The sequence below is a fragment of the Phoxinus phoxinus genome (assembly GCF_949152265.1).
Source record: "Phoxinus phoxinus genome assembly, chromosome: 2".
NCBI classification, from domain to species: domain Eukaryota; kingdom Metazoa; phylum Chordata; class Actinopteri; order Cypriniformes; family Leuciscidae; genus Phoxinus; species Phoxinus phoxinus.
The window spans coordinates 13,412,427-13,484,515 of NC_136877.1; the positions used below are offsets into that span (position 1 = coordinate 13,412,427).

The 72,089-nt window shown below is 42.9% G+C and overlaps 1 protein-coding gene and 1 long non-coding RNA gene across 2 annotated transcripts; both read right to left on the reverse strand.

Annotated features, from left to right (window-relative positions):
• Window positions 1–24,041: 24,041 nt before the first annotated feature.
• LOC306987749 (zinc finger BED domain-containing protein 4-like) lies at window positions 24,042–31,186 on the reverse strand (the record flags this gene model as incomplete). Its single annotated transcript, XM_079592282.1, has 8 exons — window positions 24,042–25,107; window positions 25,273–25,589; window positions 25,750–26,792; window positions 27,669–27,831; window positions 30,084–30,156; window positions 30,306–30,539; window positions 30,633–31,096; window positions 31,167–31,186. 8 exons carry the CDS (start codon window positions 31,184–31,186, stop codon window positions 24,755–24,757), a joined length of 2,667 nt encoding a protein of 888 aa, XP_079448408.1. The 3' UTR covers window positions 24,042–24,754.
• Window positions 31,187–49,231: 18,045 nt separating this feature from the next.
• LOC306988475 lies at window positions 49,232–50,474 on the reverse strand. The gene is made up of 3 exons (XR_013795412.1): window positions 50,247–50,474; window positions 50,078–50,138; window positions 49,232–49,948 (listed from the first exon to the last, which is right to left on the reverse strand). It is a non-coding gene; the product is annotated as an uncharacterized lncRNA (long non-coding RNA).
• Between the last annotated feature and the right edge of the window lie 21,615 nt (window positions 50,475–72,089).

Consider the following 72,089-nt stretch of genomic DNA (forward strand, 5'->3'; position numbering starts at 1 on the left):
TGCCCACATCCAGAGCTTGGGGTTGAGACTCAACACAAAGGAAAGTGTGTTGGCACCTGCCCAGAGAACTAAGTTGCGAATGTATTCAAAATGTGATTAAAACTAGTTAAAAGTGTCAGCTATTAAATTACATAGCAGTTACCTTTGCAGGCCAAACAGAAAGTGTGTGATTTAGTTTCAAACACAAATTTTACAATTCACCCCATAGTCTGGGTTAGTTCCAGGAATGTGATTGGGAACCCCTGCATCATCATAATCAAACTGCATTGTGTGTGTGTGTGTGTGTGTGTGTGTGTGTGTGTGTGTGTTAAAGCATGTTTGTTACTGTCAGTCATAGTAATTGGCTAAAATGCCATACAGCTTTTGCCACAGATCTTTCAGAGTTTCTCAGCTCTTATACATCATCTGATGCTCTCTTCAAAATGCTGAGAGACACCCCTCAGTTTTTCCTTCTCTTCCAAGACCTAGGCATAATTAAAATCCAAAGAAAACATAAATAAAACTAAAATTTTAAAAACATGCTTCATCTATGTTACAACTAACCCAGAGTCTTTGCTGTTACAACTAACCCCTTGTAGCCATGAACTAGCTCACCTTGCAGCTAACAGCCAAAACAAGGGCTGTGTTCCAATCCACTTTTAGACACGCACTTGCAAACTTCCCTAAGCACTTCCCTTGGGGGAATCCCTGGCACCAATTTGAAGTGCGTTCCACTTTGTGAAGTGGACGAGGGAAGTTTATATGGACAGACACTCGTTCCCTCGATTTAGACCGAGGGAGTGAGTCTACTTCACATGCACCTATATTTCCCACAATGCAGAACGATTGTGACGTCACCAGAGGTCTTGTCTAATCACCACCACAAGAAACAACTTAGTTATATATATTTTTTATTTAAAACAACCCAAACACACCTATATACATTTGGATGTTGCATTGAACAAATTATTAAAGGGATTACAATTTAAAAGGGATAAAAAAAAAAAAAACTCTTTAGCTGATTGCAAGTGAGCAAGGGCTATGGAAGTAAAATACTGCCAAATGTTTTTGAACTAAAAAAGCCTGTTCAATTGCACTACTTGAAAATAAGTATCCATTACATTAACCATGCTTGCATTTTAATGCATTGTATTTTTAGGGCTTGTATTTTTATGGGCTGAAATTCAACATATATATACATATATAACATATATTTAAGCTGTAAATATTTCAATTCACAACATTTCAAACACATTTTCATTAATACAAATTCAATAATCTATATTCACCTTTCATATTTCACTTCCAAAATATTCAAACTGTTTAAAAATACAACCTATAATATTCAACAGGCAATTTCCGGTCCATTTTATTTCGCTTTACAAATTCGCTTCCACAAATTCAGTGCCTCAAATTCGACAGTAAATTCAACATTGACATCCAGGAACTGCAGGAAAAGCAGTAGATTACCGGGCATAATCTCCATCTGCTGTTAGTCAACCTCACCAGCAGGTGGTGCAAGCACGTGTTGTTGACGAAGACCAGAGCAACATTAGCAAGCCATTCATTCATAAAAACTGATTTATAGAAATGTAGGTTTATTTGTGATTAATACAAATGTGAGGGCTGTTTTTATGTTTAATTCAGTGTCTTCACGGTCCCTGAGTAGCCTACATATATCTTTATCTACAGTGAACGAGATTATAATGTTATTCCCCCGATGCTGATGTACAGAACAAATGTTACATTTGAGGTAGACATATTTCTCTTGGTTGTTTAGTTGCCTTAACTTAATATCATGGCGATAGCTGAATACAGTGATATAAAAGACCAAACTTGCACCTTATTGAGGTACTATATGGCTACAGGCAAGCAGATGGACTCAGGATATTAACTTAACGCGCAAAGTTTCAGCGTTTCCAGTGATACTGGTTATAAAGTTGGCTTGACATGGACATTCGCGCATTTAGGGACCATCTCTAAAGTTACATAAGACACACGTTTCTAACGTCAATAGCAAACTTTGAATTTGAATAAATATAATAAATGTAAAAGATGTGCATCATGCCTGACACCTACATGAACACTTTACAGTTGGTTTTATGACTGTAAGTCATTCTCTTCCAATACTATTGAAGTTAGAAACGTGTATACCAATGTCGTATGTAACTTTAGAGATGGTCCCTAAATGCGTGAATGTCCAATGTCAAGTCAACTTTATAACCAGTATATCACTGGGAAATGCTTAGCGTGAAACTTTGCGCGTTAAATTCATATTCTGAGCACATCTTCTTGCCTGTAGCCATATAGGACAGCCTTCTCAATAAGGTGCGAGTTTGGTCTTTTATATCACTGCATTAGTCCATAAGCTAAGCGTTTTATATGTTCAGCAATCCTGAATAATTGATGGAAACCCCAGTAGGCTACTGCAGCACATCGCCGCGATAAGTTAAGGCAACTAAACAACCAAGAGAAATATATGTCTACCTCAAATGTAATATTTGTTCTGTGCATCAGAATCGAGGGAATAACATTATAATCTCGTTCACGGTAGATAAAGATGCATGTAGGCTACACAGGGACCGTGATGACACTGAATTAAACATAAAAAACAGCCCTCATAATAATCACAAATATACTAATACTTCTATAATTCAGTTCTCTTACGAGAGATACTCTCGTACTGCGTTGTCGTAGCAACGCATTGGGGAAAATCCTTTTCCACGAGAATACTGAAGCAAAAAATTATCCTTAATTTTGTATCAATGTAAAGCGCATTGCCACAGCATACAGACCTAGGCGAGACAGCTCGCGCGCCTATTGGCTGCTGTGCGGCAAATGCTTAAGCCAATCGAGCGAGCCCTTGAGTGACGTCACACGGGCGTGGCTTAGGGCTATATATTTCGCTCACAGGCTTATGAACTCTGATTTTTAATCCTTCAGCGAAGACACCTACATGGCTGATCCTAGGAGAAGCTGCGCCGTCGAGAGAGCACTTCAGCGGGAGAGGACGTGAAGCCGCTGACACCGCCGCCTTCTTCGCCTTCCAGCTGCGCGTTCCGGCGCTTATATCCTTTGCCTCTATTTGAGTGTGTGTGAGTTCGCCGGCGCGACTCACACGTGTTTTTTCCTGTATCTGAAGCGCGTCTTCTCCGAAGATGCCTTCCTGCGGCTCATGCCAAGCCACACTCAGCGACGGGGACCGTCATGTTATATGCGCTTCCTGCCTGGGTGAGCAACACGCGGCTATCGCTCTTGCGGATGGCGGCTGCCATCACTGTGAACTTCTGCCTTTGGCGACTCTGCGGACTCGCCTGGCGTCGTTCCAGGAGCCCGTGTTTTCCGCTGTTGTGCCGCGCCGTGCACAGCGGAACCCTGAACCATCCCCTAGCCACCAATTTTCGCCGGCGCGCCCGCAAACTATTTATCCGGCTTCTTCAGCATCGATCCCCGACGGACAGCGGCCGCAGATTGCCGCCGCTTCCGTCGACGACATCGACGCCATGCTGAGGGATGAGGACTCGTGCTCTGTTTTGGCGTCTGGCAGCGAGGATTGGGCGAGCTCTGCGGACCTCGCGCCCCCCACCCCCGCGACCAAAGGAAAGAGAGCGAGCATCGAGGCGGAGCTCATCCGCGTGCTCACTCAAGCCACGGCGAGCCTTAGCCTTGAGTGGGTTTCGCCCGAGCAGCCCGCCCACAACCGGTTGGATGGCTATTTTCTGCCCGGGGAAAAGTCTACGCCTGCGTCTAAGCCCGCCCCCTTCCTTCCTGAGCTTCACGAGGAGGTCGCGAGAGCTTAGATTCTTAGAGTCGCGTTCTCCGAAGTTGACGACGCTAAGAACAGAGGCTACCTTTCCCTCCCGCCGGTCGAAAAGCCTATCGCGGCCCACTTATGCCCGCCCTCCGCTGGACGGCGAGCTAAGATGGCGCTGCCCTCAAAGGCTTGCCGCACGACGTCATCCCTGCTCCGTCGCACTTATGCCGCCAACGGACAGGCCGCGTCAGCGCTGCACTCCATGGCGACGCTGCAGATTTTCCAGCCCGATCTCCTCCGCAAGCTGGATGAGAACGGGCCCGATACGATCTGCGTGGCGGACCTGAGAAAGCGCTACAGACCTGGCTCTTCGCGCTTCGAAGTCTGCGGCCCAAGCCATCGGACGGAGTATGGCGGCGCTCACCGTGTCTGAGAGGCACCTCTGGCTCACGCTCTCAGACATGCCAGAAGCGGAGCGGATTGCGTTCCTCGACGCCCCGCTCTCCCCTGCTGGTCTCTTCGGGACATCGGTGAAGGAGTTCACCGACAGGTATGCTGAGGTGCAGAAGGCGACCCAGGCGATGAAGCACTTCCTGCCGAAGCGCTCCAACTCAGCAGCAGGCCGTGCGAAACCGCCTGCTCAGAGTTCACAGCCCAGACCGCCGCCCAGCTCCTCTTCTCAACGCCGCCAGACGCAGAGCTCGAGACCGCCATCTCGCTTTTCCGGTCGCCGCCCCGCGCCGCGTGGCCCGCGACAGAAGGTAGCGTTGAAGCCAGAGCCCCCGAAGACATCCTAGCACTGCTAGGGAAGTGTCGGTGTTCAAGTCCTGCTGCGGCCGGACCCTCACCGAAGCTCACCGCTCATTCAGTCCCAAGCGAAGTGACTGTGCCAGCGATCATTGCAGCCAACAGGCGTGTCTCACTGGCCACTTGCCTGCACACAACAGCCGTTTTCACGGCTACCCAGATAAATCCATTAAAGAGTGCATTTTCTGGTGTCCCGGCCACGGCCGATGGTGTTTCTTGTGTATTAAGACTGCCCACTGTAATGTGCCCATCCCTAAACACAAACACGGCCCCACACACAGGGCCCGCGCACATAAAATCGACCCAGTTCGATTGCGCGTTAAAAGTAGCACATGTGCCCACTACCCAGTGCCCACTAATGCTACCTCCTGCTCATCGCACGGTTTTTGTAAAAACGAAACCTGCGTGCAGGCGCTCCGCTCCGGCGAGCGATGCTATAAAGGTGGTAAACGTGCCCGGTCCCCAGTGCCCGCGTTCCCACACAAGCACCACGGTTCCTACGGAGCCCGTCCAGCCCTCCCTCTCCCGCCTAAATGCTGTCGAGGGGTCGAGCGCGGACATTCTGCCCGCTATCATAAGCGTGGCCCCGGCCTCAGATGTTGCGAGCGAGACATTTCTGTCGCAGCTCACGAAAGCCGCTGTATCGCGAGTCGATCAGAGCGCGCTTTTCACTCAGCCCCTAGCTACACGTGCAGATGCATGGGAAAAGCTTCCCGGGGTTTCAAAATGGGTGATAAACATCATAAAAGAAGGCTATTCGCTACAGTTTCGCAGACGCCCTCGCCGCCACACGGCGCGCGTCGAGACTTCGGTAGATTCGAATGTAGCACACCTACTTCGAGCCGAAATTCAGAAACTTCTGAGAAAAAGGGCTATCGAACCTTTATCTCAGGCTCAGAGCGAAGGGGGGCTTTACAGCAGATACTTCCTGGTACCCAAGAAAGACGGGGGTCTCAGACCCATACTAGATCTGAGGCAGCTGAACAGAGCGCTTGTGAAACGCCAGTTCAGAATGCTAACGACCAGAAAAATCCTCGCACATGTTCGCCAAGGAGACTGGTTCGTGTCAGTAGATCTAAAGGACGCTGTGATGGCTAAGGCCACACTGAGTGAACAAATCACTTGCATGGTTTTAGTTTAATTTGTTTGTTAATTTGTACATTCTGTGATTATTTTGTTTCTTTAAATATAAGTTGCCCAAACATTGGAACTGAGGAGCTACGTTGTCTCTTTAGCATTTCAACCCTCAAAGAGCAACAAAGCCAATAACCATTTGTTTCTAGAGTGCACGCTAGTAGTAAATGAAACCACGACCAATATATGGGTTTAACATTTTATTTAAGTTTGTTTGAATGTGTACATCTTACCCGTTGTTCCGCCGGGATCCATGACTGCAGCATGGACCAAAGGTTTGGAATTAAAGGGGTGCGGCCTTTCCTGATGTCCTTTATATCTCTTTTGGGGAATTATGGGAAATGTAGTTTGGGACAATATGTGTTGGGGTTGTGTGTTAATTCGAATGTGTTTAAAGGATGTTTATTTTTATATGTGCGCATGTTTAAGTGTATTGTCATTATTGCTGTAGGGTAAATGTGATTTTCTATGTTCATTTGAGATGTGTATATGTATGTTTTTCTTTTTTAAGTTTGAGGATAATTTTGTGAGACCCCTGTAATTATACCAATGGTTTGGTCTAGTTTGTTAAAAGGGCTTCATTTTCTGTGGCTGAGTTAGTTCTGGTGAGGGATCCCTGAGAAACATCTGAGACCCAGAACTCAGTAACGTGCTGATGTCCCATTTATTAGTCAGTGTTTTGTTTTTCCCCTTTATTTATCTTTTTTTCTGCACAATGTGTGGTCAGTACGTGAGTGACGCAGTCAATAAAATGACACTTTGTTGACTCCATGAATGTCTCCTGAAAATTTTATGGAAGAACCCTTACAGACGCGTATTTTCAAATACAGATTGCGTCACGTCACAGGCGATTTTTGAGATTCGCCTTCGAGGGCCAGGCATACCAGTACAAAGTCCTGCCGTTCGGCTTGTCTCTAGCACCCCGTACATTTACGAAGTGCATGGACGCAGCACTCGCTCCCCTCAAACTGCAGGGTGTTCAAATGCTGAACTATTTGGACGATTGGCTCATTCTAGCCCTATCTCATTCAGAGATAGTGGCGCACAGAGCCCTGCTGCTGAGTCACCTCGAGAATCTCGGTCTCACAGTAAACTGGGAAAAGAGTTCGCTATCCCCCAGACAGAATACTTCTTTTCTGGGACTGGAACTGAACTCGCTGTCGATGACAGCGCAGCAGTCACAACAGCGCGCGCTGCGCATTCAGCGCACAGTCAGCTCATTCCGCTGCGGCGCTGTTCTCCCTCTAAAGAGCTTTCAGAAAATGCTAGGTCTGATGGCCTCAGCATCTGCAGTACTGCAGCTGGGCCTACTGCGCAAGCGCCCGCTGCAGATATGGCTCAAAGGGAGGGTGCCCTGCAAAGCATGGGCCACCGGTCGGCTTCGCCTCAAGGTCAATTAAGCTTGCGTTCCAGCTTTGAAACTGTGGAAGTCAAAAGACTGGTACCTGTCAGGTGTAAGCCTAGGGATTTCCTCGAGTCTGAGGGTGGTGTCTACGGACGCATCCAACGCAGGATGGGGAGCGCTGCTCGAGGGCAGACCGCTGTTTGGCCTTTGGTCAGAGTGAGAGAAACTCTTCCACATAAACTGCTTCGAGATGTTAGCAGTGTGCAAAGCGCTCACTCGCTTTCGTCCCCTGCTTATGGGCTGCCATGTACTGATACGTTCAGACAGCATGTCAGTGGTGTCATACATAAATCGCCAGGGCGGCCTCAGGTCCCTGTCATTATACAGGCTGGTATACGCCTTCTGGTATGGGCGCGCTGCAACCTCCTTTCACTAAGGGCGGCGCACGTGCCAGGGCACCTGAATGTTGGACCAGATATACTGTCCAGGAACCGCGTTCCGGCAGGAGAATGGTCGTTACACCCACACACAGTGCAACTGTTGTGGAAGAAATTCGGCAGAGCGGAAGTAGACCTCTTTGCGTCTCCGGAAAACGCTCACTGTCCGGAATTTTACTCAAAAAGCAGGGACGCGCTGGCTCATCAGTGGCCGCGCCGTCCTCTATATGCTTTTCCCCCTGTCTCCCTCCTGACCCAAGTGGTGGAGAGGATCAGGGAGGAAGGATGCTCAGTGCTGCTGATAGCACCGCTGTGGTTAAATCAACCCTGGTTCCCAGCTGTGATGCAGTTAGCCAGCACCGCCCCGTGGCCAGTACCTCTGAGGAGAGATCTCCTTTCTCAAGCAAATGGTTCGATTTGGCATCCTCACCCGGAACTATGGTCCCTTCACGTGTGGGCCATCAACGGGTATCCGTTGACCTCCCACAGGGAGTGCTGAACACGATCACACAGGCTAGAGCTCCGTGTACGCGACGGCTCTATGCGTCTAAATGGTCTGTTTTTTCTGGCTGGTGCATGTCTCGTGGCGTGTCACCCCCAGACTGCGGAGTAACAGAGGTTTTGTCCTTCTTACAAGAGCTATTGGATAACGGGAGATCCCCTTCCACGCTCAAAGTATATGTGGCGGCTATAGCGACTTTTTCTGAAACCGCTCACTGCCCGTCCATAGGAAGGAACGATTTAGTCATTCGGTTCCTTAAAGGAGCTAGGAGACTTAATCCACCCAGACCTCCCACTGTTCCCATTTGGGACCTTTCTACGGTGCTGGACGCCATGAAGGGTCCTCCTTTTGAGCCTCTTCAGGAGATTGATATGAAACACTTGTCGCTCAAGACGGTGTTTCTCCTGGCTCTCGCTTCAGTGAAGCACGTTGTGGACTTGCACGCGCTCTCCGTGAGCGCGTCGTGCATGGAATTTGGGCCTAATGACTCCAGAGTCGTGCTCAAACCTAAGCATGGTTACGTTCCAAAATCCCTAAACACACCGTTTAGGGCGCAGGTTATTTCCCTGTCTGCCCTTCTGGTCACCGGGGACAATACGGACGATAATTTTCTCTGCCCAGTGAGGGCATTGAGAGCTTAAGTGTCGCGCTCGTCTGTTTTCAGACAGACGGAGCAGCTTTTTGTTTCGTTTAGTGGGCGTCTCAAGGGACTGGCCACTTCGAAGCAGAGTCTATCCAGATGGATAGTAGACGCGATAGCTCTAGCGTACGCATCCAAAGGCATTCAGTGCCCTTTGGGTGTTAGAGCGCACTCCACGAGAAGTATGGCTTCTTCGTGGGCTTGGTCGAGTGGGATTGCCTTACAGGATATTTGTATGGCGGCAGGCTGGGCCTCACCGTCTACATTTATCAGGTTTTACAACCTCGAGCTGCCCGCCTTACAGGCCAGGATTTTATCGGTTTAAATAACCGTGTTTATATTAGACTGAGATTTCAGTCACCGTTTTATGGCATTGTTATGCTGAACTGCTGAATGCAGTCAATTTGTGCTGATCTGCTATGTGCAGTCAATTTTGGGAGAGATGGTGGTTAGAACTTTCAGGATTCTCTGTGAGTCCTACAGGTGGTTATGTACTATATGAACCCCAGCTCAGTGCTCTGGGTCTATGGTATTGGATCACTGCATACACGGCGTCTTACAGGGTGTTCCCCAATGCGTTGCTACGACAACGCAGTACGAGAGTATCTCTCGTAAGAGAACGTACTGGGTTACTAACGTAACCTCGGTTCTCTCTAGAGAGAGGAATGAGTACTGCGTTTCTTGCCGTGTATGCGCTCTGGTTGTTTCGCTTTAAAAATCAGAGTTCATAAGCCTATGAATCTTATGAAATCTACTGCTTTTCCTGCAGTTCCTGGAAGTCAATTTTGAATTTACTGTCGAATTTGAACCACTGAATTTGTGGAAGCGAATTTGTAAAGCGAAATAAAATGGCCCGAAAATTGCCTGTTGAATATTATAGGTTGTATTTTTAAACAGTTTAAACATTTTGGAAGTGAAATATGAAAGGTGAATATGAATTATTATATAATTATATAAATAATTGGTATTAATGAAAATGTGTTTGAAATGTTTTGAATTTAAATATTCACAGCTTAAATATACAACCATGTTGAATTTCAGGTCATAAAAATGCGAGCCCTAAAAATACAATGCATTAAAATGCAAGCACGGTTAATGCAATGCATATTTTTTTCAAGTAGTGCGATTCAACAAGCAATTTTTTATTTCAAAAACATTTGGCATTATTTTACTTCCATAAAGGGCTTAGGACGTTCCAATTCAGCCCATTGCAGTTTCCGCCTGTAGTGGGCACTCGTGCAACGTAAGCAATGATGTACATCTGAGTGAACGAGGAGGAGGGAAGTTGGCAAATGAAGGGCATGACAATTTTGGACTGGAACGCAGTCATAGCCACTAATACCTTGCATGAAAAATGTCTACACAGACACACAATAAACATAATTTAACTTTGATGAGTTTAACTACAAAGCATTAATTATCATTACAAAAATAAATGAAGTAAAATGGAAGTGTTACAATTAACCCATGTTACAGCCAGTCTCCCCGTACTGTTTCTTTTCCCCTATACTATAGGGTAGGGAAGTATTCGATTTCAGTTGCAGCAAATGACGCATTTTGGATTCTCCAGAGGATTTCTGCTGACAATCGTGAATTTCCCGGTCAAAGTAAAGTTGAGAACGAGTAAACATTGTGTATTTACATAGACACAGCAACAATACAAATCGAGTTAATCGGCAAAATTATAATTTAAGTGTGAAAGTATGTTTTTGGACATTAATTGCAATTAAATTAAATTGTGTTAAAGTTTAAAATAATATGAAATGAAATTACCTTTATAATGTTTTTGTCTGCATTTATATGTACTGTTTATGGATGAGTGAATACATTGATGTTTTTATCATGCCTGTGGTATGAAGCAGGGCGCGATTGCTAATGAGAGACAGATATCAGCGCACACACACAAGTCCCGCGGATATAAAGGAATAAGGACATTTAGCCTAATTCTACCGAATACCAGCAAGTGCTGAATAATACTCACACAGGTCAGTTTAAACGTGAGGTACTGCAGCGCTGTTTCACTCGGCCTACACTATCACACTAAACTGCATTTGAGTGTGTTGAAAGTTATAATGTTATTCTATGTGTTAGTTTGTTGGCAATATGAGACTAGCAGTAAGCTAGATCAACATTAGAATAACATACAGATCATGTTCTAACATTTCATCAGGTTGAACTATATAACTTGATTAGTTTTATGTACATTTGCTCACCTGTCTTAATAAAGTACATGCAAGAGCTGCGTCTCTGTCAAGTCGAAGTTTGTCACGGACGTGGAGCTCTCGCCATCTCGAAAACGCCACACTGATGTTGATCCTCGTTTTAGTTCTCCTTTTTTCTCCAAAGTCTGCTTGCCATGGTCCATAATGTTTTACGAAACAACAACAGCGTGCAGCTAGACGTTACGCACTATGCAGTTGTCCACGTCTGTCGCCATGAATGGTTACTATGGCAGTATACGAGCGGAAACCAGGGATAACGCGGATATTACGTCAGTGACAGGCGACAAGTGAACAGGTTTTCCAGGACGGCCAATTACTTAAAATTGGAATTTCTCTGAAATTTAAAATCTTTGGGAAATTTTGGGATATTGTAAGTACACAACTGCAGGACATTTATCACAATCACTCATAACTGCACCTCATCATCACTCTCATCACTGCCACTATAAAGGCACACTCCTCACCACAGTTCAATGTCCGACCTCGTTTTCACTAAGTGGACTATTCTCCCTGACTATTCCCAGAGCCCTCTGCCAAGATGGCTGCCACCACGCAAGAGCCCTCTGCCAAGATGGCTGCTACCACGCCAGAGGCCTCATCGAAGATGGCCGCCACCGTGCCTGAGCCCTCGTGCAAGATGGCCGCCACCGCACTTGAATCTCCTAACTCCTGAGGTGACTTCAATCTCTGTCCTCGTCCAAAGACCTGAGGTGACTCCAGTCTCCGCCCTCTTCCCGAGCCCAGAAGTGACTCCAGTCTCCGCCCTCTTCCCGAGCCCAGAAGTGACTCCAGTCTCCGCCCTCTTTCAGAGCCCAGAAGTAACTTCAGTCCCCACCCTCTTCCAGAGTCCTGTGGGGGTTCCAGTCTCCGTCCACCTCTAGAGTCCAGTGGGAGCTCCAGTCTCTGTCCCTGTGCATATACCCAAACTGCCGGCTCTGAACGGGTCTCCTGAGATGCCGGCTCCGCCTTGATCGCCTGAAACAGCACCGCCCTGGAGGCTTCCTGCTCCAAATAGGCCACGCCCTCATCAGCCTCCAGGGCGCCCGCCCCCCTTACTTAAATGTCATTTATTTTGAGACTTGTATGTCATGTATTTATATCTGTAATAGTGAAGTTACAATTCATAAACTTACAATTTAGTCAACACACCAAAATAAATGTACTTATCTAAAGCACAAGATTATTAAAACAATGATTAAATAACTAATTTAAAACATTTAATTTGACATTATTATAGTGCACTTTTTAAAAGTTTACTTAAGAAACATAGTCATGAAATTGTACTCACCATGCAAATATAGGCCTACAGCACAGTCAAATACAGTTTCTACTGCAGCACGGTTTTTACCGTTCACAAAAAAGAATGGCATGGTTAAATGTTGAGTTTGTCATCTCAGTTTTGCGTTTATAGAATGATTATGCCTAGAAAGATAATTGTGTTTATGTGTGTCTAGCTAAAACGTAGGCTTTATTTGGTAGAGTGCACATCTCAGATCCACATGTTCCATTACTACACGCCTCTGGCTGCCACTTGCAGGATTAAACCTGTTATCGGTGCACCGGTGCTGAGGGAAATTTACTGGGAATTCTGGGAATAGAGACGATGGGAAGTCTGCCGGCTGATAAGAGGGTGTGTGATGTGATTTAAAAAGAGAAACCCAGTCTTAAAACATTTTTGCGGGGCTCGGTACTTGGCCCCTTTATTTTTCCATAGCCTACATTGTTCTTTCCTTTCTTATTTCACATATTTTTTTAAACTGTTTAGCAGGAATATTTATACAACCATGAACATCAGATTGCCCTACAGGAAATAATATTAATAAGTGAGATACTAGACATTTAAGGAAAGATCGGGCCACTTTTGTGCAGTTGGTCAAATCTCAGCGGACATTTGCAGCGACATTTAAATTAACCGTTATTCACGTGCAGACGGTGTTTTAGATGGTTTCTGAGAGCGAGGGAGTTTTGCAGGGAAAGGTGTATCTGCATTACCAGACAGCAGACGGCTCTGTGCAATTTTCTTCTAAAGGCAGACGTAGGAAGTCAGGATTTCATTATTCACCATACTTATCTCAAAGCCTGCGTCTGTACGCACACACACACACACACACACACACACACACACACACACACACACACACACACACACACACACACACACATTCGTGCTAACCAGCTCTCTCCCACACAACTTCATCTCATATATGCATTTGGATAAAATGTATAAATAATTTAGCTGCAGACATTGTGGGTGCTTATCCAAGTCTTAACCTCCTCTCTCCCTCTGTAAGCTGAATGTTAACTAATTATTTTGTGTTATCTTGCTGCATGGCTTGAGGCTCTATCAGACTAGTGCACATGCAGAACAGATAAGACTGCGGTGGAGAAGCAAAAACAGAGAGAGAAAGAGAGACAGTGAGTGAGTGAGTGACTGGGCATTCTGTCTGCAAAACTGGTGGCTGTGTTTCGTTGACGTCTCATTATTATAAATATTACTCATTGGCATATGCAAGTGTTGGGCAAGCTACTCGGAAAAAAATTACTTGCTGAGGTACCAACAGAAGCTAAATGAGTTCAGTTGATGACATATTAAGCTTAAAAAGTAGTGAATTTATCTAAAATCTACAAGATAATTTTGAATAATGAATCATCTATATTCTAGTGTAACCTTCAGCACATATACACTTTTAAAATGAACAATCTTTCTCTAACGAGTAAATGTACCAAAAATATGTATGGGTCATATTGTACAAGACCTATTGAAAGCAACTAGAAAGTAACAAATTAAAGGGGTCATGAACTGGATTTCCCTTTCGAAAGGGAACTCACACTGCATCCTGAGACATTTTGGGGAACCCCTCAGCTGATGACTGAAGTACTGTATAATCATGGCAATCGTATTGGCCGGCGACAGCCATGATGTCACTTCTAGTGCGACCAGCAAGTATTAAAGGGCGCCTTGAGAACATGTCATCCTCTTTTTGTCTTCAGGGACTGTTTTACTGATACTGTGAGAAGTTATGGCTTCTGGCAAATGCTTCAGGACGTGTGCTGACACACAAGACTGAGATCGTGGGTATCTTAGATGGAGTTTGCTGAAGAGTTTGAGAGAGGTGTAAATCTCTCGCGCCCCTCAGCAGCTGACTAGGGTGAGCTGCTGGGAGAGGATTTGCTGTCCGTTAATTAGAACGTAGTTAGGCCGTTCTCTTTAAAAAACACACAAAAAAACAAAGCTGAGGGTTAGTTGTCCTCCATTCCCCCTAAAAGAAAAAAAAAGTTTTTATAAAAGTATAGGGTTACACTTTATTTCGATAGTCCACTTTAGACACTCTACTAACTATAAGTAACTTTTCAACTACATGTCAACTAACTCTCATTAGAGTATTAGTAGACAATCAGTAAACTGTTAGGTTAGGGTTAGTTGTTAGGGTTCGAGTTAGGAGAATAAGTTGCCAAGTTACTTATAGTCAGTAGAATGTCTGTTGGGGGACCAACAAAATAAAGTGTTAGTAAATATTAAGTCACTTTACCTCAGAGCGTCCGTTAACCCTCTGGGGTCTGAGGTGTTTTCTGGGTCCTGGAGGTGTTCTGACATGCTCTAACATTTGCACTTATTTCTGTTACTTGTGACATTTTCATGGCTAAAGTCTTATTACACTGCATTCAGCACAAACTGTGCTACAATAATATGTCAGCAGCATGTATGTCAAATTTTGTAGTTTTGAGATAATAACATTTATGCGTGGTTTGTGAAAATGACAAAAAAAGTCACTGAAATAAGATCATGAAACCCAAACTGATTATTTCTTCACAAGACTTTTGAAAATTGTATCACGTAGCCTATAATATTTGCTCCAAAACTATGTGAAAATCACCTTGACTACTCATTCAGATAACACAATATATTTATTTAAAATTTGTATGACATGTCTTGTGTAAGAAAGCTTTATGCGAGTAGGCGTTAACCACCCCATGAATATTGAGTGTTTCACACCTGAGAAAGACAAAGACCCTCCCATAATGGCCCTATATTAGGAGCTCTCAGGACCTATGAGGAACTTTGAACAAAGAATGAGGACATTTTAAAAAGAATGGCTTTTTGATTGTTTGGATTTATTTACAACACAACATAATCCAAAGACACACAACAAATTACAAAAAAAGCACATTATTTAACACACTGAACTAAAGACAGTGACTTAACCAGTCACACACCTTTGTGCCATTCCTGAAACATAGTGCATACCTGTCATTTCCCAGGTGTTTGATTTGTTGAACTCATGTTGAAGTCAGCAGGACTGGTACCTAAAAAAAAAAAAAGAAGCTGTGAACTAGTGATCGACCGATATTGATTTTTTTAAAAACCGATAACGATTATTTGCATGTTTATGTGCCCGATAACCGATATGCAGAACTGATATTTATTTACTGTTATACTTCTGTTTTTGACACAATTATTACAACACAACTGAACTGAACAAACCATTTTATTTATAACAATCACTCCCTCCTGTATACAAAAAAAAAAAAAAAACTAATGTGAGATCTTAAAAGGCTATTTTGTTGGTGCCCCCTCAGCACTCGGTGCCCTACGGACAGCGCGTGATGCACCGGGTTGGAGCGGCGGCGCTGATTCGTGGAAATAATAAATAATTAATTTCCACTGAGCTTTATTTATTTAGATGTGTATTAGCGAAATAATGGTTATGTAATAAGTGCTAATATCATTTAGGGTGTTTTAAACAAGTGAATCTTGTTAAAAAGTTTCATGCAGTGGCCGGGCTTGAGCATTCCAGATCATCAACCCAGTGAGTGCTCAGCAATATGAACGAACTTTTTTTAAAGCGAATACAACAGAGAGAGAATTAAATTCAGCGCTTTTATTTCTAACATGCACTCATTCACGTAGGTTTTATTTAATGAATGTAAAGTTACGTCTTTATTGAGACAGGACACAATTTGGCCATGTTGACTCCGTGTTTTTTTAGAGCCGCCAAGCTGCATAAATAAACTACATATCAAGCATTTATGTCTCAAATCTCATTCGTGCATTATGTATGTTATGTAAAATAAGGTTGAATAATTGAAGCAAAGCAAGTAGTAGGCCTACATATAGCCTACTTTACCTGTGCTGTGCACGCAGTTGTTGTCTTGTCTCTCCTCAGACGCGGTGCTGCAATGGCGGAATTCTCAAAACGCCCACAAGATGGAGCCGTTTATCAGTGAATCTGATATTACAAAACCGATACCCGAATTAAGGGAAAATGCTTAAATATCGGGGGAAAATATTGATAAACCGATAAATCGGTCGATCACTACTGTGAACATGCTGATATCAAGAGAAACTAGGGCTGCACGATTTTGGGAATACATTTTAGATTTGTTCTGGTTAAAATAGCTTTTTAAAATTTATAAAATAAACACACACACACACACATATGCATATGTTATATATTTATAATGAACACCAGTTTTGTTGTGCCTTGTAGGCATATATGTGGAGGGCTGCATAAAATAATAATAATAACAACAATAGTAGGCTATAGCAGGCATCGTTAAAAAGGAACACTTCAGTCACACTACACTAGAGAAAAATATATTTATTATCATATGTTACTTCAAATGTTTACATCGATATGAGGTTACATCGATATGACGTTATGAAATGAGATTGGAGTAAAAACATGAAGCCTAAGTTTGGTGCGTTTTGCGGATCGGGACGAATTTTTCTGTCCGAGCCCGGCTTCGCGTCCGATAGGCATAAATATATTTTTTCTCATACTAATTACACATGTACGTTTGTTTGTGTGGAAAGCATTAGGAAATTTCAACAGATGAGCGCATCAGCGCGCATAGAGCAACAAGGCTCTTAACACAGGCGCGCATGCACGTGTTTCGTTTTCACGGTTACATAAACAAATTTCCGCACACAGGAAGACAGATGTTATGGTAATATTTTACATGTATTTTAATCACAAAAACGAACGTTTGCATCAAGTGAAAGCATCAGGGACATTGGCTACCCATAAGCTGTTTTAAATGTAAAATGTTCAATGCCGCGCTGATGTGGGCTCGGGTCGGGTATCCATCCTCTATTTCAAACACAGCGCGCCTGAGAACATTCACTGAAGCATCGAGCAACAGTTCGACTGCAATGAGAAGTTTATGCAACAATACTAAATAATATAATTCAGAATTATTTCTTACCTTAAAATCTTTCTTGTCTTCAAATCGCGTTCTTCTTCTGATGTAAATCCAATAATCTCACAGCGTGTCTTCCTAACTCGACGAACAGCAGAGGATTGATGAAGTTCGGTGATTTGTTGTTGAGGTAATGAGCGCGTTTGCGTGCACGCGTGGAAGATTTGCATATAAATATATTTTGCGCGTGTGGGTGTGGTTAAAACTAATGAGCAAGGGTTTGAGAAACTGGATATCTTGTTGGTTTTATACAAATTACTTAAACAGAATATTTGTTTTCATTTTGAATCTGATCATTTAAAACTACATACTTACATTTTTAGAAAGATATAGAGCTCATAAATGTGTGACAAGTATTCACTGAGTTTTGTTTATGTTTAGAGATTTGCTCAAGGAAAAAAAAGTTCACGAGATGGAGAGGCAGAAAGCACACCGTTTCATTTCTTTATTTTACAAAAGCACAACGTTTTGTTTTGATTGTAAGTAGACACATACAAAAGTAGACCTCTCACAGATTTTTTTTTCATATTTATTAAGTCTCTATGACCATATATGACAGAGTATTTAAAGTTTATTTAGCTGCTATGTGAAAAAAATTGCGCAAATCACGCCGGCGTGATTGCCGACCCCAGAGGGTTAACTGAATGAATTGAGAATATCACCTGAAAATCCGATAACATCAGCAATTTGTGATGTTAGAATGTAAAATTAAATGTATACCGCAGCACAGGGTGAAGTCTCAACACTAAATTAAAGGTCTCATATAGACCATATAGATAGATTAAGAATTTTTATTGAATAAATTGCAATTCGAGTTGATAATTCTGAATTAAATTTGGCGGTATGGCTCTGTTCAGGGAGTCCTTTCATGAGCACCATGAAATAGCAGAGAGTCAGAGGACAGCAGCAGCATAAGGGAACACTCACACAGTTTAGGATTGGGAAAGCTAAATTATTCCCCCATGAACAGAGCAGGCAACAATGACATAAAGCAAATGCCATGTTATACACGACAAGGAGGAGCAGGGGAGGTGGCGGGCAGCAGCAAAGCAAACAGCAAGCAAGTAGACGGGACCCAAACTGAAAGTGATTTAAATAGGGCGCCCTGTTTGAGCGAGCCATTTAGCTTCGAGGGGAGTTAACCAGCTAATGCAGCTCAGCTGTTGTTGTCGGTCGGATGTCCCTCTACTTTCCTCTTATAGGAGTCCTTGTCCTGTTTAATGCCCCTCCTCGGGTCAGCTCTGGCGATGCTGTAGAGTGCTCGGTCTCCCGTCCTAAAGGCAGAGTTACGAGCTCTGATCAGGGTCTGGACATCACCTGTCATCCAGGGCTTTCCTGTTTGGGAAGATCCGGATGCGTCTCTCTGCTGTGACGTTTTCGACACAGCACTTGATGTAGAACAGGACCGACTCTGTGTGTGTGTCCAGGTCCTGATCTTCAAAAATACTCCACTCTGTGCAGTCGAAGCAGTCTTGCAGCTGGATAAGAGCATTTTCAGGCCAGGCTGTGATGGTCTGTGTGGCTGGTTTTGTTTGCCTCCTGAGGGGGGTGTAGGCCGGGAAGAGGATCAGGGATAGGTGGTCTGATTTTCCGAGGTGGGGGAGGGGGGACGCTCTGTAGGCATGTTTAATATTGGAGTAAACATGATCTAATGTGTTTTCTCCCCTAGTAGCACACTTGACGTGCTGATGGAATTTGGTGAGAACAGTCTTAAGGCGTGCTTTATTAAAGTCCCCCGCAATGATGTGAACACCATCCGGATGAGTCCTTTGTTGTTTAGTTACCATGAACTGAAGCTGGCCGAGTGCCGTGCTAACGTTAGCATTGGGGTGGATGTAAACAACAGCCACAATGGCTACCGTTAGCTCCCGTGGCAGGTAGAAGGGTCGGCACTGGACAGACATGGCCTTTAGGTCTGGTGAGCAGTAGGTATCGATTACTCTACTGTCTGAGCACCAATCCTCAAGTACGTAAACAGAGTAAACCTCCTCTGATCTTACCGGAGGCTCCGGTCCGGTCATGGCGGTGAATGGTGCGGCCCGCTAGCTCCACTGTAGCATCGGGGATTTACGGGTGTAACAATGTTTTACTAACAATCAAAAGACAACACTCACAAATAAGTTGATTGTAGGCGATCCGTGACTGCCTCTCATCCATCTTGTTCGCCAGAGATCTGGCGTTCATGAGGAAGATAGATGGTAGCTGAGGTCGGTGCAGCTGTTTCCTTAGCCGGGCTAGCAGGCCTGCCCGACATCCACGCTTCTGCTTTCTCTCCTTGCACCGCCTCCGGCGCCTGCCGGGCCCGACAACAGTCCACGGGGCGTCTGGCGGTCTCGCTATCTCCGGCGGGATGTTGTGAGTTCCTTGAAAAGGCACTTGTTATTTCCATTTTCGCTTGGAATCCGATGCCTATCAGTTTTTGACGGTTGTAGATTGACTTGCTTATGCATGAGTGTGTCAGAAAAAGACAAAACATACATAAAAAACAAAAAAAGGTGTGTGCATGTTAATCAATGAGTGCATTCACACCGCAAGCACGCTCAATTAAAGTGAAAGCACACTTTTGATGGACAAAATAAATATGATTCCACACAAAAAGTGCCTAGAATCCACATTAAATAAATGTGCACATTATTTAATTTTATTGCAAATTAAATGATCACAGATAATAGTTTTGATTTACTCTGCCTTACTGGAACCTGGCTTAAACCACATGATTATTTAGATTATTTATTATTATTACTGTAATGACTCTAATCCAGCAGGCTACTGTTATAAGCACAAGCCCTGTCTGATTGGTCGTGGCAGTGGTGTTGCGACTATCTTTAGAGATATTCTCAATGTTAACCAGAAAACAGGACACAGGCTTAATTACACAAGTGCTTGTGCTAAATGTTACACTCTCAGATATAAGAAAAAATCCCTACTATATCTTGCTTTGGCTACCGTATACAGACCTCCAGGGCCCTATGCTGATTTCCTAAAAGAGTTTACGGATTTTCTCTAAGACCTGTTGGTCAACGTAGATAAAGCATTGACTGTCGGAGATTTTAACATTAACGTAGATAATTCAAATGATGTGTTAGGGGCTGCGTTTACAGATTTACTAAACTCCTTTTTGTCAAGCAAAATTTTACTAGACCATCGTTTTAATTATACACTAGATTTAATTATATCGCATGGAACCAGTCCCACTGATAAAGATATTCAACCGCAAAGTGATGTTATTAATGATCACTACTTTGTAACGTCCATACGGCGTACTGCTGAAATTTACCATGTCGCGTTATCGGCCAGGTAAAACAATTCTCCCAAACATTAGATAGATTCACAAATAACCTACCTGATCTGTCTCAGGTTCTCAGTAAACCCAAACACACAAATGAACTAGAGGAAATGACAAGCAGTATTTGCACCATTTTCTCTAGTACATTAGAAACTGTTGTCAGATTGAAAAAGGTTAGAGAGAAAAGTACTGCACCATTGTACAACAGTATTAATCACGCTACCAAGAGAGAAACTCGTAATCTAGAGCGTAAATGGAAACAAACTCATAGTGGTGTTTAGAATTGCATGGAAAGACAGCACTTCCCGTTCTAAAAAGGCTTTAAAAGCAGCCAGGGCCGAGCATCGCCGCAAACTAATAGAAAATAACCAAAACAATGCAAGATTTTTATTTAGTACAGTGGCTAGATTAACAAATAAACAGATATCAAGTGGACGCATGCACCAGTTGCTTTTTCGAAGTTGAGTGGCCCCCGGAGTCAGTGGTGGTCCAGCAGTAGTGGCGAGGGGACTACATCCTCCGTTCCCTCCTTCAGGGAACGGTGGGTTGCATACGCAACCAGGACGTTCCCTTTCAGTCGAGAACATCAGACGTAGTCTAGATCTGTTTGAAAGCACCACTAGTGCTGCCACCTTCCAGTGCCTAGACAGAAGCCTCCTGATCCCGCAATTTAAGGTGGAGAAGGAACAGGGCTTTAGGCCAGGGAAGTCACTGCATTTCCCACAGGACCACTGGGAAGACGTTCCCTGTACATGGAAGGAAGGGACACTGCGGAAGCCACATCCTGCTCAAAAGGAGATAACATGTGGAGAATACACATATGGACTGGGCGAATTGGCGGGCATTACAACATCTCACTCACCACCGTCCCACCTTTTAAGGGAGAGGTAGGAACCTTGGGCACACATCTCAGCTCGTGAGAGTCAGCCGGCCTGAATTCCAGGCACAACTCGTTGACTTAGCTAGCAAGTCTCTACCCTCTAGTAGAGACCATGCGAGCAGGAGAACTGTTTCTTAAAAAACTGAATTTTTAACTCACTGCCTGCAGTGGCTCAGGGGCGGTCTCTGCAGTGCAGTAGCACCAGAGATAAGGCCCAAAAGCATAAAAAGGGGCGCAAGGCTTCTTTTTCATGTTACCCTGCTCCCTCAGGAACCTGATGATCAAGACGTGCTTCCCAGCTACTGCATCATGATGTGCGTCAAAGAAAAAATAGAGGCAACATAATTTTGAGTGTGGAGGACACAGCTCTCACTCCAACCCATCTTGCAGGAAAGAGAGCACTGAAATGACCGAACGCTTTTAGGATCTTCTCACAGAGAGAAGACTCACTCAACGAATAGGTTCCACTTCTATTCGGCGTAAGAAACACTTCCACTTAGGGGATGCTCTCGCAGAAGTGATGGTGACTACCACATATCCTGCGGTAACCACCAGAACCTCCGCATCCATTTTTAGGGCCGGTCTGAAATCTCTCCAGGGGTCTGAATGCGGGTGCCATCATGCCCCGTCCCTGATCATTTATTCAGGGAGAAGTCAGGAAAGGCTGTCGAGGGGAACTAGGTCTGGTTGGGCCAATAAAGAGGCAACTATCAAGACCTGCTCCACTCCTGACCAAGCACAGTACATGCAAGCGACATGCGTGCACAAGACAGGAGCACTGCTCAACACTAGGTGTGAAGAAGATCACTGAGCTTCAGGAGCATCTCTGCTCAACACCTGAGTGTGATGAAAATCACTGAGCTTTAGGAGCATTTCTGCTCAACACCTGAGTGTGATGAGAATCACTGAACTTGAGCGGATGCCAAGCGACAATTAATCGCATAGCCGCTTTTTAGAAGGCTCACTGGGGATTATGCATTTCTGCGGGGCCCCAGGGCCAGCTGAGAGCCAATGTCTGTCCAAGGGTTGTCCGCTCGGACAGAAATAACACCACTGGCAGAGGAACGAATCCGGAGAGGCAAACAGATATAACTGTGTGGCCCCGAAGTGGTCCCTGCCCAGCTGGACGCCTGGGGAAGGAGTCTCCACTCTCCCTGGCCATAGGCTATCGTGAGGCTCGTTGGCGGCACAATTGAGCAGGCCAGAAGAAAATAGCGGAATGAAGCGACCTCAGAAGCTTCTGATTCCAAGGAGGAGGTGACGGCGAGTTGTGACATGCGAGGGAAGCTTAGCGCAGCGGTCGCGATGTTGTCTTTCAGACCAGTACCAGCTCGTTGAGCAGCGTGGCTCGAAGCGAGGTTAACCCTCAGGGGTCTGAGGTGTTTTCTGGGTCCTGGAGGTGTTCTGACATGCTCTAACATTTGTGCTTATTTCTGTTACTTGTGACATTTTCATGGCTAAGGTCTTATTACACTGCATTCAGCACAAACTCTGCTACAATAATATGTCAGCAGCATGTATGTAAAAGTTTGTAGTTTTGAGATAATAACATTTATGCGTGGTTTGTGAAAATGACCCAAAAAAAAGTCACTGAAATAATGTCATGAAACACAAACTAATTATTTCTTCGCAAGGCTTTTGAAAATTGTATCACGTAGCCTAGAATATTTGCTCCAAAACTATGTGAAAATCATCCTGAATACTCATTCAGATAAGACAATATATTGATTTAAAATTTGTATGACATGTTTTGTGTAAGAAAGCTTTATGCGAGGAGGCGTTAACCATCATGAATATTGAGTGTTTCACACCTGAGAAAGACAAAGAGCCTCCCATAATGGCCCTATTAGGAGCTCTCAGGCACTATCATTACATTACCTTGCACAAATGAGGAGATTTAAAAAAGAACAGCTTTTTGATTGTTTGAATTTATTTACAACACAACATAATCCAAAGATACACAACAAATGGCAAAAAGCACATTATTTAACACACTGAACTAAAGACAGAGACTTAACCAGTCACACACCTTTCCTTTCCTGAAACATAGTGCATAGCCTACCTGTCATTTCCAAGGTGTTTGATTTTTCACTTTACCTCCTCATGCTCATGTTGAAGTCAGCAGGACGGGTAGCTACCTAATATATATATATATATATAAAAAAAAGCTGTGAACATTCTGATATCAAGAAGAAACCAGGGCTGCATGATTGTGGGAATACATTTTAGATTTCTGGTGAAAATTCCTTTTTAAAATTTACAAAATACACACACACACACACACACACATACACACACACACACACACACACACACATATATATATATATATATATATATATATATATATATATATATATATATATATATATATATACACATATATATATACATTTGTTGTGCCTTGTAGGCATATACAGGGCTGAATCAAATAATAAGAACAATAGTATAGCAGGCATCGTTAAAAAGGAACACTTCAGTAACACTACACTAGAGAAAAACATATTGATTATCATACGTTACTTCAAATGTTTACAATCGATATGACGTTATGAAATGAGATTGGAGTAAAATCATGGTGCGTTTTGCTTTTCAAACGCACGTCGCGCGACTGACTCAAACTCTCACAGCGCGTGCAGGGAACATTCACTGAAGCATCGAGCAACAGTTCAATGGCAATATGAAGTTTATGCAACAATAACACTAACTAATATAATTCAGAATTATTTCTTACCTTAAAATCGTTCTTGTCTTCAAATCGCGATCTTCTTCTTCAGATGTAAACCCAATAATCTCCCAGTGGTGGAGGAAGTACTTAAGTTTAGTACTTAAGTAAAAGTACAATTACCCTGCAAAATATATACTTAAGTAAAAGTACAATTACTACATCAACATCTTACTTAAGTAAAAGTCATAAGTACATACTTTTAAATTTACTTTAAAGTATTTTTTTTAAGTAAAAGTACAATCAGTTGTCTCGATGTCTGGGCTGTTCAATTGTAATAATCACAAACAATTTCTATTGTGTACTGGAAAGGGTTGTTGTGCAAGCTCTCTGCAATACTGACACACTGTAAAAATCTGGTTATTTACTTATTACTCATTAAATATTAATTAAGCTAAGCCAATTATGACATACAATTTATTTTATTTTTTACTATACTTTTAAGAGCAGTATAGTTTTAAAAAACTCAAAAGCACACAGGTGAGTGTTATTCTGAACACTTTAATCAAATTTGTATGACCAGTTTATTCTGCTCAACAACAGTTGCTTTAGTCCTTTACCTTTAGTCCTTTAATTTGACAAGGGTGAGTGCTTCTCCTAAAACATGCAAGCAATATTGCTATTTAGAACTCTGATCAACCTAACATTAATAGGACAAAAAATAAATAAAAGAATCTATGTGAAAAACAATGAAGTCAATATAAAGGCAGATGTTACGATAAGAAACTTAAAAACAAAGGACCTTCAAATAAAAATTTTGGCCAGGCAATCAAAAGGGCAAAATGCCCCTATAGAACATGAGAGTATTAGAGCCCTAATACTGTATTTGGTTCTGCATAGCATTACCAATAGTTTTTGTTCAATTTCAACAAAATTTGGTTCTCAAAGCTTTTTGTCCCTAGCCTGCCTCTTTTTGCAGAAAAAATGTGCCCTGCTGTGCTAAACATTCGTTCGCATGCTGCTGATGCGGGCAATGGTGTGTTGAGCTTCAGGGACAAATTAAAAACTGTGGGCACTGACTTGAGTATGTCCATTGAGGTAGAAGTGTTGGCCAGATAGACATCCAACTGTTTTGTGGTTTCGTGGACATTTCCCTTCATAAGGCCAAAAAAGTCTTCCTCCTCAGATCCAGAATGGCTACCAGGTGATGATAAGGCTGGCTCTTCCTCCATGTGTGCCTTGATGTAGTCCATGCCTGCACACAAAAAAAAATATCCAAACATGAATGAAGAGTATTTCTGTCTAGCCTTTTAAAATACCAGTTAGCTTTGAAAATAACATATATTGGTTAAAATGAACCACTACCCATTATTCTATTAACAAATGAATGCTTGACAAAGAAATTATTTAAATGACTTACCCAACTTTAGCAAGTTTTCATTGCTTGTCCATGATGTGCGAAACTTAGGAAGTAAAATTGCAGCAGATATGAGTTCTGGGTCATTCATCATTTTTCCAAACCGCTGCTGTATTCCTTCCTGAAGAGCAGAGATCAGTGGCTGGCAGAACTTGGATGAAGTTCGGAGGCGGTCCAGCTTCACAGTTAGGAGCGTTATAGTGGGTACCAGCCATCCCATGTGGACATCCACCTCTCCCTGCAATATGTTGAGTGCCTTAGAGACTGGGTTCATGGTTGATGCATAGTCAGACAAGAAAGCAAGTTCTGCAGGGCTGAACCTGTAAAACACCATGTGAGAACATGCATAATGTCAGCATGATAAGCATAGGCTATATTGCAGTTCAATTAAATGGAGTAAATCATTAGTAAACAACATTATTTCACACAATCAATAGCCTACCACATCACAACTACGTATCTGCTCCATGACAAACTTACATTGGGACTTTAAGTGCAATGGTCACTGCTCTGACTGCTCCTTCTCCACTTTCCCTAATTATCCTCAGTATTCGCTCAACTGCAAGGAAGAGAGAGTTCCACCTGGTCTCAACTGGACGGATCAATTGCAGCTTGCACTCCCTCTCAATAACCTCTGCAGCTGTAGATGACCGGGCACTCTTATTCCAAAGAGCTGAGCACTTGGCAAATGCTGCACGAGATATCTTCTTGTACATAACATTTGATTCAGCTTTTCTAGCATCTACGGTTGAGATCAAATTCAGATTATGACAGGCACAACGGTGATGCTTTGGAAGCTGATATTCAGAACACTCATCTTCTTCCTCCATCAAAGCTTCCACTTCAACACCCTCTGTCTCCTCTTCTGCATCCTCCTCTTCACTGTCATTCACACCTTTACTCTCATCTTTAGTTGAACTTCCTTCATCTTCACATGCATAAACTCGGAAGGCCTTAATAAAGTTTGAGGCATTATCGGTTGTGGTCCTAACAATTTTTTCACGGATGTTATACTCACTGTGAATATCATTAAGTGCACTGGCTAACACATCATAAGAATGTGTCCCTTTCAGCCTTTTACAAGCCAGAGCCACAGACTTTCTTTCTAGGGTATCTGGGTCTATCCAGTGGGCAGTAGCCCCAATGAAACTTTGCCTATGAGCTGTCCAACAGTCTGTAGTCGTGGCGATATACTTAACAGTCTGCATTGCATTCTTCAATTTTTCTTTCATTTGCTTTGTGCACTTATCAATTCTCTCTCTCAATGTTGTACGTGACATGACTGTGTAATCAGGTTGAGTACAATGTATTAAATCAACAAACCCAGTCTGTTCTACTACTCCAAAAGGGTGCAAACCCTGGACAATAAAGTTAACCACTGCAAGGTCTATGGTCTTCTGAGATGCTTTGATGTCCTCAAGTTTTCGCTGCTTTATTGAAGGACCTCCATCAGCAAACAATGTCCCCTTCTTTTTAGAAGAAGTTGCTGCCAAGTACTCCTTCAGAAGTGGTCGGTGCTTTCTCTATAAAAGATAGTGACAACAGAATTAATACACGTTTAGCATTAGTAGTATTAGTATTTAGTAATATAATCAATCTACAACCAAAATAAATCTCACAACATAATGTATTTTTTAAAATACATTTTTTATAAATACAAATATTTTTTAAGGGTTCAAGAATTAATCTAAACCACTACTAGTTAAGTGCAAGTGAAAACACTAACCTTACATTTTACTAGCATATTACTTTGTAATGACTGGTGGCAACATGTAAGTAAGTACCACACAAGCAAAAAGCTACTGTATTTGCCATGTTAAACTAAGAGTTTGGACCCTAAAGTTACAGGATTTTACATTTACGTTAATACAAAACAAACCACTGTATGGGGCACTGAAACGCGAAACCAACATATGTTTGCAAATTCTAAAAAAATGTCATGATATTGACGAAAAACAACTGTCATAGTGCAAAATTGTTCACAATCGAATCAAAACACGATATAGTTTTGGCTGCATGCTTACTTGTGAATGTCAACTAAATACCCAATGTTGAATGGTAAAGAAGCTAGGGGCCGTATACATTTTTTTTTTCATCGAGTCAAAACAAACAGCTATTTTAGCCAACTACGAATGTACAGATATAGCAGTAGTTTGCTCATCTCCAAAAATGTAACGTACTAGCAAGCTATCGTCCCTGCTGTGCTAATAACCAGCTAACGTTAATGAAGTTGCCCTGTTAGGGTAACGTTACCACTAACTTACGTCAATTCGTCAAACAAATATTATACTGGTGTGATATTTTTGTTATGTTGACATCCGTTTTTCTATAACAGTCATAGCACCATGTCATAGCAAGTTTGTAACTTAAATATTAATAACTATCATTGCATGTCTTACCTCTATATGTTTCTTCAAATTTGAAGGGGAGTTTTTAAACGCCAACAGTTCTTTGCGTTGAGGTAGGCACTTGACACATTGAAAACGCCAGGAGTCATTCTTTGAACCTTTAAATTCAAATAACTTGCTTAAATAAGGCCAGGGATGTCTCTCAGAATCAGAGCTGCAGGGCACAGACTCAAGCTCAGTCGACGTTGTTGGCTCTTCGTCCATTTTGATATTTGGTGTCCACCGGTCCGTGTCCTTTTCTTCGATTTACACTTCGCGCGCTCAGCGCGCGTTTTCAAACAACACAAGCGGAAGCTCCGCTTGTGTTGTTTGAAAACGCGCGCTGAGCACGTGAGTTCTTTGACCAATCAGATCTCCGATCTGTTTCAACGTGCATTGGCCAGCAACGCCAAAACGTCAGTCGACCAAAAAAAAATTATGCAAGAGATTCGGAAGGATGTAACGACACGCATTTTAATAATGTAGTGGAGTACAAAGTACAGATAATTGCTGAAAAATCTACTTGAGTAAAAGTAAAAGTATGCATTATTATTTTTACTTAAGTAAAGTATAGATACGTAAAAATGTACTTAAGTACAGTAACGAAGTACAAATACTTTGTTACATTCCACCACTGAATCTCACAGCATGTCTTCCAAACTCGACACCTGCAGATGACTGATAAAGTTTGCCGCTTTGTTGTTGAGGTAATGGGGGCATTCGCGCGACACATGGACGATTTGCATGTCTATATGTTTTGCGCGTGTGGGTGTGGTCACATTAAAACTAATGAGGAAGGGTTAGAGAAACTGAATATCTTGTTGGTTTTATACAAATTACTTAAACAGAGAATATTTGTTTTCGTTTTGAATCAGATAATTTAAAACTACACACTTAAATGATTATAAATATATAGAGCTCACAAATGTGTGACAAATATTCGCTGAGTTTTTTAAATGTTTAGAGACGTGCTCAAGAAAAAAAAGTTCACGAGACGGAGAGGCAGAATGCACACCCTGTTTAATTTCTTTATTTTACAAAAGCACAACGTTTTGTTTTGATTGTAAGTGGACACATACAAAAGTAGACATCTCACAGATTCTTTTTTCATTTGTATTAAGTCTGTATGACCATATATGACGGAGTATTTTAAGTTTATTCAGCTGCTATGTGAAAAAAAACGCGCAAATCACGCCGGCGTGATTGCCGACCCCAGGGGGTTAACTGCAACAACTCGAGGTAATGATACCACTGCAGTCTGAGGTTGCCCAGGTTAAAGCATGCCCCTTGTACGTCAATGTCAAATGTATTTATATAGCACCATTTATCCCAACCGAGGTTGTCCAATGTGCTGCACATATTGTAATAGACAATTGCACAAAACAAATAAACAATAATAACATCATAATAAAACATTTCAATACCACTACCTCACTAAGTATATGCTAATTCAAAAAGATACGTGTCCCCTCAATCGGTGTTACTGGACCTTGTTCTCGGGGCTGTTGACCCGGAGAAACAAAAGTACTGATTACGGACTGAGGGTTTGGCTGCAGGCCGGGGTGATCTGTTGTCACACCTGGTATTCCGCTCTGCCGTGGTCACATCAGGACTCGACCTTAAGCCAGTGCTGAAGTGGTCTCCATATGGAGGAAGCCATGCGGCTGCATCTGCCATATGCCCCAGGAGCCTCTGACAAATCTTCCAGTGGGACCCTTTCTCACTTTTTTTATAGCACCGACCAAACACGCCATTTTCTTGAAGAGGCATGTTGGATCGAGTCCATCTCCATACTGGAAAAGAGATACTCAGCCCGTGGGCGAGATTACTCTCTCCCAGTTGACCTGAAGACCCAACTGGCTATGGAGCACTCGAAGGGTAGGACTCTGTACTGATACTTCAAACCCTCAAACGCAACACGCAGGATGGCCTGTGGTGCGGAAGGCTAGAGATCTGAAGTACATGTCATTCAGGTCAAACGCTGCAGACCAAGCTTTGGGGCGGGGCTTTAAGAAAAATGCTTCTCTGTGTTAGCAACTTGGACGGATGCTTTCGAGAAAGGGCCCGTTTCAAGTGACACAGGTCCAAGATGGTCACGACCCACCACATATTAGGTACCATGAAGAACGAGTATAAAAACTGGCCTTCATACACTGCTCAACACTAGGTGTGATGAATATCACTGAGCTTCAGGAGCATATCTGCTCAACACCTAAGTGTGATGACTATCACTGAACCTGAGCAGGCGCCGAGCGATAATGAAATCGCCGAGTCTGATGGTCGCAGTCTGGTCCGGACTGGTTGGAAGCTTTCTGGTTCTACAACCAGGTCCAGGCCCAGAAGAGCACAGACGTACCCGAGGTGGGGCAGCGAGGTGGAGGCAGGGATGTGAGTGTGCAGTGCAACACTTACCTGTGCAAAACTTACCTGTCTCCACTGGGCGGCAGGGAATGCCTGAGAAGGCGGATGACCGGGTCCTCGAACCGCACCAAGCTGCCGGCTGGTGACCAAGAGGGACCCAGGAATATAGAAGTTTGCTCTTTTTTTAAATGTGGGTACCGCTGGCCAAACAACCCAACCTGGGAAATTAGGGAGAACAGGAACCGAACCTTGTCCACATCCGCCATCTCTCAACCAGGCTGAACCAACATTGGAGTTTCTTGACCACTAGTGTGGACATCGCTAGACCGACCACGCACGCTGTGACGCTCGTGCCCGTGAGGGCGAGGTCAGCAGCAGTGCGGAGATTACTCATGAGCGCACGGTCTAGACTGCCCTCGTACCTGTCCATGAGTATCTTGGCCTGATAGACCTGCAACAACGCCATAGCATGCAAAGAGGAGGTGGCTTGCCCGCAAGCTCTGTAACCTCCGACCGTCAAACCTGACGCAAGCACACAGGCCTGCTAGGAGAGAGAGGGATCCCCCAGATGCAGCGGCCGTTGGACACCGCTAGCGGGTAGCGAGGGTGAAGAACCACTCAGGTAGTTTTCGGCAGTAAAAGGTGCCATCCACGACCTAGTAAGCTCTCCATGCACTTCGGTAAAGAAGGGCACTGGGGCGGTGGGCTGAGAATCAGCACGGCCCACCCCTAGATACCAATCATCCAACCGAGACTGAGTGGGACACGGTGGAGGGTTCCACTCGAACCCGACAGCCTCAGCAGCCCAAATCTGCATAGCTGACAGTTCTGGATCCGGCTCGAGCAACGCTACGCTACCAGAGAGAGATAACGCAGTCGAGTCATCTCCAGAGGCCAGCTCACCCTCCGATGCTGCATTCGGCATCCTGTCCTCTGGGGGAGCCCCGGCTGAAGCGGCCGGTCCACCCATTAAAGATGGACCAGCACGCTCCACGGGGGACTCCACCGGCTGCGGTGGAAGGGAGGAGTGAGGAGCCCACAGGGAATGGTTGCCGGGCGAGACATCCAACACTATCCTCCTGTCACCCACCCCACACAGCACCCGTAGTAATGGGGACTCGTGCTTCGCGGACCAAGGCGAGTCTCGACCTCAACACCGCAACAGTCATATTCCCGCAATGAGAATATTAAGTGTCCACAAAAGCTGCTTCAGCGTGCTGTAAGCCCAAACATGTGATGCAACAATTGTGACCGTTACAGAGAGACAAGGAACGAATGCATCCAGAAATGCACAGGCGAAATTACATCTTTAAATATATATATTTTTTTAAAGATGCAAACGCGCTTGTGTTGCTCTTTTCGGAAATGGGACCGTCACCAGTGCCGGAGCACACAGGGAATGACCTGCGGCAACACTGAATCAGCGAACTGGAACAGTGAAGCACTCACTCGCCCTCTAACCAACCGTCAGCAGTTGAGAGCTTGAGAAGCTCGCGATCACCGCTGCACTCACGCTGTAGGAACACCAACACTGGGAGGTATTCCCGCAAGAACACTGACACACTCGCTTGTTTTGTAAACAATAGTACTCGTCAGAGACAAACGATCGGCTCTGAAGCGAAAGGCGACTGGTGCGTGCATCCACTTCTGTGTTTATACCCGCGCTGTGGGGCGGAGCGTGTAATCACGCACGCCAATGTTGAATTGGCTTGATTAAATAGTAGTACGAAGAAGACAAACTCCCAAAGCGTGATCCCCATTCAGTCGACTACGTCTGACGTCCTCGACTGAAAGGGAACTCTGACAACTTTAGGTTTCAGCGCCATAAAGAAACATTGGAAGATCCGATGCTCTTTAATCGATTAATATTATTCAATAAATATTATATAATAGTATTATGGTACTAGTGGATCAAAATGCAATGTCATTAGTTTGCCTAAATTAGAACACAGAACGTTTAAATGTTTTACACACCATTTACACGTGGTAGGGAGCAGGTGTAAATTTCTGTTGTTCCAACTAACATTTTGTGAATCCGAAAATGTTGGCCCATTAATGTTATATCACTTGATGAAATACGGTTATAAGTTGTAAAATATACAGACACCAATTATGCTACAGTACCTTATAATACTTTCTGGCAACTACCGCTGTTGTTATTACCGTAAATTTTGCAGTTTTACAGTGTGAATTTATCTCGTTTATTAAAAGCTTTGAAATACAATCAAAATTACTGATTAATAAAATGCTTATGGTTAGTGTTACAAACTGTATACAATTTTGTATCAACTTTTCAAGTTAATCTACAGCAGGTCTTTCATGATAAAAGCCCACATTCTGGGAAAAATATGAGAAGAAACTTCATACAATAGTGGAAATACATACATTTGGGAAGTTATTCCAAACATCTCATCAGTCCATCCCCTGTGAATGTGTTTCTCCTTGTTGAATGCACAAATGCAAAATAACATTGAGCTGACAAGTTCCCGGCACAAGCAGTCTGATTACATGAAGTCAATGGGGTTTAATGGGGCTTGAATGGGGCTGATTGCTCACTGCACTTTTCCGCTGACTTCGCTGTCTGTGAACTGCCACAAACTTTCTTATTTAAGAGCGAAACTGAATTTGAAATAAATTATTCCTCTAAAGTATTTGAACTTGATTCCAGTGAGTTTTCCCAAATCCCAAGGTTGCATCGAGGAGCAATGCTGCAATCAGATGTTTGTTAAGGGCTGTTGTGTTGCTCTCATCACACAAAAATCAAGAGGCTTTCAGTCTCTGTCATAACAGGTATCTCTGTCACTAATGCTCAATTAGAACCTTATCTCATTTGTATTCATAAAATGTGTGGTTCTGGCACACATATATATTTTTAGTACATTCATAAAGACATTGAAACACTATAGCCTGTTGACAGCATTAATGACATAAACCCATATGTAACTACATATGTAAAAAAAATTGTCCCATGTTAATATAATAATTCTTAGAAGAATAGAAATTAACCTTAAAATGAAATAAATTGATTTGTTTTGTATTCCATATGTGTTGAGCTTTGATTATAATTAAATTCAGTCATACAACTAAAGCAAATAACTTGTTATATTTCCCCATCTGAAAATATATACAGTATATCAAAGACGTATAAGGTTTTCAAAGTAGCAAAAAATAAAACAGCAATTACAATTCTCTAAAACGGTTTTATTTTTTAATGTTGATTGGAGAGTCACTTATGCCCTTATATTTGTTATATTCAAGAATAAAGCCAATCATTTATTTTTATTGTGATTGATATGAATGTACACTAGTAAAGAGTCAAGTCAAGTCACCTTCATTTATATAGCGCTTTTAACAATATAGATGGTTTCAAAGCAGCTTTACAGTGATAATAGGTAAATAAAGTAACAGTACTGATTGTTATGGCTTTACAGCAGCTCTAGAATAAAGTTATTGTCCAGCTAAAGTTAGTTTTGATTGATTTATTCACTTCTGTTGCAAAGACCATTAGTTATTAACTTAGGGGCCGCTAACATGACACCGTTCTAACAGAAAACCCTCAAGGCGCTCCAGCCGCACAACGGCACAAAACAAAGGTGTGAAAAAAAGGTTATCTCTGCGCAAACCTCAAAAATGCAAACCGGCGAAAACGGCGCAGGTATGTAGTCCTTCTTTACAATTCAACCCTCAACAAACTACTTGTCTGGCCTTAACCCTCTGGGGACCAATGTGTTTTTGGGGTCCTTGAGATGTTTTGACATGCCCTGATATTTGTATTTTTTTCAGTTGCTTATAAACATATGAATGGAAAAGGTGTAATTACACTCTATTTAGCACGAACATGGCTATCATAATATGTGAGCAACATGTATGTACATGTTTGCATTTTTGAGAGAATATTATTTATGCGTGGTTATTCAAAAAACTCAAACTTAAATTTTCTGATATAGGACCACATACGACCAACTTCACATATTCCCACAATACTTTTGACCAGTAATGGGAATAACGGCGTTATAAATTTTCCAGTAACGAGTAATTAATTGATTACTCTTCTCATCTTAATAACACCGTTACTGCCAAAAAATGCGGCGCGTTACTATAACTTATGAAGCTGTTTTTTTTTATCAGACCAACTAGATCTCTGAGCGAGAGGCAAATACTTTTTTTTACTGTTCTTCATTGGTTAGTGGAAAGAGCAAGAGACAAGCGCATAAATGCTGACGATTGGCTGAGGTAGAGTAAAATTTAATTGTAAGCCAATCAGAGGTAGAGTTGGGCGGGTGTTCGAAAGCACGCATAGTAGTGAAGGATCTTTTGACTCAGCTCACTGAAAAGAGCCGGCTCTTTTGGCTCGCAAACGGCTCTTTAAATGACTTTGACTATAATATTTAAATTTTTATTACATAATTATTTAATTTCTATAGGCTAAATTTGTAAAAATAGAGTCGGCTCTTCAGATATCCGAGCCAGCTCCCAACGTTTACCTAAAAGAGCCGGCTCAGAGTCGGCTCATTCGCGAATCGCGAACGACCCATCAAAAGCTCATTCGCGAACGAATCGATCCATCATCACTAACGCTCATTCGCGAACGACCCATCATCGCTCATGAATTGCGAACGACCCATCATAACGCATAGTCGGACAGGACAGGACACACAAGGAACAACACAAGCCAGTCAGTCAACGAGAGACAGGTATGGCGACGAGCCCAAATAATCCAAAAGTAGCCTTCTCTAAATGGAAGTATAGACATTACTCTTTCCTTCAAGAAATTAAAGGAACGAATGTAAAAATGTTCCAAAACATCTATTGTGTTATTTGCATTGATCCACTATATAAACATAATATAGGCTACATACATGGCATTTGATTGGAGGCTAGTCTCACTTTTTTTTTAGATGTGTGTACATGTTTCATGTTTCTGTTAATAATGTATTGTATTAAGTGTCCATTTAATTATAATATTCAGATTTATCATAAATAATTGAACATGCACATGAATTTTAAGTTCCATTAAAGAGGGGTAGAGGTGGGGTCACATTTGAGCATTTAAAATTTAATTTTACTTGAAAGTAACGCAATAGTTACTTTCTTAACTAACTAGTTACTTTTACAATTTGTAACTGAGTAACTCATTTAGTTACTTTTTGGAAGAAGTAACTAGTAACTGTAACTAATTACTTTTTAAAAGTAACTTGCCCAACACTGCTTTTGACTAATTGTCGGCTAGAGTTTTTACTTCAAAATGATCTGAAAATTGTTGTGATACGTAATACATCATGATGTAATACGCTGTGTGCGTGTACCGGATGTAATGTTATGTGGAGCATGTTGATCCCTAGTAAAGATGTTCTTAGGGCCAATCCCAATTCTACCCCTTACCCCTTCACTTACCCCTTCCCCTCTGTTTTGCTCGTGCACGTGGAGGGGTAGGGCTGTCTCGATTCTCTTTTGGTTGGAGGGGAAGGGCTAGGGGGAAGGGCCAGATAGCCCTTCAAACGAAGATTTTTCAGGACCACACTTCAAACGAAGGGGTATGAGAAGTGTCACTGCATACACCGGCTACAGACGCAAAATGACTGCCCAAGCAAAAAATTAGACCATAAATGTAAGAATTGTTGACTTTAATAAGTATTTTAACGACAAATAATGATTTGCTTTATGTTACATTCAATCTTGTGTTCATATTTACGGTCAGTTCCTTCAAAGAAACGTTTGTAAAAAAATCTCTTCTCCCCCGAACAAAGCACACAAGCTATTGGTGCGTTCAAGTCATCTCGTAAAGATCGTATTTATGAGTTGAACGCACATGAACGCCACACAATGTCATATTTCACACAGTTTCACACAGTAAATAAATAAATAGGTCAAAATAGGACAAACATAGGTCTGTACCTCCAACGTGTTAATACAACACCACAGAAAACAAGTCCTGTGCATCTTGGAAGTTTGTGATAAACATCGGCGCATCTCCTGTGACGTAGGCGACGACGTATAATGACGTGTAACGGTGTAGTAGTGGTGTCCCATTTCTTAGGGGAATATTTTCACCCCTACGCCTTGCCACTCTGTTTCAAGGGTCAAGGGGAAGGGGAAGGCGAAGGGTTAGGGGTAGACGAAGGGGAAAGGGGTAGAATTGGGATTGGGCCTTAAACTCTGAGCCTAATCCGTGTAAAGCACGTGCGGAATGCCTAAACGGGAGACTACTAAGTGACGCGCTCGGTACGTCTGTGTGGGATCGTGAAGGAGCATTGTCTGCGTGATAATTGCGAATCGGTCCAGAGAACACAACGGAAAAGAACGACTACTTTCAACGTGAGTAACGTTACAAGATAAATGTGCTAAAATGGCAGCACAACTACCAATCATGAATTGGTCTGACCCCGATCTGAGTGAAGCAATGTCTTTATTTAAACAAAAAAATAATCTTTACCTGGAAGATGAGGAAATAACGGATGAAGGAAAACAAGCTAGGAAAATATGTCGAGGGATTGGTGATGAAGGATTAAAACGACTCCATGCAAGTGGGCTCAGTGATGCAGATAAGAGAAAGCCTGACATCTTGTGGATTTTTTTTGAAGGACAACTAAAGATAAATGTGAATTTCAGAATCCACAGGCTTCATCTCATGCAATATTGACAAAAACCAAACGAGAGCATCGATGACTTTGTGACTAGAGCTAGAACTTTAGCACTGAAATGTCAATTCACTGACGAAGAGCTCAATGAACGTATAGTCGAACTTATCATTGCCAGTACTCCTTTTGATGCCTTAACTACGTCTTCAAAAAAATGTATATCCGCCGTGTTACTCTGTCCTGTTTAGAGCTTAGATTCTTTGCCTGAGCCCGATATTTCCTGCTGCTATACTCGGGCCGGGCCCTTGATCTAGAGACGTGCGGCGCGGGACTAGATTTGATGGCCAAGTGCGAGCGGTAGCCTAATGCACTCACTCTGTGTGTGCGGGCTGCGGGAGAATAAAACGATTAAATAGAAATATCTATGAATAAAACATATAAAAACTAATAAATTGTTATTCGTCTCTTGCAGAAAAGCAACAAGAACAACTAAAACAAAATAGAAACGATTTACAGGCCAGAGTTTATATTTGTAACATGTTTGCAGTGTTGAGCGATGTAGCCAATCACAGACATATGTGTTGATTTATTGAACGCAATGGCCAATCAGAAGCATTTAAGATAGAATCCCCTCACCGCTCAAAACAGACTTTTTGATCAGTGCTGAATTCTGCATGCTGGCAAATTCTCTGATTATAAAATATATAGACTCGGAAATTATGAGATATCTTAGGAGATATCATTAGGAAGCATGGCATTAGTGTTCACTGTTATGCAGCTCTATATTTCTTCACACCCAGACGGAACTTACCAATTCACAAAATTAACAGAATGCATAGCTGATATAAAAAAACTGTATGACTAGCAACTTCCTACTACTTAATTCTGAAAAAAACAGATATTCTAATTATTGGACAAAAAACTTGCTCATGTAATAATCTAGAATACTTTCTAACAGTTGATGGCTGCTCTGTCAAGTCTACGTCCTCGTTTAGGAACCTGGGTGTGCTCTTTGATACCAACCTTTCATTTGAAAGTCACAAGTCTAGCATCTGTAAAACGCATTTTTTCATCTTAAAAATATATTGCGTCATATGCTTTCAATGAAAAATGCAGAACAATTAGTTTATGCGTTCATGACATCAAGGCTAGATTATTGTAATGCTATTATGGGTGGTAGCCCTGCACGCATTAATAAACCAATAAAGTCAAGTCACCTTAATTTATATAGCGCTTTTAACCATATGAATTGTTTCAAATCAGCTTTACAGTGATAATAGAAATTAGCGTAACAGTTAAGTTGCGAAGATCATTAGTAATTAACTTAGGGGCCACTAACACGACATCGTTCTAACGGAAAATCCTTTACGCGCTCCGGCCGCCCATCCGCACAAAAAGTTCCTGGTGTCTCGAGAACGCACTTCCTGAAATAGTTTTGAAGGTGCAAATGATTATTCGTTTTCTCTGCACAAACCTCAAGAATGCAAACCCGCGAAAAGGCAGACGGCGCATCACGTGTTCGGTCAATAGGTATGCGCGTTTGAATATGCGCAGGCGTGTAGTCCTTCACAAATCAACCTTCAACAAACTACTTGTTAGGCCTTAAAAATTTACAGGGGAGAGAATAGTTGACACTTCAGGACTGTGTAGTCGTCGTGTCCTGGCGCTGGTCCTTCATCAGATCTGGATATGGCCTGGATCCGGCAGACAGCGGTAAACCTCGGGATAAACAGAGAGACTAATATTAGCGTAGACGCCATTTTTCTTATGATGTACCAAGTACATCAGGATTTATGGGAAGTGTTCCCGGTCCCAGCTGATCTAAACTTGTCACGATCACACACAAGACAAGAAGATCCAAGTGCAGTATTTTATTAAAAGGGTAATCCGTACTCACAACAGTCCAGGCAAGGGTCGAAATCAAAGGCAATCCAAATAATACAAGATAGACACGAACAACAGGAACGGAAGTGTGGGGACAATATACAAGGACTCCGTGACAAACACTAAACAGACAGGGTATATATACACAAGTGCAAACAAGGTGACGAGAAACAGCTGAAGGAAATTAACAATCAGTGACAGACAGGATTATGGGAAATGTAGTGAAAATGCCTAGACACCGTGAAAACTGAGACCTCTAATGTTAAACCCAGGGAACCACCAGACACTGTGACATAACCTCCCCTCTACGGAGCGGCTACCAGACGCTCCAAGACCACAAGAAACAAACAAAACAAGAGTCCAGGCGGGAGGTGGAAAGGTGGAGGATCAGGGGGTGGGATGGGGGGCCAGGTCCATGGAGGGGAACAGGCTTAAGCCACTTAAGCGGTGGCCAGGGCGAAACAGACAGTCCATCGGGTGGCCAGGGCGGAGACGACCCCTCGGGCGGCCACGGCGGTGAAGACCCCTCGGGCGGCCACGGCGGTGAAGACCCCTCGGGCGGCCACGGCGGTGAAGACCCCTCGGGGGGCCATGGCGGTGAAGACCCCTCGGGCGGCCACGGCGGTGAAGACCCCTCGGGCGGCCACTGCGGTGAAGACCCCTCGGGCGGCCACGGCGGTGAAGACCCCTCGGGCGGCCACAGCGGTGAAGACCCCTCGGGCGGCCACGGCGGTGAAGACCCCTCGGGCGGCCACGGCGGTGACGACCCCTCGGGCGGCCACGGCGGAGACGACCCCTCGGGCGGCCACGGCGGAGACGACCCCTCGGGCGGCCACGGCGGAGACGACCCCTCGGGCGGCCACGGCGGAGACGACCCCTCGGGCGGCCACGGCGGAGACGACCAGGGTGAAGACGACCACTCGGGTGGCCATGGCGGAGACGACCAGGGTGAAGACGACCACTCGGGCGGCCATGGTAGAGACGAGCAGGGTGAAGACGACCACTCGGGCGGCCATGGCGGTGAAGACCAAGGCGGAACAGGAACAGACCCTGGCTCAGGAACAGTCACAGACACCACCGGCTCAGGAACTGGAACAGCAACAGACACCACCGGCTCAGGAACTGCAACAGACACCACCGGCTCAGGAACTACAACAGCAACAGACACCACCGGCTCAGGAACTGCAACAGACACCACCGGCTCAGGAACTGCAACAGACACCACCGGCTCAGGAACTGCAACCCACACCGGCTCGGTGGAAGTGACGTAAGAAGTTTCTGGCTGGGCGGAACTCATGTGCTTCCTCTGTGCGTGCAGTACAACCACCACATAAAAAAGGAAGACAGCCCTCCTTGCCGTGGCAGGACTAATGGTGTACAGCCCCGGGGCGACCTCCGGGACGACAGCGGGCTGTTCGGGGACGGCCTCCGGGACGACAGCGGGCTGTTCGGGGACGGCCTCCGGGACGACAGCGGGCTGCTCGGAGGGGACGGCCTCCGGGACCTTGGGGAGGCTGAAGGTCTTCCTCCTCCTCCGCTGTTTCTGGCGGAAATTTGCAGGCTCTGGACTGGACGGGCACCACGGCGAACAGAGCTCTGAGCTGGGCGGAATCAGCGGCGGATGGAACTCTGGGCTGGACCTCACCAACCCAGGGCCGAAGAGGGGCCAGAGTGGAGAATGGTGTCTTGCTTCCACTCGACCACTTCCTCCACTGCGGCCTCCACGGGTCCCGCGAAATTTGACCAATCGGGTCCCCTCAAAAAATTATCTTCTCTCCCGCTCAGTGGCTGGGGAAGAGACATTGAGAAACAGCTGAAGGAAATTAACAATCAGTGACAGAAAGGATTATGGGAAATGTAGTGAAAATGCCTAGACACCGTGAAAACTGAGACCTCTAATGTTAAACCCAGGGAACCACCAGACACTGTGACAAAACTATGCAGCCTAACATTGAGTTATAGAAGTCTATAATGTGTTATGTGTATGCTAGGTCAAAGAGATGTGTTTTTAGTCTAGATTTGAACGGACAGAGTGTGTCTGCTTCCCAGACAATGTTAGGAAGATTGTTTCAAAGTTTTGGTGCTAAATAGGATAAGGATCTACCGCCAGCAGTTGATTTTGATATTAAAATGCCATTGTATAAACAAATACAGAATACAATAAAACAATCTGGGCCCTATTTTAACAATCTGTAACGCAAGTATCAAACGCAAAACGCAAGTAACTTTATGGGCGGATCTAAAATGGGTTGGTCTGAAGTAGCTTCATTATTCATAGGTGTGGTTTGGGCGTAACATGAAATAAACCAATCAGAGCGTCCTCTTACATTCTATTTAAGAGCAGGCGCGCTTGTTCCATGGTGGGTTGCTATTATAATGGTGTATTTGCCAGGCGCATGCCAGTAGCGGTTCACGGCCGAGGAGACCGACGTTCTCATCAGGGCCGTAAAAAACAGAGTGACATTTTGTGGGGATGGAAGATACAGGAGTTATTTAATACATTTATTTTTATTTTTAAATCATCTTTGTCTTTCTTGGAAACATGTTACAGTTTTCAGATTACTAGAGTTACTTTGATTAATCAGCATATCATAATTGTTTATATTAAAATAGAGACAGCTCTATTTTTATCGGTAACACCTTATTTTAAGTATCATAAATTAGACTAATTAATGACTAATAACTGTAACTTGTATGCCATTACAAGTTATTTATAAGGCCTTTATTGGCTGTTGTCTTATTTTTGTCTTATAGCCCCTTTATACTTGTTTCTGTCCTAACAATGTACTAAGCTAAAAATAAAACAAACTAATAGCTTGTACTGTGCCAATTACACACTTTATAAGTTCCCAGTACACTGTGTGAATGTGTAGCTTATAAGTATGAAATAAATATAGAATGGGCATTTCAACTGAAATTTAAATTGGCAGAGAAACACTGTCTTTCTAGCAGTTGTTCTATACTAACAAATGAGTTATAACCCCTTAAATATTAAATATTCCCTTCATTAATAGGTAACAAGCACATTTGTCACTAATAAATTCAATATTACTTCAGATTATGTTCCCTATTCTAAAGTAAACATTTGCTGTTTTCCAATAAGAAAAGAGACATGTAATATTGCAGTGAACAACTCAGTGTTTATTGTTTTTATGGTTCAGGAGAACAAACTGATGAGACACATCTTGAATAATCACCATCAATTGCCAAACAGTTTATTGACAAATTTGTTTTTAACTCAAAAGATGATGATGGTCACAGAATAAACTGAACATCTACATATTTTCACACAGCATACTTCCTTCTGATGTCATGCAAAATCATTCCCAGGGGGCCATTTTTATGTATGTTACCACGCAGTACGTCCACTCAATTACTTTTAAGTGGTCTTTGAGCCTGCTTTCTGTGCGGTTCCCCCTAAATCTCCACACTGTTGCCTTGCAAACTCCCAATCTCTCAATGTTCTGTGTGTGAGCACCTGTCTGAGGATCAACAAAAACCTTGTTATGGTTCACAGTTAGATGGTTATATCCAGCATCTCTGAGACAGTTATAGGCTCTCCACCCATCTGACACAACAGTGCTTCCTTGTCTCACATGCTTCTGGAGAATTGGCATGAGGTGTTGAGCTGAACGCTGATTGACAACTTTCAGAATGGGTCTTCTGATATCCTCTTTAACCCCAAGCATTCCAAACACCCATGATGCCCTGTTGCTCTGTCTTCCTCGGTTGTACAGAAAGTGTGAACAGATGTAACTGAAAATATATTACCTTTCTTTTGTGGCCAAATTTGCTCTCATCAATCAAAACAATTTCATGTCTTTTTCCAATTTTCAGGTCACCTCTTCACTTCATTCTTTTAATTGCAGATTTGCAGACTCCTTGCAGACGATAAGCAAGTTTAGTCAGTGTAGAAGAGCTTCCAGTGATGCCTTCCTGTAGCATGTCCACTTGCCGCAACCTGAGTCCTTGTGAAAATCTACAGTTTAAAAGCAAACACAGAAGAAGAAGAAAAAACATCAGGATCATAATACATACTGTATCTTAATACTCAGTTCACTGTCAATGTTATATTATTAACATTGCTGACAATATAAGTTCTGATATTATCTGCTTAAATAATATACTACAAAGATTTTCCTCTTAACACAAATAATTCTTACATAATAACAAATAGTTATTATAACACTATTACAACAATCCTCATTATGTAACAAACACACAATGATATATTCTTACCTGTAAATAAAATGCATCCATGTCTGGAGGCTTAGATGAGACAAATATTGAGCCACTTCGGATGTTCTTGGTGTATGATTCACTGTGGCATTTATCTCGACACACCCTAGCAGATAAAATAATTAAAATAAGTATACAAGCTTAACAACAACAAAACTAGTTAAAAATGTAATAATTTCAAAGCAAATGCATAGTTTAAAGACAGATGATATGAATAAAAAAACACTCATTTTTTTAAATAATAATTATTTTTATAATAAAATTCTAGTATTTATTATTTTAATAATTTTGTTGTACTTTTTATGTCATTAAACCCATTTTTTCAGATTAAAATAAAATGAATAATAATAAAAAAGTTAAATACAAAGATTACAGTTATTTTATCAATACTATTGTATTACTTTTCCAGTTTATAATTGGATTTTTTTTAAAGTATTTTAGATACAAACATGTTTTTCACAATAGAAATGTGTGTGACTATATCCTTTTTATTATTATTATTATTTAACTTTTATTAATTTCTATGAGACTTGGAAAATATTGAGCCACTTCAAATGCTCTTGCTGTATGATATTTGAATAAACATGTTTGAATCTTTGAGTTGTAATTATTCTAACATTTAAATGACATCTAATAATGCACCAAATAGGGTTGCATTCTCAACATTAAACTGAACAAATAAATGACTACTAAATAAAACAGACATTTCCTTTAAAAATAAATATAATAAACTACATATTATATTACATACATAGAATATTATACTGAATATCATATGAGATGCCATTGCTCCAATTGGCATGACATTAGGCCTATAATTGATTAACGTTAAATTGTAATAGGCCACGTTGACATAAATTGAGACAGTTTATTCAGGCTCTTACACTGAATTTAACGAGAAACACAGTTGAATAATAATGAGCATGGTTTAATATAAAGCTTTTCTTACCATACAGCTTCCTTTTCATTGTAGAAGTCTCTGAATTTCATGATGTGGTGGCATGATGGACAATACATGTATTTCCGCAGTAATCCTTTTTGCATCAACCAATGAACTATTTTTTTGTTCGTATTCGCTGATGTTCTGAAAAATATTCTCAGCAGAAAATCATAATTTGAAGCCATGACACTTCACGGCGGAACTATTTCAGACTTTGAAACAACATCTGTAGCACGTATCGGTAGTGTATTTGAATTTTGCGGGTGGTCTAGACCCGCGCAGTGCACTCACTCCAATCAGACGCAGCAATCAATCAGTCGAGCTGGATTTCATCAACAGCTGAAAGAGCATCAAGATCTTGAAAAATAAACTCTCCACAGTGTACTGGAACTTATTAAGTGTGTAATTGGCACAGTACACGCTATTAGTTTGTTTTATTTTTATAATTATAAATAGCTTTATAATGGCATACAAGTACATAAATAGTTACTTACAAATGCAGTTATTTGTCATTAATTAGTGTCTAATTTCTGATCCTTTAATAAAGTGTTACCTTTTTATCTAAAAATTAAAGTAGACATTATTTCGAATGAGCCAAATTATAATTTTACAACAAATTCCTTTTATTCACCGTGTTTTTGTGTATGTTCGTGAGATTTGTGCTGTGATTCTGGCCACAGGCAGGCATGACCTTGACTTCCTTTCTTACAATTGAACATTTCTGTGTCCTCCTCTTCAAAGAAACACTTTTTTCACAGCAGACAAAGAGGAAGGAGAGCATCACACAGGAAGGAGAGCGTCACACAGGCTAGATAAAGGAGAAGAGGGATATGGAGCCCACTGCAGCCTGTGGGTTTAAAAGCATTTTCTGAAAATGTTCATCTGATTCAAACTTTCTCCACAATCGACCAATCGGGGTCAAGATACACAAGGAAGCTCCCTGTGCTGTTTTATATAATAGTTTGTTTTTCTTCTTATTTGTTTAATCAATGTTGTGTCCTGGTTTAAAACCCTTCTCTGCACTCTGAAAGGGGTTAGATGGATTTCGCTATCTGTATTGTAAAAGCTTCAGCAGAAATTCTGCAGCTATGACCTCAGGTCTTATGTGGACAGTAACGTGCTACACATTGATTTCTTCTCTAAGATAGGTTATGACAACACCCAAAAGCTCAATAATTCCTGAAGATGCTGTCGCTGGTTCCAAAAGCTCCCAAATGTCAAAGCCTGAGCATTCCCTCACTGAGAATACATGCACTGGTTCTGCTCTCTGACCTTGCTTTGGGGTTTTTCTTGTAAACCTGACCATAATTGGGTGGAATGTACTTAACCGCAGCGATCAAGAATTCAGGAAGACAACTATTATGGGAAATGTATTTAACCAAATAAGCTAATGGATTCCTGCTAAGCCAAACCAGCATGTCATTAAAGCAAATGTGGGTTCTGTCAAACATTTTGTGCTTTAATAGTGACATCCAAACCACTGTCCAAAATAAGAATCATACATCAGCAGAGACCATGGAGATTCCAACAATTGCTCCGATCGGCAGGTACCAGGGAGATTCCAATCAGATGCCGACCAATCAGCATAGACTAGGAAGATTCCACAGAATCCTTTTAATTCAATCAGCAGAGACCAGTGACATTCTTGACCAGTCAGCAGAGACTGACAACTCCACAGGGTTCTTGACCAGTCTTCATAGACTGGAGAGAATGAAAATAATCATTTTGGACTAATCAGCAAAGACCAGGGACATTCCATAGAGACATTCTGGACCAATCAGCATAGACTGGGGAGATTTCACAAAATCGTTATGGACTGATCAGCAGAGGACAAGGAACATTCTCTATGAACATTCTTGACCAATCAGCAAACATTAAAACATTACTACACTTTTTTTCTGGAATGATAAGCAGAGAATATAGACCAATTGACCGTTCGCAAAAGCCACGCCCCTTAGTTATTGTTACTACGCCCGTCAAACAATTGAGAACCATAGCCATGGCTGGGTTGAGATCCATACATTAAGTGATTGGTTTTGGAGTAATGCAGCAGACATATCCTCCAGGGCACGACAGAAAGTACAGACAGAATAGCGCACGGGAGCACATGCACAAATGTTTTTTTTTCACAAAAAAAAAAAAAAAAAACAGTTTTGTAAAATTATATATCAATCATTTTTTTTGATCATATATCATTTTACAAAACTGTTTTGCGCATGTGCTCCTGCGCGCGCTATTTCAGTCACAACACTGCAATCAGAGGACGCGCTGAAACCATCAACTCTCGATGCTGTTCTCTTCATTAATAACTCAGCCTACTGAGAAGGATATATTTGTGTAAATAGTTGTGCAACTGGGCGAACTTTGTTTTGAAGTTTAATGTTTGAGTTCCAGAGGAATTTGTGACTGTGTACCTGTTCAACCACATAAAAGTTTCGTAATTAGTAAGTCCGTGCTTTTTCTCTTTTTTTCCTCTTGTTTGCTGACTGATGAGGGGGCCTCAGTGCCGTAGTGAAACGGTGTTTGTACATGTAGCCTATTTTTTTTATAATAGTTGCAAGCAATCATAAAATACAGCAAGTTTTAAGCCCGTGCAGACCTTACTGCCATAGGCGCATCATTGCACTATCTTTCTGAAATCGGAATGTTTGACGGAGGTCCTTCTCCTTAGTTACAGTTGCTGAGCTAGGATTGGACGAGAACCGTTCGAGGGCGGGGTTTTGCTAACGGTCAATTCAACGCATTGGAATACTACTGCGCATGTCTGGTTCTGAAACACTGGTTCTGTCAAAACAAGCGATCCATTTTTTGTCTAGTGCAAACACAAACGGAACTGAAAATAAACAATGATGTGGAATGACTGTACTCTTTAAAAAAAAAAGACTTTGAGGACCAAACTTTTCAGACATTTCACGTTTACCTGAAGTATCTTATCCAAATGACTATCATTACCTGTTTGATACGGTGTGCACGAGAAATGCGGTAATAGAATGTCGCAGTCTGGATGCTTACAATTACTTTCTTAGTGGAAAGGTTGGGAGCATTTGTTTGTACAATGTGGACAACATTTGCCTTGTGTTTGGTAAAGCTGAAGCAAGTCAAACGGTGTCAAAATTGTTGTTAACATTGCTTACTCTAGTAAACTTTACCAACTTTACCAAAAATGTACCAACTGAGACATAAACATTATACATTTCACTGACATTTGACCAACATAAATGGAATCCCTGAACAGAGTGATCGTCAATATAAAAAGTTGCTACATCATTAGCTACGTACTCCGGAGGTCGCATTTATAGACTTGTGGCAGTATAGATTATTGGCTTCGGGCTACGATTGGTTGCTTCAGGATTATTTATTAAGCCTATCACAGCTAAAGGCGGAGCATATATATACCTGCTTGGTAATGAATCGCGTCACGGAGCTTCTTCCTTGTTTGTCTAAATTTGTCTGTTTGGTCCCTTGTATGGCATCTAGGAGATCGAGGACTATTTCCCATGGCTGGCGTTCTTGTATAGACTCTCCACAGCGTGCGTATTGATTTCGCACTTCGGGCGGCCGTGACTGGGATTCCTCTCACCGCAAAAGCGCAGTGTTTTCTGCAGAGTAGTGGGGAGGATTCCGTTGCTGGGGTTGCCTGTCATCTGCTCGTTGATCGCGGATCGCTGCTGTTTTGCTGCTGTCTCGACTATTAAAACGAAAGGATTTGCGTCAATTTCATTCTACTCCGGCTGCGGCTGAACAAGAACTGTTAGTGTTTTAATTGCGTACCGTATGCAGGTTGACAGGAGGCATATCGCCGCCCTGCAGTTTTAGTGTTTTTGTTTACGTGTGTAGGCTACGTGGGTGTGCGTGGGTGTGCGTGTGTGTGTGTGTGTGTGTGTGTATGTTTACAAGGAGAGTGTTGTCTTGTTTGGTAATATTGTATTGTTTTCTTTTAAATGTTTATTGTTTAGTTGATTTCTGTTATTTTGTAGCCGTGTTTCTACCATGAACTGTTTATTTAAGCATTTTATGGAAGTTGTTGTTTTATTTTATTAGGGGTTGAGTGGCCAAGAACAAAAAGGGAAGGGGATTGACTTGTAGATTATTTTTGTGCTCTGTATGGGCACCAGTGTGTGAAGGTGATACTAATTTTATTATTGTTTTGGTTTTCTTTTGCATTTTTTTTGTGCAACTTACTGAGTGTGTTGGTGCTCATTGAGTCTCCTCCTGCTGGCCTCACTCAGTCCTGTTGTCTGATTATTTTGTTTTGTGTTGGCCTGTGATTAAGTGTATTTATTTGGTATGGATGTTGTGATGTTTGCGCTATTTGGCGCTGTAGTATTATTTTGATTTTTTTTTCCTTGTATTGTCTTTGTCTTGAATTATATTTACTACATTTGTGTCATTTAATAAAAATAATTATTTTTTCATCCACATCTCTTGTCCTATTAGAGGAATAAATCTGTGCAGCCTATTTATTAGGTTGATTTTCCTGGGTGGAGAATTCCCAGGTGGCGTAGTCAGTACATTAGATCTTTAGTAACTTCTCTTCATGCCACATTTGGCGCAGTCGGCAGGGTTTTCCAATACTTGAGACAGAGACGTGGGTGTTTATTTTTGTGAATTGTTTTCGGGTGTTTTCTTTTTTTTTTTTTTTTTTCCTCTCCTTTCTAGAAAAGAAGCAAAACAGCAGTGCCCGTTTGGTTTGAGTCTCCCCTTTTCGGTTGTGCCTGCCTGGAAGGGGGTTCTGTTTTTTTTTGGTAAGTAAGAAGTTGCATATTATAATAATGAGTGAGGAACTCCAAGAGCTCAGGGAGTTGGTGGTGCAGTTGCGAACCGATAATGAGATGCTACGTCAGGAACGTGCCCCTGTTGCCTCACCGGGGTCAAGTAGACCCCCTGGTGACGCAAACGTTTTGCCCGCTACACCTCCAGCCCCATCTGTTGGTGCTAATGTTGGGTTGTCTGAACAATTTGTTTTTGTCCCAAGGGATAGGAAGTGCCCTAAGTTTAATGGCCGATCAGGGATTGGCATTGGTGAGTGGATTGAGGAGGCTCAGGCCTGTATTCGAATTCGTCATTTGTCCATATCAGATCAGATTGGTTCATGGTGAAGCATTAGATGGGAGCAGGAGGGAATGCCAGGGGGTGCGAGGGGTCGCAGTCAATCAGTTCCGTTGTCTTATGGCCTCCAGTATGGGGTTCAAGGAGAGTTGCATTCTGTTGTAGCTGCTTCTCCCAACTCATCTGAAATGGGTCAGTTGAGAGAAACGTTGAAAGCCCAACAGAAACAGTTAAATCAATTAACACAAAATGTTGCTTGACTTCAAGATTTTCGTTTACGTGACCGGTCCCCACGTTATGGCCCAGTAATTTGCAGACGGTGTCAACAGCCTGGCTACTTTGCCCGAGATTGCGAAAGCCCACGAGTACCTTCACGTCCACCAATTGTGGGCCCTTGCTGGAGCCCTCGACATCAGGCATAGATAATGTTTTGGTTATGACCGATATCTTTACCAAATACAGCTTGGCGGTTCCCACACGGGATCAGCGTGCCGAAACTGTGGCGTGAATATTGTGTAGCACTGGTCTGGATTATCAGCAATAATTGAGTAGCTTTTTATTTTATTATTATAATACAGATAGATTTGAATTTCGTCAGAAGAAATAGGGATCGCTAAGGAGACGGCGGGTTATCACGAGAAGTAACAGACAGACACAAGTCTAAATTAGAAATAGAAATATAATTGTTTTCACATGGAAGAAAAAATAATAAAAAGTCAAGAAGATAAAAGAAAGTAAAATGACAAGATCACATACAATAGACAACAAAACTGACTATGAAAATTTCCACCACGAGTGCACTCTTGTCGGTGTTTTCAAATATATACCCACATAGTCAGTTCAACACTCAGAAAGAAAAAAAAACAAATTATATAAAACAAAAGAAAGAACTTCAAGTATCTCTCGTAAAAAAAAGTTAAATGTCTCTCAAATCTGGGTTGTGGTTGATTATACACCCTCAAAAAAAAAGAAAAGAAAAAGTTCTTTAAATCAAATTTGTCGTGTTCCAATGAGTAACACTGGAAACTCAAGGAAAGGATATCGGCCTCCTCTCCACGACGTGATGTCTTCTCTCTTTCAACAAACTTGGTTGGCTCGCCATCAAACACGGAGTCTACAGAATGTTACAGAAGGTCGTGCAGTCAGGATGTTACAGAAGGTCGTGCAGTCATCATTTCTCCACGAAATCAAGAAGAAAGAAAAGAAAACGGAAAAAACAAAGGAGAGAGAAAAAACCTGGCCTGATCACAGACCAGAACACTCATTTAGTACATTTCACAATAAGTTTCACATCAAAGATCCAGAATAACATCTAATACACATTTACAATTACCATTTCTTCATGAACTAATATAATCACATTCGTTTACCTCTGAATCAATAGCTTTCTTTCGTATACAGACACGTGGCTAACAATGGCGACGGTGAACTCTGAAATGAACAAATAATAACCATGCGGTTCACTATAACCGCTCAAACTGAAGTTATCACATATTTAGTAACATACAAATGTCTTTTTTCACAGAATTGATTAATTACCTTTGTGATCGATTTTTCTTTTGCTCTCATACAGACGCACCTCAACTACAGACGTGCGTGATCATAAAATGGTGTCGGTGAACAAGTAGAATGTATTCCTCTATTCAGTCGGCTTCTTATTCAGAATGCATCAAATTAATTAAATCTCAACTTTAATACTTTATCAAAGATTTTTAATCTAAGATTTATCAAATGGATCACGACGATCAGATTGCGTCTGCTCCTTTCAATCAAGCTCGTCTCTTCTGTCATCGCGCATGCTCGTCAACACCCATGGCGTGAATGACAAAGAGCTCTCATTGGTTGATCACTGAGCTTTTATTATAGAATGAATTCGCATATTTTTCTTAATATTCTTAATTTTTATATCTCTTATCGACTTTTATTAAGGGGACATCTTATCACTAAATGGTGTATAAATTAAATAATTACATTTATTTAACCTGTGTTACAATTGGTAGCGGAATGGTTTTATAAATTTGGCGTCCCCGATCACATACATTCTGACCAGGGCCGCAATTTTGAATCCATATTGATTCAACAGCTTTGTGACCTATATAAGGTCCAGAAGTCTCGTACGACACCCTACCATCCGGCAGGTAACGGTCAGTGTGAGAGATTTAATAGGACACTGCACAATCTATTGCGCACGTTGCCCCCATCCCGTAAGAGGGATTGGGTGTCTTTTCTCCCCCAGGTCTTATTTAGTTATAACACTACCGTCCACCAGGCTACCGGTGAATCACCCTACTTTTTAATGTTTGGCCAGGAGCCCCGTTTACCAGTTGATTTTCTGCTGGGTGGGACTCGAGAGCCAGCTGCGAGTAACGTGCACGAGTGGGTGCTGGAACACCAGACCAGATTGCATGTCGCCTTTGAGGGAGCTCAAGAGCGTTTACGGGTAGCAGCAGATCGCCGAAAAGCCCATTATGATCTGCACGTTCGTGAGGCACCACTGGGAGAGGACCAGCTGGTCTATCTTTGTCAGTTTGGAGTAAGAGGTCGTTCTAAGGTACAAGATTTATGGAGCTCAGTGGTATACCAAGTAGTACAGGCACATAGGAAGGGAGGATCAGTGTATACTATCGCACCTGTTGGGGACCTGGCCCGGGTGCGACGGGTACACCAGTCACTTTTAAAGCTTAGAACCCAGCGGGACCCTGATCTAGTTGGCCCTGTAGGGGATTTGCCAGTTGAAGAGACCCCCTCCTCAGAGGTTGAAGAACAAGAGGGTGATCTGTTTCTTTTGGCACCAGAAGACTTGCCAGTTCTTTCAGGGCAGGGGAGTAGTTATTATCAGAGTCCGTCAGGGCCATCAGCCAGGGTTGCGCAGCCGGGGATTTCTGATATGTCCCATGTGGTTGAAGTAGCAGTTCAACCGCAACTTGAGTTAGTGTCCATGGCGCCTTCATTGAAGGGCGGTGTGTTACGGCGGTCGCAGCGGGTTACAGCTGGCCAACATTCTAATGTTTATCGTCTCCCATGAGCCCTTATTTGATTTGATTATTTGGAGACCATATTGCTAATTTTGTTTACGTTACAGGAACCAAGGCATCAGGGCAGGCCGCTCATAGCCCCTTATGTGTGGTGGTGGGATTCTGTCACGGAGTGCTGTGCATTCAAGCTTGACCTTATTGGTGTGCGTGTGTTGTGGTGAGACCTGTGCATAGTTTTCCCTGCCATTGGTAAGCCTCGGCCTCCTTTTCATGTTTGCTGTCTTCAATCCTTGTACATGTTAACCTGATCCTACAGCCTTTTAATGTTTTTAAGATTATTGCTTGATGATTGAAATAAAGCCTTTTGTACCTTTGGTATCTACGTCTCAGGCCCTCCTTCGATAACCACGCTCATGTGTGTCACTTGTAGGTGGTTTAATTCATTCATATGTATATTTCCCTGTTTAACAGGGTGGCGTAGTCAGCTATATAGAGTACAGGTTTTAAGTGTATTGCCTCTCAAACGCGCCCCGCTATATTCTGGCGTAGTCGGCAGGATAATATTTCTTCGTTGGGCCGAGACGTGGATGCTTATTGTTATTTGGGGAAATATTTGACTGTGATTTGTACAGTGAGAATGGACTAGGTTTTTGTCTGTAGATGATTTTAGGTACGGTGACGCAGATCCATCGTTTCCTGTAGATTTGAGTGAACGCTTGTGTGTGTGTGGGGGTCACCGCCTGTGTGCCATTGCTGGGGACCGCCCATCCCGGTTTGTTTTATCCCATTCCACCTGAGGTATGTGTTTGGCTAACTAGTTTGCACATAGATTTGTGACTTTATGTAACAGTCATTTGGATTATAGCGTTATGGCGGATGGTTCGTTGCTGGGGGTTGTTGGCGGTGGCTATTCATATGCCCCCCCTGGATTCCCGTACTGTTGTTGGCGGTGGCTATTCATATGACCCTCCTGCATTTCCCGTGCTTGTGTTGGCATGGCGATATTCGTCTGTGCCTGACTTGGATTTGCGACCCGCTACAAAACGAATGTATGTGTAACTACCGTTGTCATTTCATGTTTAAAATTGAACAGGAATAATCTGTTCGCGGAGACCGTGCATTCAGCGAGGCCTGCGGGGCAATACTATTTGAAGCTGCTGCTTTGTTGACCCTGGTTTCTCCTAGACAACTCGCTCGTGAGCGCTTGTGCGCTCGGTTCATGTGGTTGTGTTTTGCTCTCTTTGCTTCCCTTTCAAGGGAACTCGAGCTGCGTTGAGACGCGGTGGGAACGCCCTGCGTGATTGCGTCATGAAGCACATGTGTAATCAATCCAATGGAAACGGGAGACGTCATGGGCGGGTGACGTCACCGACCAGGAAGCTACTTAGCACTCCCGCGAACAGAGAATCACTAGCTTTGTTGCCTTCAGCAAGCGCGATCTGTGTGACTGTCCTTGTTATTTACTGTTGTCTGTCCCTATATATATATATATTGTGGTTATGGCGAAACAAGAGTACAAGCGTTGTGTTGTTCCTTGCCCTCGTTTCATCACGGGTGGGGACACACATCAGCTTTGTGTTGCTTGTTTGGGAGTGGAGCATGCCCAGTTAGTCCTCGAGGGGGCTGACTGCGAGCATTGCGAAAAGCTGTCCGTGAGGACGCTCCGCTCTCGCCGGGCGTTCTTTGAGGAGGACGGCTCGGTTCGCGCTCCCCGGGGCGCGGGTCCCGCTGTTGCTGAGGCACAGCGGCGGCGCTCGTCTTGGGGATCGCAAATGGATCTAACAGCGGGGTTTGAGACGGGCCCCGCCCTATCTCTGCCCTCACCTGTTAGATCCAGTGTCTTACCGCAGGGAGAAGCACGCGCTGCGGTTTCTTCTCCCCGTGGTGAGGCACCAATGCTGCAGCTATCCAGTTCCGAGGAACTGGACGTTGTTAGTGTTGTCACAAGTGAACATGAAAACACGCCATATCATACACTTGTAGATGAGGAGCTTGTGGAGGTTTTATCTCGTGCTGTGGCTAAATTAAATATTGAATGGCCAGCTGAAGATCATGATGTCCCTAATAAAAAGAGTTTATTAGATGAGAGATTTTTGCCATCTAGATCACTACCTCCTCGCCGGGGTTTGCCGTTTTTTCCCGATCTCCACACTGAGGTGTCGAAATCGTGGAATAAACCGGTTTCATTTCGTGTTTTTAATCCCCAAACGTCTAACTATAGTAATGTTATGGGGATTAAAGACGCAGGTTATTTGGCAATGCCTCAGGCTGAAGAGACGCTTGCGAGCTATCTCTCTCCTGAGTCAGCGTCATCATTTAAAGCCCCGGCGTTACCCACCAAGCCACTAAAATCAACATCAGCGCTGGTGGGTAAAGCATATTCGGCAGCGGGTCAGGCTGCGGCGTGCTTGCATACGATGTCTATTTTGCAAGCATACCAGGCTGATCTGCTTAGGGACATAGATGAAAGTGAGGAAGTCAGCGCTGACGCAATTCGAGAACTGCGTCGCGCAACAGATCTATCTCTCCGGGCCACCAAAGAGACGGCGAAATCTGTTGGCCGTTCTATGGCAGCTATGGTGGCCACGGAGCGTCATTTATGGCTCAATCTAGCTGATTTAAAAGATAGAGATAGGTCTGTTCTTCTGGACGCTCCGCTTTCGCCCTCGGGTCTATTCGGCGACGCAGTGAATTCGGTCGTCGATAGATTCCAAGAGACGAAAAAACAATCAGCGGCGTTCCAGAGGTTTCTTCCTCGCCGATCTAATGTCCCTGAGACTGCTGGGCAACGGGAGCAGTCTCGGCCGTCTACAAGCTCCTCACAGCACAGAGTGCATCAAAAGCAGAGCGTCGCCTCTCGGGCTCCTCCACACGCTGGGGGACCTGGGTGGCGGTCGCAGATGAAGCCGGTTAGAGGCAGACAAGATCTGAGGACTGTCATCGTCTCTAAGCGTGCTTCGACCAAGAAGAAGTCCTGACGCCGAGGCTATCAGGCTTCGGAGGGTGGTCCCCTCCGGGGAGGAACGGTTTCGAGGAATCGTTTCTCCTCGGCGCCCTCTGGGGGGCGACTTTCTGAGGGGAGTCGCAGCGCTGCCAGTTCGGTTGTTCCCTGCCGGTCATCCGTTTCAGGGCACCGAAGTGTCAGCGTCCCCAGACGATCCTCCGAGGAGGGTCGTGGAACAGTCAAGTCGGTTGTTCCCTGCCGGTTCGCCGTTTCAGGGCACCGAAGTGACTGTTCGACAAAATCCAGAGGCCAGTCTCGAGGGACTGGTACCCTTAGTAGAATTTCTGGCAGCGTGGAAACTACTGCCAAATATATCTCGTTGGGTCCTGCGTACGATAGAAGAAGGTTACAGAATTCAGTTTGGTTCTCGTCCACCCACTTTTCTAGGGGTCCTTCCCACAGTGGTGGACCCCGAGCAGGCTCTGGTTATGGAGCAAGAGGTTCAGACTCTTTTAATGAAGGGGGCTATAGAGAAGGTTCTTCCTCCCAGCAGAGAGTCGGGGTTTTACAACCGATACTTCATTGTTCCAAAAAAGGATGGGGGGTTGCGTCCGATTCTAGACCTGCGCCTATTAAACCGCAGGGTTCAGAAACTCAAGTTCAGGATGCTTACTCTAAAACAGATAGTATCACAGATTCAGTCCGAGGACTGGTTTGTCACAATAGACTTGAAGGACGCATATTTCCACATATCTATCCATCCTCCCCACAGGAGGTTCCTGAGGTTCGCTTTCGGGGGCGAGGCTTACCAATATCGGGTTCTTCCTTTCGGCTTAGGTCTTTCACCCCGCACTTTCACGAAATGCATGGATGCAGCTCTGGCTCCCCTGAGACTCCAGGGCATCCGTGTGTTGAATTACATCGACGATTGGTTGATTTTAGCTCAGTCAGAGCAGATGGCAGTTCGGCATCGAGATGTCGTTCTGTCCCATATAAAGCGGCTAGGGCTGAGGCTCAACGCCAAGAAGAGTGTACTCCTTCCATCACAGAGGACCACTTTTCTGGGCGTGATCTGGGATTCGACAACGATGCGGGCACAGTTGTCACCAGCTCGTATTTCATCGATTCTCTCAGCCGTGAAAGGGGTGAAACTAGGCCGGGCACTCACTGTGAAACAGTTTCAGAGACTGTTGGGTCTCATGGCAGCTGCGTCCAACGTTATCACTTTTGGCCTTCTGTACATGAGACCCCTGCAGTGGTGGCTCAAAACCAAGGGGTTTTCTCCGAGGGGAAATCCGTTTCGCACGATCAAGGTCACGCGGCGATGCCTACGTGCCTTGGTAATGTGGAACAAGCCTTGGTTCCTCGCCCAAGGCCCAGTGTTGGGGGCTTCTTGTCGACGCGTAACGCTATCGACGGATGCTTCCCTCACAGGTTGGGGGGCGATCATGAGTGGTCGCTCGGCGAAAGGTCTATGGCAGGACCATCTACTCTCCTGGCACATAAATCGGCTGGAAATGATGGCGGTGTTTCGGGCTCTCAAGCACTTCCTGCCAGACCTGAGGGGTCACCATGTGCTCGTCCGCACGGACAACACGTCGGTGGTCTCTTATATCAACCATCAGGGGGGTCTGAGGTCTCGTCACCTCTGCAAACTGGCTCATCAGATCCTCCTATGGGCCCAGGGGAAACTGCTGTCTCTCAGGGCAGTTTTTATACCGGGGCGTATGAATGTGGGAGCAGATATCCTGTCCAGGCAGGGGCTGAGGCCCGGGGAATGGAGACTTCACCCCGAGGTGGTGAAGCTCCTATGGGAGAATTTTGGTCAAGCTCAAGTCGACCTGTTCGCATCAGCAGATACAACGCACTGTCGCATGTGGTTCTCTCTCACGCACCCAGCCCCGCTCGGGCTGGATGCCATGGTACAGGTGTGGCCGAGGCTACACCTGTACGCCTTTCCTCCGATATTTCTGCTTCCGGGAGTTCTAGAGAGGGTTCGCCGGGAAGGGGCTCATCTATTATTAGTAGCCCCGTACTGGCCGGCCCGAGTTTGGTTCTCGGACCTAGTGTCCCTTCTAGACGGCTCTCCGATGGAGATTCCGGTCAGGAGGGACCTTCTGTCCCAAGCAGGGGGCACCATTTTTCACCCTCGTCCGGAGTTGTGGAGACTTTGGGCTTGGCCCCTGAGGGGGCCCAGCTCTTAGAATCTGGTCTTTCGACTGAGGTCGTTGAGACTATACTCCAGTCTAGAGCTCCCTCCACGAGAAGACTGTATGCACTGAAATGGAAACTATTCTCTACATGGTGTGGAGAACGCAATTTTAATCCTGTTATCTGCCCTGTTGGTTCAGTACTCGATTTTCTGCAACAACGTTTCTCTGATGGATTGTCCCCCTCCACCTTGAAAGTGTATGTGGCGGCTATTTCTGCCTATCATTCTCCGCTGGGTGGTTTATCTTTGGGGAGAGATCCTCTCATTGTTCGTTTTCTCCGTGGCACTTTGAGGCTTAGGCCTGCACTGCGCACTAGAGCACCGCCGTGGGATTTGGCCGTGGTATTGGAGGGCCTGGCTTTAGCTCCCTTCGAGCCTATCGAAGAGGTTTCAGAAAAGTTCCTCACTCTAAAAACTTTATTTCTCATCGCCATTTCCTCTATTAAGAGAATTGGAGATCTACAAGCTCTGTCGGTTGCTCCATCGTGCCTGGATTTCGCTCCTGGCAGGGTGAAAGCATTTCTTCACCCTAGGTCGGGTTACATCCCTAAGGTCCCCACTAATGTTTCGGGTCCTATCATTCTGCAGGCCTTTTGTCCTCCACCTTTCACTACACCAGATCAGGAAAAGCTAAATCTGCTGTGCCCTGTTCGGGCGTTGGATTCCTACGTTCACAGAGCTGCCCTGTGGCGTAAGTCAGATCAATTATTTGTCTGTTTCGGGTCACCCAGGAAGGGGTGCCCTGCTTCCAAGCAGATAATGAGCAAGTGGATAGTCGAGGCTATTTCACTTGCTTATGAGGCGGCTGGTCAGCCTTCACCTTTGGCTGTCCGGGCCCACTCTACCAGGAGTATGGCGGCCTCTAAGGCTTTAATTTCAGGAGTTTCTCTTCAGGATATCTGTAATGCGGCAGGCTGGTCCTCACCGCATACATTTGTTCGTTTTTATGATTTGGACCTAGACGCCACCCCTGGGTCTAGGGTGCTTGTTTCGTAGTATGCGCACAGTCTTCATACACAACAGGCATTTGGTCATATGGCGTCGTGGGTATAGGGTTCCCACCGCGTCTCAACGCAGCTCGAGTTCCCTTGAAAGGGAACGTCTCAGGTTACGTATGTAACCCTGGTTCCCTGAGAGGGAACGAGACGCTGCGTTGCTTTGCCATACTCCCTGCATTCCTGTGATCATCTTGCTTCAGGCTTTTCAAAGCTAGTGATTCTCTGTTCGCGGGAGTGCTAAGTAGCTTCCTGGTCGGTGACGTCACCCGCCCATGACGTCTCCCGTTTCCATTGGATTGATTACACATGTGCTTCATGACGCAATCACGCAGGGCGTTCCCACCGCGTCTCAACGCAGCGTCTCGTTCCCTCTCAGGGAACCAGGGTTACATACGTAACCTGAGACGTTTTTAAACGTTTACTTTATTTGTTCTTCAGTGTTATTGCTTTATCTCTTTTGTTTGTTTGTTTACCCTAGTTTCTCCTGTGACAAACTCGCTCATCAGCGCGTGTGCATTCGGTTTAAGTATATTGTGACACCTGCTTTCCAGCATTTTATGTGATCACTGGGTTGCTGGTGAAATAGGAAAGTTGGGTGAATATCCACCCAGTTTCGGTGCCCAATTCTTAACCTCAGCGTGGTTTGATGCATGATCCTCAAGTTGTTAATTAAATGTTTCTCATTTGTTTTCTTTCTTTTGTAACTTTTATTTAAGTTTAAACTGTTATTTGATTTGATTATTTGGAGCCCATTATTGTTAATTTTGTTTCCGTTACAGGAGCCGAGGCTTCAGGGCAGGCCGCTCATAGCCCCTCGTGTGCAGTGGTGGGATTCTGGTATAGGAGCCGTGTGTTCATTAAACTAGTTTTCCCTGCCATTGGTAAGCCTCGGCCTCCTTTTCATGTTTGGTGTCTTCAATCCTTGTATGTGTTAACCTGGTCCTACAACCTTTTAATGTTTTTAAGATTATTGCTTGATGATTCAAATAAAGCCTTTTGTACCTTTGGTATCCACGTCGCAGGCCCTCCTTCGATAACCACGCTCCTGTTTGTCCTTTGTAGGTGGTTAAATTAATTAATATTATTCATTATATTTCCCTGTTTAACAGGGTGGCGTAGTCAGCTATATAGAGTAGAGGTTTTAAGTGTATCGCCTCTCAAACGTGCCCCGCTACAAGTGTTTCATACTATAGCTAATACATTTGTGAATATTTAGAATAAAAAAGGAAAAATGACAGAAAAGCGATCATCCCTCATTCAGCGCTGTGTTGTGGTTGCGCTGTATCACGTGACAATCAATGATGCGTCACCATGGAAACAAAGTGACAGGTTCTAAATAATGGTCGCCTTGAAGGTCACGCTGGGGGGGTCAGTTAGAATCAGGCCAGTCAGCTGCAAATATGGCTTGACCCCAAAAAAAATCTAACAAAAGGTTTCTCAGTGGTTTACAGTAGTATCAGATGTACTTTAAAACATACTAAAAGTTTACCAAAGTTTGACTCCAAGAAAGGCCCCATTTTCAAAATGGTGGCCGTCAGGTCCTTAAAATGACCATTACTACTTGTATTCCTCCTAGACCAGGAATACTGGTGCCTGATACATCTTTGGGCCATGTAATATTCTAATTAGCATATTTGCATGATAGATAGGTGATTACAAGTACAATTATATATTAAAGCAATTGGTTACAAGCATATTTATGTGAATAATAAGTACAATTTCAAGTAATTGTATATTTCTCCTTTCTCACATCGTTTTGAGTGTTGGTGGTTTCTGTGGTTTATAACCATTCCAAAAAATGTATGGTCAAAAATTAAATTAGTCAAAACAGGGCTGCCACGTGAAGGCATGTGCTGATTGTCTGAACCCGTATCGAATAGCGCAAATTCGTTGGCTGATGGCATGGGCGCCTCATCAGCGGCGCTGCTTGAGAGCGGAATGACGTGGACAAAACTTTGAGGAAATAACCAGGTCTAGGCTGTAGAAACACCTTCACAAGACCTGGGGCAAACTCCATACAAGGCTCACTCACAGTAAGAGCCTGCAGATCCCCCACGCGCTTGAGAGAGGCCAACGCTAACAAAAGTGCCACCTTGAGAGTCAGAATCCGGTCCGGAGCTGACTCTAAGGGTTCAAAGGAAGGCTCTAATAGCCCCTCCAGAACAACTGATAAATCCCAGGTGGGGACACTAATAGGACGTGCAGGCCTCAAGGGTCTAACTCCACGCTTAAACGAGGAGACCAGACTGTGTCTACCTAAGGGGACCTCGTCTGACTCCCGATAGGTAGAGAAATACAGCAGCCAAGTAGAAGCGTTATCAATGGTCTCCTGAACATCAGCGGGAAGACCAGACACCACTGCCGCTAGCTATTACCTCTTATCGGCCACACCCATAGCCTCCATATCTCGGGTCAAGGATGCCAAATCCTGCCCTGGAGCTGAGACCGCAGATGATAGGAATCTGCCAAGGGGACCCCTCCACCAGGGAGCTTAGTTCCGAGAACCACATCTGGGATGGCCAGAATGGGGCTACCAGAAGGAGGCGAATTTCACATTCCCTCACTCTGCAAAGGACTGCAGGGATTAGCTTGACCGGAGGGAATGCATACAGTTTCAACTCGAGCCACGGATGAGCGAGGGCATCTATCCACAGAGGCGTCGGATGAGACAGGGAAAACAACAGGGGGCACTGCTCCAAACAAAACAAACATGCTCCAAATTTGAGCCACTGTTTAGACATCCATTCCCCCGACTTGAGCTTCTGTCTCGACAGAAAGTCTGCTGCGATATTCAGGTCCCCTGGAACGTGAACTGTTCTCAGCAAAAGAAACCTGTCTTGAGCCCAAAGGAGGAAGCGGTGCGCATGCCTGTCGAGGCAGACAAAACTTTCCACCTCCAAAGAGCGAAGGCAACTGTGTGACACTCTCAGCAGGCGGAAGGCAGACCAGGAAGGGCGGATGCCCCTGAGTTTCATCCACCACAGGAATGGTCTCATATGAAGGAGACCCAAGGGCAGCACAGGAGAGGCTGCTGCCATGAGCCCCAGAAGCCTGCGACATATGCCCACCGCTACATGATGCCCGAGCCTGAAGCGGGTCAAGCACGCACGGAGACTGGAAACTCGAGCAGGGGCCAGACGGGCCTGCATCGAGAGAGAATTGAGTTGGACACCCAGGAAAGTGGTCTGCTGAGAAGGGGTTAAGACACTCTTCTGAGCATTCAACCTGAGACCAAGAGACCGGAGGTGGTGGAGAAGGACGTCCCTGTGACGACACACCAACTCTCTGGAATGAGCAAGAATGAGCCAGTCGTCTAGATAATTTAGCACACGAATGCCCTGGAGCTTCAAGGGGGCCAGAGCTGCATCCATGCACTTGGAGAATGCCCACGGAGCCAGAGCTAGACCAAATGGAAGGACCCGATACTGATACGCCTTTCCCCCAAAGGCATATCTAACCTGAGGTTTAGTATAATGCCACCTTTATACTCAAAAACATCTATAGAGGATGCATTAGATATATATTACCTTATTCAAATTTAAATGAGTGACCATTTTAGAGGGTTCACACACCTCTTTTCGGGCTAATTCAGAGTTGTTTATGATCAAAGTTATTGAATTTCAAGTCTGTGTTTTAGCAAAAAAAAGGGTATGTGTCCAAAAACACGTACTGAGTAGGAGTTACATGACATAGGCTAAATAATTTACATCTCTGGTTCACCACAAACAAAGATAAAACCTTACAGTAATCTCACAAAATCACGTATTCCATAAGTATGTAATCATGTCAGTGCAATTTAGACAAGTCCAATGGATTAATAGACCCAGAAAATATGGGGTTAGACACCAAGATTACTTATCTAGGTCAAATAATGAAGGAGTTAGGATATTTTAAAGGGTTAGTTCGCCCATTTAAGACATGAAGTTGTATGCAATCCTTACCAGCACTATAGTGCATACACACTAAGCCACTCTGTGGTCACCTCCCTGGTCAGAGTTCTGGCCGCTGGAAGTTTTTCAAGAAAGTAGTCCTGGTTAGTTTCCGGGGCCTCAAAACTGAAATTATTTGCGTTTCAAAGCTTGATTAATTTACATCACAAAAATGCATACCTCAGTTTTAATCGGCACTATTTTCTTTCCATTTCTATCAATCCGCACTGCTGTCAACGTCAACAGTGTGCACGTTCCATCAGCTGTTCCATATTCTTTACACAATCGAATGACAACGACGTAAAAAGTAGAAAATTAACAATGGTGTGAACTTGTAACTTCCCAGGTTGTGACCACAAGAATGTGCCGGGATCACCGTTCAGATTCCATCGTTTTCCTGTTTCAGATATAACGTTAGCTATGAGACAGCTTTGGCTGGTTGCCATCGGCTACTCTGTGGGAGCTAAAATATCCAGAATCAAGGATTTTCGTGTGTGCAGTGCTCACTTCAGCGAAGACGATTACATCCCCAACCAAGGAGGAAAAAGAAAAAAAATAATTTTAAAGAGTTTTGCTGTACCAGTACCACAGGTAAGCTCTATTTACTAACTTTATGATCCCATGTCTAAACTGTACGGTAAACAAGCTGATTTTTAGACTCCAGTGGAAATCACGTGAAAAGAAGTCTAATATAAAAACAGTATATAGGGATATAGGTACAATTGGTTTCATCATCAGAAGTTTCGTAGTCAGACATGTTGTCAGCGAGTCGTGCTATCAACAGCTGATCGGAACGTGCTCGTTGGCGTGGACAGCAGCGCGGATTGATAGAAATGGAAAGAAAATAGTGCAGATTAAAACTGAGGTATGAATTTTGTCTGGAGTGTTTTTTGTGATGTAAATTAATCAAGCATTTGAAACGCAAATAATTTTTTCACTTAAAAACGCACAGTTTTGAGGCCCCGGAAACTAACCAGGACTACTTTCTTGAAAAACTTCTAGCGGCCAGAACTCTGACCAGGGAGGTGACCACAGAGTGGGTCAGTATGTATGCACTATAGTGCTGGTAAGGATTGCATACAACTTCATGTCTTAAATGGGCGAACTAACCCTTTAAGGGCTTCCTGCCCATCTTGGACGCCATCTTGAAAATTACACCTTTCTAGTGGTAAAACTTTGGTAAACTTTTAGTATGTTATTAAGGACACAAAATGCCACAAAAAACAGCTGAGAAACCTTTTATTAGAATTTTTTTAGGGTTAGGTGTTTTTTTTTCCATATATGCAGCCGCCTATAATGGGCCAGGGAGGCACTGGTCCGCCCATATTACTCACTGGCCCGCCCAGGCAAGTTTGATCAAAATACATTTTTAGTTTAGTTTTATCATTCAAATGTATTTTAAGAAAATATATAAAAATAAACCTGATTTATTGGTTATTGGTTGACTGGTGTGTGTTTAATTCCCTACTAGGTGATAAAATGGAACTGTTGAAGCAAGTTGTAGAAAGCCTCCCTCCGGAATATAATTGGTTGCTATACGCACAACCGGCATAGCGTCATAGAACGTCTCTGAAAAGTTTCACGCCCACTTTTAGGGGAAAACAAACCGGCGAGCGCCACACAGTATCGGACTGAAGACGTGTATTAACCTTTACAGTCTATGATATTAACCCTTAAAAACATGCCAAAGAGTTATTGTGTGGTTGGGTGCATCAATAACATTTGTAAAAACCCCAAATTAAAATTTATTCCTTTGCCATGTAAAGCGAAACATCCGGACAGAAGGCAATTATGGCTGCAGGCAATACGCCGAGAAGACAGCAACAGGAGGCTGTGGGATCCTGTATCTCCACACACTTATGTTTGCGGATAAATGAAACAACACCATGATTAAAATAAAGTATGATACTCTTCACTGCACATACAGGCTAAACATTATTGAAGAAATGTATTTACCCCTATTATGTATTTGTATTTAAATACCCCTCTGACGGTCTTCGAGGTCCAATAGACCCCAAATACCCATAACGTCACTTTTTTTGAAGACCATCAGAGAGTTAAATACATTTTTCCACACAGTATTTTTATTTTAAATACATTTCCATGTATTTATGCCCATCTCTGCCTGCCATCATCATCCATATCTTGCTTTTTATGAAAATGTCATGAATTACGGATGATGCTATCGAAAGCTAAATCAGGCTAGTATGGCTGGACAGAAAAGTGCACTCACTAAATATAAAGACATAATATATACATTTAAGGATGTTTACTTCTTAAAACCAAAGTAAAATCATTCACTGGCTACCTGGTGACTCGATGAGGTACGAGTAAATGTCCGGGTAAGACACTTCTGGCCACTGGGTGGGGTTGTTGGACCAATTTGGCGCTGGTAGAATGAAGGGACATGTTTTTAAGTTGGCCAAATTAAGTTTATAAATGTATCGTTCACGCTCTATGGAAGGCAGGGTGGACATATAACTACTCGACATATTTCATCTAAGTGATTTCTTAAGTTATACACGTCTGCCGGCTGTGTACGGACGTTGTTTTGTAGCGCTATTTTGTATTGAATTCTATGGGGAATATGGTTTGTTTTCCCCCAAAAAGGGGCGGTTACAAAATTTACAGTTAAGTTCCCGGATGTGCCGGTTGTGCGTATGGTTGCTAGGGGTTCCGACAGGAAAACTCTCTGGGCGGCGGGCTCTGGCGGCCTTTTTAAGGGGGTCGCACACCGGACAAGAAGAGCAACGCAGCGCCTCGTCTTTAAAATTCGAACACATTATTCTCTATAAGTGTACACACACCGGCCATTCAGCGTCTGTCCGCGGTGCCCAGAAACGGCTGCAGGACCTTGCTCTCAAATCGACGTTAATGTATATACTGACTTCACCCTGTGCTGCAATAGACATTTAGTTTTACATTCATATACAGAAAGCAGCAGCAGAATGAAGATTGCTGATGTTATCGGATCTTCAGGTGATATTCTCAATTCATTCAGTTAACGGACGCTCTGAGGTAAAGTGTTCAGACTGCAGACTCAGCAACGATTGTATTTAATTGTACAGTACAATCATAACATAGTACAGACATTATCTTAATTCCATAATGTCCTTAAACATAACAATATTGCTGGCCATAAACTGAGAAAGTGCGCGTCCGGTTTGCGACGCCTTGAGTTGTCCTACTGCGCTTCTCGTCCAGTGTGCGACCCCCTTTAAGGTTTAATTATTATTTAAGTAATTTTTTTTCTAGGAAAAAATATAGGCCCACTCACTTTTTCATTGGCCCAAATTCCAGAAATACAATTTCTGCCTACGCCACTGGTTAGAATATTTGAAACTTACATGTGAAAGGTTTAAATAATCTGGCTAATAAACAATCACTACTGTTATTGTTTAAATCAGTGCATGTTGGAATTAACATTAGCCAAGCTTAATAAGAAATAAAAAAATTAAAATAAATGTTTACCGCTTTCTTTTGTAAACTATTGTAGTTAGCAAATGTTACACAATGCAACATTATTGTAACGTGTTACTCTTTGTATCTGTCAGCTAACTATATAGCTAGACAACTAATGTGAACTGACACTTTTCTAATTATAGCCCACAGAACATTTAGAAATGAAACAGAAAGTTATAAGTAACTTTTCAACTTCATGTCAGCTAACTCTCATTCAATTAGTAGACTGTAGTAGGCTGTAGTAGACTGTCAGTAGACTGTTAGGTTATGGTTAGGTGTTAGGGTTCGGGTTAGTAGAATAAGTTGACTTGTAGTTTCCAAGTTATTTATAGTCAGTATAATATCTGTTGGGGGACCAACCAAATAAAGTGTTAGCAAATATTAAGCAGACAATCTACTAATTCTCTAATGACTGCTAGTTGACATGTAGTTGCAAATTTACTCATAGTTAGTAGAATGTCTAAAGTGACGAAATAAAGTGTTACCAAAACTTGGCCTTTTTTCACACACTGACGGAGCCACAATGCTTGCTCAAATGATGCTGTGTAAAAAATACAAATAAATAAATCTGAAAAGATTTCATTTACTTACCGGAATCAAAATGTATGCTGCATATCCTAGAGTTACTAGTTGCTCTCCAGCCTTATCACTTCACTTCTGCAATACAGGTGCCACATTGAGTTTCGGAAATCAAAGAACTTTTTTTTCCAAAAGTAGGTTAATTCTGGGCCTAAGGGTGCATCCAAACACCAAGCAACATTGAACTAATTTTAATTTTTATATTTTTAATAGCAGGTTTAAATAAATAATCCCCATCCAACAGCACATCAAGCGCCTCCCGTCGATGTTTTGAATGCAATTGACAACTAACTGGAAATATCCAAGGAACATAAACGTCATTTCCTTAAACCGACGAATATCGGTTAAAATGGTCTATATAGATTAAACAGGATCTTTTTGGGCCAATCAGCAGAGACTAAGGACGTTCTGAAGGGGCACTTAACCAATCAGCATAGACTAAAGCCGCGTTTCCACCAAAATTACCCGGAAAAATTTGTCCCAGGAACTTTTTTCCCAGGAACTTTTTTTGCCCCAGACCAGTTGCTTTCTGCGTTTACACCGTGGTCTAAAGTACCGGGAAGATTATAAACTACGCGCAACTGCTCGTCCCAGTCTGCGATGGACAGTAATCAGTTTTGAGCGCCACATTTATAATAAGTATGGAGGAGAATCGATATTCAAACTGTGCTGCAGTTGTTTGTGATGTATTGGTTTACTAACGAGGTAATTAATAAAACGGCAGAAAAGAGATGAGCACTGATAGAGCGTGTTCAGAAAGCTCGTAATGTTATAAAATTAGACGATGCGGACATTGACCATGAAAATTTCCTGTTACACAAATACGCTTAATAAAGCCTGAACCTCGTCGTCGGTCCAGCTGTGTGTTGTTGTTTTTTTGTTGTTGTTTTTTTTAGTAAATTCCATATTTGCAGATGCCAGACAGACAACTCTTACTGCATGAAGAACGCAATAGATTTTTTTAAATGCCGGTTAAAATAAAATGCTGCGTGGAGTCATCCAATCAAAATGCGGCGTGAACACAACCAATCAGCATGTTCAGCGCACAAGTCCCACCCCCGAAAGTTCCTGAACTTTGAAAAAGTACTACCTCGCCAGCAGGGACTTTCGGAGGGGGAAATATTTACCCGGAACTTCATTTAGACCCTGGTTCCTGCGGTGTAAACACACCGAGGACCACCCCAAAGTTCCTAGTTCCTGGGGAAAGTTCCCGCGGTGGAAACGCGGCTTAAGACAATTTATACTGGACCAATCAGCAGAGAAATTCCATAAGGACATTCTTAAGACTAATTCACACTGCACCAACAGATTCCGTCCAATGCTGACAATCACCAGATTACAGTACGTCACTTCTCTGAATTTCTATGACCTGACAAACGCTGATCATTCATCAAAAAACAAGCGCTGATCAACGCTAATAGATGCTGACAGGGGTAACACAATGTTTCGATAAACAAACGTGTCTGTTGCAATTGGACGTCGTCTGTCAGTAGCTATGTTGTTTATCCAAAGTTGCGAATTTAACTTGTGCGCAAAATTGGAATATTGCATAAAACATTTGTGAATAAAGCACAGTTTCCAACCAATGAGTCGAAGAGAACAAAACCGTCACTTCCTGAAAAGCTGGTGCTAAATATCACTAAGAAAAGTAGAAGTCACTGTTTATAATAATTTTCGTACATAACTTTGTATATAAACGTGCTCATGTTATCTTGCTTTCTGAGGCGGATACCTGTTGTTTGGGAATGCAGTAATGTAAGAGAGTTTTGGAAGGGAATTACACCGAACCATATTGACGACAGACTTTACTCAGGTATTTCAGAATATTTATTGGTGGTTCCATCCAGAGATTTTTTTATGCAATATCCCAAAATGTGCATACAAATAGATGATTGGAAACATAGCTACTACAGGGTGAATTTATTGGCAGAGACTAAGACAATTTCTTGGAATAATTCTGGATATTAAATTATCAATTTGTCTCATCAGAGACCAGGGATTCATTCTGGATCAACTCAGATCACTGAGATTCCGTTAAGAGCAGAGAGGGTTCATCCCTGTTAGAGAACTCTTCAGCTAAATGAATTCACATCTTCCATTCAAAACACAAGACATAAACAGAGAGACAGAGACAATTGCAGTCACATACAGTTCAACCAAGGCAGGATGGAAGCATTTAGTGTGTGAGATCACATGCATTGCTGTGGTTGGACTGTGTGTTATCCAGACATATTAGGACTGCTCTGGTTGTGGATTCTGACAGTGCACTGGAAAGCAGGGATACGTTTAATCGTCCATATGAAAAAGGAGGCAGAGGAATCTGAGGCTGGCAGAGCAGCGGGAAACCCACAGGCCTTTGGCCCTCTGTCAGAAAGGATCAAATATGTGTGCCATTATTCGTGCACATGTGTGCCAAAAGAGGGAGAGAGAGACAGAGACAGAAAAATGGTCGTATGTCACACTGGGGTGCACTCTTGCCATGCTAATGAGTGAAGTCATGGCCTCAGGATTTGTACTGACAGTGTTTAGACTAGTGAGTCAGAGGCTAGTATTGTGAGAATGGAGAGCGCAGTGGTTTGAAATTTGAATGGTGAAAGCTGTTAAAATGAGATGGAAAGTCATAATAAGGGTCCCACAATACTGACACAATTTTTGTGGGAATGATCAGAGCTGGGAACATTTTTTGGGGTTGTTGAGAGAATGTTTGTGCACAGAGTGGGATAGTGAATGGAAAGTCCATAAAGCTTATTTTGGGGTGTCATACACAATATGAATTTGATTACATAATTGTGTATAAGGAAGGAAAGAGATACCATATATGCCAGTGGGACAGTCTATGGCTTAATATAATATAACATAATGAATGATCAATCCATATTTACTGCTGCAACATAAACACTGTATAAAAAAGCAGTTATCCAAATGAGGAAAAAGAGACCCACACAAGGATCTAGAAGTCTGGCTACTGTCATGTCAAAAGCTGTAAAAAATCCCAGTGGAAATAAAACCCAGAGATCCAGAAGAGACTCACAGAATGTCAATCAGTGCCTTTAGTAAAACGAAAATTTCTTTCCAACACTTTATTTTCCAATTAATTTCTGGAGGGTGATGCAGCACAGCAGGAGCTCCTAGACGAGCAAACGGACGCTGAGTGCCACCGGTCCAAATGGGCTTTATGCAGCGAAGCCACAGTAACCCCAGGCCAAAGTCATTTACCCGTCCATTAGAGTCATCTTATTTATTTGGAACCAAACTTCCATTTCCCTCTTTGCATTTATCGACAAGAGACATGCACACACATACACACACATACACACACACAGCGAATTGTTGAGGCAATCGCTTTCCCAACTGCTGGGTCCCATATTGTTAGAAATTACACTTTCAATTTGCTGCACTGCTCCCGCCCAGCAGGCACCCCATTTCTCTTTATGGCCTCTAGACGAGACAATTGAAAACACAATGGATTCTGGGGGAAGGCTGAGGGATTGGTGTCATCAGATTTGATGCTCAGATATCTCTCTGTTTATTTATTGATGGTGTAGAGAGGCCAAAACTATACTGTAACTAGGGTTGGGTTTTATCCGATACCAGTACCTACTCCGTACCTAATGGTTCCGGTGCTTAAATGGTTCTTGAACCGGTACTTAAGAAAACTAAACCGCACACACTTTGTCAAAAAATAATACCCTTTTAATTACAGGGCCAAACTGGACACAATATTAACTTAAATATTTAAATATTTTCTGATTAAATGAAAAATTGTGCTGTTTAATAGGCTACTGATGTAAAACACTTAAGATAAGATCAACATTTTGTTTTCACATAGCCTATTATGACTTTTACTTTAAGCAGAGACATATCAGACACTGAGCAGAAATATTTAACACACACAGTATAGCCTCGTATAAAGAAGTGTTGGAACTTTGTTAAAACATTTTACACACATTGCCACACTCGCTGTTGAATGGCAACAGTGTTTGCTAGCCTACTTGATATAAGATTTGCAGTTGGCATTAAAATAGACCTAGACTTACCCGAGGAGGAACGGCTGCAGCTATCATCAAGTGATGTCGCAACCCGATCACACTAAATGTGTCTCTATAACATGCAGTGTGTTTATCGTGTAATTTATACACAAAAATTCGTTTTTACGTGGATAGGATACGCATGGGTTGATTAGGGTAGGTTTAGTAGTGATGTGGGGTGCATGTGTATTATACGTTTGGGTAGAATTAGTGGTGTGGGATGCGTGTGTATTACACGCAATGAAGTGCGTATTAAATGCATGCGGAAACTGCGTATAATATGCACGTAAAAACTAATTTTTGCGTATAAATTGCACGATAAACACACTGCGTGCTATAGAGACACTGGCAGCCTGCTGAACTTGAACTTCCGTCAAGCATGTCAGAGGTTCTGGGTTCTAATCCGCATTCGTACAGTTTTTTTCCCCTCATCAAAACCGATTATGCTCATCAGTGGTTGTCAAGCAGGGACACGTTTGTGTGCATTATATTTTGTGATTTCACCTGAACAAATAGAGTCTCCGCAACGGATTGAAACGCGCGTCCGAGTAAAGACAGTGCGGTGTGCGCAAGCCACAAGAGAAAACACTGTATCCGCGCCACTGATCGCAGAGGCATCGAGCACTTTGATCACTTGATTTCAGCGCTAGATTGTCTCTTATTTAACAAACGAACGAAATGAATGCTCTGCTGGTTAACTGGAGATGTTTTATTTATATGTATGTATATGTATAGCCTACGTGTCAGTGTTCAGGCCCCGTTTACACGAAGGGAAGACGCAGATATTTCCCTGCGGTTTGGCCTCTCATTTTTATCACAGAAAACTATTATTTCTAGAGTGGAGATTTCTAAAAACCCTGGTTATGTGTTGCCGTGTCAACTGGGAGTTTTAGGTTCTCTCTTGTCGATTCTGAGGATTCTAATTGGCTTGCATGGCTTTATCCTTCTCCCTACACTGCCGCCCATAGGTTTGGCATAGTTATGATGATGCTCGACGGCGTATTTATGCGGGTTGTGTGAACGATGTTATTATTGAAAACGGAGGGGGGGAAATATTTGTTTCTCTAAATACCCGGATATGTGTAAATGTGGCCTCGGTGTCGATTATTGTTTGTGTTACATGCACACTGTTTTGCACTTTTGCTTGGAATCGTATAATGAGCCGTTCTCATTATCGTTCTGGCACCTCATTACTCTGCTAATTTGACACGTCCATGGAGAGCACGCACTATTCAAACGCAGATGATCTGAAGCAACACATGCAAACCAGTCAACGCCCACAACAGCTGGAAAACACACTGTATTGAGGAATAATAATATTGTGATAATCCTGGAAATTTGACCTCAAACGTGCTGGAGTAGCCTAGCAACGGATCCAGCTGCAGATCAGTAAGTGCTTTGTTCTAATCGCGATATGAAATGGTGTCTGTAAACCGCAAAAGACTGTTTAAATTTGAATCGCGTTTCTGTGTTTGAATGAATGAACGGCACATATGCATGCTGTTGTTGTTTACTACAGCTCGCGCGTGTCTGTGTGAATGAATTTAGCTTTTAGCAAACTATCTATATTGCCTACTGAGATGAGTATAAATCGACTGAATACGTTGAAATAAAATGTCTTTGTATAAGCAACATATTAAACAGCAAATTAACATTTATGCCCTAATATATATTATAAAAGACGATATGTTACAGACGAAATATGAAAGACAACATTTCGTTTTGGATAGATTATAAAGTTTTTACTGCCACATCAAAACCTAATTTACAAGGTGCAAACAAAATCTTAAAAGGTCAATATAAGCCTTCTCTTTAAATTATTTTTGTGTTTTATTAGTTACAAATTTGGGGAGAGGATAGCCTACATCCAAAACTTTCTGAAAATACGAATGAGAATTAACTGCACAATTACTAGAAATGTTTACCTGGGATATTATACAATTTACAAGCATACACAGTTTGTGGAAAAATACACTTTTTTTCAAGATGTTTCCAACTCTGAAACAATTCTGTAGTAATATATATATATATATACACGTTTGTGTGTGTTGTCTTTGCATTATTTCTTGTGGCTCAGTGACACCTGAATGAAAGGCTCATTAGTATGCAGCATTAGCAGGTCTTTGTCTTCTCAGGTGTGAATTGGGACATTATTCATGACCTTGTTGGATCATTCACGCCCACCTGCATATTGCCTTTCCAAACAAAAAGTGTCTTACAAAATTTAAATCAATCTATTGTTTAATGTGAACGAT